Genomic DNA, 72,089 nt, shown 5'->3' with positions numbered 1-72,089 from the left:
ACAAATGCAAGATGATGCAAAGAAAAATAACATAAGATTGATAGGGATTAATGAAAAAGAAGAGGACAACATAAAGGATGTCAAGAGGATATTTAGAGAAGTAATAGCTGAAAATTTCCCAAGCATGAGATCAGAAACCGACATCAGGATCAGTGAAGCATATGGGACGCCAAATAGTCATAACCAAAACAAAACTACACCCAGACATATAATAATCACCGTCCCAGAAATCCAACACAAGAATAGATTATTAAAAGCTGTCAGAGAGAAAAGACAGATCACTTATAAAGGAAAACCTATCAGAATCACAGCAGACTTCTCAGCACAAACAATAAACTCAAGAAGAGAATGGAGTGAAGTATTCTAGAACCTAAAGCAAAATGATTTCCAACCTAGACTGATATACCCTGAAAAACTGTCATTCAAAATCGATGGTGAAATACGATACTTCCATGACAAAGAACAGCTGAAGAACTTCATGAACACCAAGCCAACCCTGCAAAAAATATTGAAAGACAGTTTAGATACACAAAGGAAAAAACCACTAAGCAAAGCAGATAATTAAAAAGAACAGAAAGATAAAGATGCAACAGCAGAGAGATAACATGTCAACAATAAACCAGCATTTAACAGTTATAACCATTAATGTAAATGGTAGTGCACCAATCAAAAGAAACAGACTAGCAGAATGGATCAAGAAACAAAATCCAACCATATGCTGTTTACAGGAAACCCATCTAACCGAGAAGGATACTCACAGACTGAAAGTCAAAGGATGGAAAACAATACTTCATGCAGCAGGAATCAAAAAAAAAAAGCAGGAGTAGTCATTCTGTTTGCAGACAATGTGAACTTTAAACCAACAACGACCATAAAGGACAAAGGTCACTACATACTCTTTAGGGGAAAACTCCAAGAGGAAGAGATAACTATCTTAAATATATATGCACCAAACTCCAGAGCACCCAGCTATATAAAACTATTAACAGAAATGAAAACTCAAATTATCAGTAACACAAATGTAACAGGAGACCTTAATATGCCATTGACACCAAGGGACAGATCAACCAGACAGAAAATGAGCAAAGAAATAACAGAACTGAATCACACCTGCGAACAAATGGATTTGATAGACATATACAGAATGTTCCACCCAACAACATCCGAATACACATTCTCCTCAGCAGTACATGGATCATTCTCTAAAATAGACCATGTATTAGCTCACAGAACATATTTTAAAAAATGCAAAAGAGTTCAAATCATCCATTGCATGTTATTGGATCATAGCGCTCTGAAATTAGAAATTAATGATAAAAGATACTGCAAAAATCCCACAAACACATGGAAACTGAATAACACACTCTTGAGTAATCAGTGGGTCACAGAAGAAATTAAAGAAGTGTAGGGAGTGGCTTAGAATGGTTGCTGCTGCCCTGTCCCTCCTACTTGAGGGCATTTTGTATGTCAGCCTATATTTCCCATGATCCTCCCCTTGCCTACAATGCGCATGATGTAAGCAACTTGCCACTTCAGCCTACATTTCCCATGATCCTCATGTCTGCCTACATTACCCATAATCCTCTCCTGCTTACATCATATATCTGGATGTGACAATGACCTATCAGATAACACTCTGTGCCCTCTTCCTGCCCCATTGGCCCGCCTCCACCCTATATAAGTTGTAGCCATTTTAAAAAATAAATGAGACTTGGATGGAATCCCACCAAGTTTCGGTCTCTGTTTTCTCTTACCCTGCCCTCATCCCCGATCCCCTCTCCAGGCGAAGGCCCACAGATTCATCTGCAGGATGGATCATGTGGCGCCTGACCGTGGGGCTGACCTGGCACTAGGGATAATGACGTGGGACCATTCACAGCAGTAAAGCGCTGGTCAGCGTGTCTGTTTTGGGACTTCGTTCCTGTGATCTGTGCGGACGGCCACCTTACGTCGCGCCTGAGTCATGGTAGGTGAATGGAATTAGCATGGGCAAGCATTCAGTGAGCACGAATTGTTTGTGACTGGCCTCAGGGAGGCACTCAAGATTAGAGGGATTAAGGTTAAGACAAAGATTTGATACAGTAGTTTCAGTTTATACATTCAGCATGTCCATGGTTCCCCCTTGAGGGTACCATTAATTTAAACAGGTGGAAAAGAGTAGGAGACTCTCTTAAATACTATTATGAAGTTTTTGGCCCAAAAAAAGATTCCCGTAACTGCTTTTTCATATTGGATTTTAATCTCTGAGCTGCTGGCACAACATCACACAGATCCCCAGATTACGGAGACACTCTCCCAGGGTGAGGCTGCATTATCTGCCTCCCACAATTGTACTCCGCCATCACGGGAATTATCTAAGGCACCCAACCCTCCTGGCTCTGTGGTCCTTGATATCCCCGAGCCTTTTCAAGATGGAGATGTGTCGCCACTCCCTTTGTCTGGAGGCCATGAGGGTAATCAAAATGGTGTGCACTGCCCCGGGACTCAAAATGGCGTGCACTGACCCAATACTCAAAATGGTGCCGCCTCCATACTGACTCTGGTGGTTGAAAAAAAAAATAGGGGCTGGGGATTTAGCTCAGCGGCATGAGCACCTGCCTTGCAAACGGGGTCGTGAGTTCAATCCCCGGTACTGTTAAAAAAAAAATAGGGGCTAGGGATTTAGCTCAGTGGCATAAGTGCCTGACTTGCAAGCAGGCAGTTGTGAGTTCGATCCCTGGTACCAATAGATAAAAAGGAAAAAGACAAAAAAAATGGCAATTAGATGATGCAGAAGAAATTCATTCTAGAACCAAGTCAAGAAAACAACTGGGTAGGATCATGCTGAAAGGAGATAATATTACTCTGCTGCAAAGTGTCTCCAACTAGAAATGATCAGTGAATTAAGACAGCAGTGAGAAGCAATGACAGGCAATTAAGATAAATGTCAATTACAGTGTGTACCCATATAAAAAAGGCAGCTGATTAAGTGATTTGCCTTGGGAGTGTTTGTAAAATGTTTGTTCATATTGTTTTGTCTACCCTTATGTTTTTACTGGGGACAATAAATATAGGCTTGTTTTTATTTAAAAAGACACAAAAAATGGCGCTGCCATGCTCCCTTCTCTGTACCGCCCTATCTACCCTGGAAATGGGAGCTTATCCATTCTTACAAGTCGAGGTTAAAAAAAGAAAGAAAGAAAGAAATGGGAGCTTAGTCGCTGGAAAGACCAAGAGGTGGTTTGGACTTGGGTAGGATCAGGAAGTCCATGGTTTGCGCCCACACCCTGTTGGTTCTTTCCAGGGCTCCAATGTCCCAAACAAAGTCAATTCTACCTTTGTCCCACAGCAACAGGGGGCAGACCATATTGTAATTCCCCAGGAGAATATTTTTGTGCTCGTTGGGGCTGCAAAACAGTTGCAACAGGGTGACAACCCGCCTTCCCCGATAAACACCTTAAACTGACATGGGAGCCGCTGGGCTGCAGCCTAGATGGCTACCCACTGGCCAATCAAAGACCCTGTCAGGTTCTAAACGTCACTGTCACCACTCCTGAAGACCCTGGCTTGCTGATAGGATCACATGGGGACTTCAAGTTTATGAGTCAGGCAAAGACAGGGGAAATCTTATTCTCATAAAAAAGGTTCCCCTACAGATTTCATCCACTCCCATAGGCCCAAATCCTGCTCTAAAGCCAAAATATAATCCAAAACCAAAATACAATCAGTCCAATACAGACCCTGTTACTGCTGTTCAAACAACCACAGTAAGTCACCCAAATATAAGGGTTTCTCAAGCCCCGCCACACCAGGCAGATCATGTACCTGCCCCTCAATATTCACATTCTAACATATTCAGTTTAATTAAAGGAGCATACATGGCTTTAAATCATACCCAACCTGATCTCACCCAATCCTGTTGGTTATGCTTGGCTGTTCCTCCCCCATATTATGAAGGAAAGGCCTTCAATTTAACCTTTAACAGTTCTTCTAGCTCACCTGCCTGTGACTGGGGCAATCACCACAAGCTGACTCTCCCTGATGTCTCAGGTAGAGGAACTTGTCTTGGGGACTCCAGCTGTCCACCAGCACTGGCGGCACAACTCTGTGCCCAGCTTCATTCAGAATTCAAGCCAAATAATTACCTCATTTCACCCCCAGGAACATCTTGGGCCTGCAATTTTGGCCTCTCACCCTGTATAGCAACTACTGTTTTTAACAAGTCTGCAGAATTTTGTGTTCTTTTACAGGTTCTTCCTTGCATAACCTTCCACCCAGGAGACTACTACCTCCAGGCATCACAGACCAGCTATATATTTAAGAGAGAACCCACGACACTCACCTTAGCTGTGTTACTAGGGTTAGGAGTAGCAACGGGAATAGAAACAGGGACTACAGCTCTAGTGTTAGGAAATCAGTATCTAGCTTAATTACATACAGCAGTCAATCAAGATTTAAAAGAAATAGAAACATCTGTGATGGCTCTACAGGCATCCCTGATGTCTCTATCTGAGGTAGTCCTGCAGAATAGAAGAGGGCTAGACCTCATATTTATGAAGGAGGATAGCTTATGTGCTGCCCTCAAGGAAGAGTGTTGTTTTTACGCTGACCACTCAGGAGTCGTCAAAGAGTCCATGAGTAAACTGAGAGAGCGCCTCAGAGAGAGAGAAAAGGAGTGCCTCGGAGCAACCACGTTCTCCTCCATGTGGGGGGGGGGGTCTGTTCCCTTACATTGCCCCCCTCTTGGGACCCCTAGCTGCCTTGCTGTTACTGCTTACTGTAGGACATTGTATTTTTCAGAGGATCATGACGCTCATTAATAATGTTAATAACAGGATTGACACATTTATGGCAAAGCCCATTCAAGTACATTACCACCAGATGGAAATGGCAGAACAACAAACTTATCGAGAAAGATCACCCACCGAAGGCCCACATGATACTGTGGCCCAAATGCCCTGAGGCACTGGGCAGGCAGCCAGAGACGGGCAACTAGGACACATATGTAATGCCAATTGGCCACCTAAGACAGGTCCAGGACCAACAGCTGTCCTGCAGGCCCATGACGGGTAAGGCTCGATTGGGTTCATATGAGGAGTACTTGACCCAAGACAGGCGCTGTCCTCCCAGGGCCTGCCATGTTCCTAAAAATATATATATAATAATAAGGGAGAAGATGTAGGGAGCGGCTTAGAATGGCTGCTGCTGCCCTGCCCCTCCCACCTGAGGGCATTTTGTGTGTCAGCCTACATTTCCCATGATCCTCCCCTTGCCTACAATGCGCATGATGTAAGCAACTTCCCACTTCAGCCTACATTTCCCATGATCCTCATGTCTGCCTGCATTACCCATAATCCTCTCCTGCTTATGTCATATATCCGGATGTGATGATGACCTATCAGATAACACTCTGTGCCCTCTTCCTGCCCCATTGGCCCGCCTCCACCCTATATAAGTTGTAGCCATTTTAAAAATAAATGAGACTAGAATGGAATCCCGCCAAGTCTCGGTCTCTCTTTTCTCTTGCCCTGCCTGCATCTCTGCCCCCTCTCCAGGTGAAGGCCCACAGACTGATCCATGGGATGGATCAAAGAAGAAATTAAACAATACCTACAAGAAAATGAAAATGCAGATACAACTTACCAGAATCTGTGGGATGCAATGAAAGCCGTCCTCAGGAAAATTTATTGCACTGGGTTCCCACATCAGGAAAACAGAACGAATACAAATAAATAACCTGATGCTACACCTCAAACAGCTAGAAAAAGAAGAACAAGTCAAGCCCAAAGCCAAAAGAAGAGAGGAAATTATAAAAATCAGAGCAGAAATCAATGCAATAGGGACTAAGAAAACAATCCAAAGGATCAACGAATCAAAGAGTTGGTTCTTTGAAAGAATAAATAAAATCGATAAGCCCCTAGCCAACCTTATTTTAAAAAGGCAAGAAGAAGCTCAAATTCATGCAATAAGAAATGAAAAAGGTGAAATCACTATAGACTCTACAGAAACACAGAAGATCATCAACACCTATTTTCAAAACCTCTACTCTCAAAGGTTTGATAACACAGAAGAAATAGACAGATTCTTAGAAACATATGAAGTACCAAAGCTAGATCAAGTGGTTGTAAAACTGCTGAATAACCCAATCTCTGTTAATGAAATTGAAAATGTAATTAAGTCCTTATCTACAAAGAAGAGCCCAGACCCAGATGGATTCACTGCAGAATTCTACAAGAAATACAAAGAAGACTTAATGCCGACGCTCTTCAGACTATTCAATTAAATTGAAAGGGAAGCAATCCTTCTTAAGTCATCCCTGGAAGCAAATATTACTCTAGTACCAAAACCTGAGAAAGCCTCAACTGAAAAAGAGAACTATAGATCAATTTCCCTAATGAACACAGATGCAAAAATCCTCAATAAAATTTTGGAAAATAGGATGCAGCAAATCATCAAGAAGATTATACACCATGACCAAGTGGGATTCATCCCAGGAATGCAGGTATGGTTCAACATACATAAATCAATAAATGTAATCGACCATATCAATAATGCCAAAAGTAAGAATCACATGATCATTTCTATAGATGCAAAAAAAGCCTTGATAAGGTTCAACATTCATTCATGACAAGAACTTTACAGAAAATTGGAATAGATGGTCTTTACCTCAATATAGTAAAGGCCATTTATGACAAACCAACAGCCAGCATCATACTAAATGGCCAAAAGTTGAAAGCCTTTACTTTAAAATCAGGCACAAGACAAGGATGTCCTTTATTTGCCACTCCTATTTAATATAGTACTGGAAGTACTAGCCAGAGCAATTAGACAAGAGAGAATAATAAAAAGAGTAAAGACAGGAAAAGAAGAAGTTAAATTATCATTGTTTGCAGATGACATGATACTCTACATAGAAGACTCCCTAAACTCCATTGAAAGACTCTTAGATATAATAAATAAATTCAGTAATGTAGCTGGATACAAAATCAACACTCAGAAATCAATAGCATTCCTGTACACTAACAACAAAATCACAGAGAGGGAAATAAGAGAAACTACACTCTTCACACTAGCAAGAAAAAAAAATGAAATATTTAGGAATTACTCCTATGAAAGAAGTGAAAAATCTATACAGGGAAAATTATAATGCACTAAAAAAAGAAATTGACAATGATCTCAGAAAATGGAAAGACATCCCTTGCTCATGGATAGGAAGAACAAACATTGTGAAAATGGCCATTCTCCCAAAACTGTTATACAAATTCAATGCAATCACAATAAAAATACAATCAACATACCTTATAGATCTAGAGAAATCACTCCTAAGGTTCATCTGGAACCAGAAGAGACCTAGAATAGCAAAGGGAATTCAGAGCAACAAAGACAAGGCAGGAGGCATCACAATCCCTGACTTGAAGTTATACTACAAAGCAACAGTAGTAAAATCAACATGGTACTGGGATCAAAACAGAGCAAAGATCAATGGAATACATTAGAAGATACAACCACAACTAGGAGCCAGGTTCACTGGAACAATGACAGTCTCTTTAATAAATGGTGCTGGAAAAACTGGCTCTCCATTTGCCGAAAACTAAAGCTAGACCCATGCCTATCACCATGTACTAAATTAAAATCTAAATGGATCAAAGATCTGAATATTAAAACAGAAACACTAAATCTATTGGAAGACAAATTAGGTAGAAACCTTGAAGACATAGGGGTAGACAGAGAATTCATGAACAGGACTCAAACCACACGGGAAATACTTCCCAGAATCAAAAACTGGGACCACTTCTTATTAAAAAGTTTCTGCATGTCAAAAGAAATCTCCAACGGGCTGGGGATTTAGCTCAGAGGCATAAGCGCCTACCTTGCAAGCACGCAGTCGTGAGTTCGATCCCTGGTACTGATAAAAACGAAAACCACAAAAAAAAAAAAAAAAAGAAAAAAAAAAAGAAATCTCCAGCATAGTGAAAAGAAAACCCACAAACTGGGAAAAGATTTTAGTGAACTCCCTCTCAGCAAGGGTCTCTTGTCTAAAACATATAAAGAATTAAAAAAAACTCAGACACCCAAAATTCAAAGATCCAATCCGAAAATGGGCATCTGAGATGAATATGCACTTCTCAGATGAAGAAATACAAATGGCCAATAAATACATGAAAAAATGTTCATCATTATTGGTGTCATGGTTTATGTTTGTGTCCCCCAGGCCTCATGAGTTTGCATTGTTCATATGTGATGGTTCATTGTATAGTGCTTGGACTGATGGTGTCAGTGCTCCACCCACATAGGGGTGGAGCCAGGATGTGATGTAATGGCAGGAAGAAGGTATGTCTTTCTCTTTGCTAGTCTGAGCTTGCTGTCGATGGTTGCCATGAACTGCGGTCCAGCCATGCCTGCCTGCCTTGGAGCCAACTGAGTGTGGACTGAAACCTCCAAAAACTGTAAGAAATAAACCTTTCCTTTCCCAACTTGGGCATCAGGTATTTTGTCTCAGCGAGGATCATAAAGTGACTAAGACAATTGGTCATTAGAGAAATACAAATTAAAACCACACTGAGATTCCATCTCACTCCTGAAAGAATGGGCAGGATCAAGAAAACCAACTACAACAAATGCTGGAGAGGCTGTGGGGAAAAAGGAACTCTCCTCACTGTTGGTGGGAGTGTAGACTGGTACAACCTTTGTGGAGGTCAGTCTGGAGATTTCTCAAAAAGCTGGTATTGGAAGTCCCATTTATTCCAGCTATTCCACTTCTAGGCATATTCCCAGAAGAACTGAAAGCATCATACCATAGTGATATATGTGCACCTATGTTTATAGCAGCACAATTTGTAATTGCCAGATCTTGGAAACAACCCAAGTGCCCATCAACTGAGGAATGGATAAAAAATTTGTGGTATTTCTATACAATGGCGTGTTACTCAGCATTAAAAAAGGATCACATTGAGATAGTTATCAATAAATGGGCACAGCTTGAGACCATACTCATAAGTGAAATAAATCAATCTCACAGGTGTGAATACTGAATAGTTTCCCTAATGTAAGTAATGATTCAAATATACAAAAGTATGTGGTAATCTTGATTCCCCATTATGTGGCCTTGAAGCCTTATAAAGTTTTCACTTATTAATTGCAATGGCTTTATTCTGGGCTTCTTGATATGGAAATATTTATAGTATATGAAGTTATATTCAAATATTTCAAGGAAAAAGACAGACACTATGGTAACTATTATTAAGTCGGGTTATTTGGTGGTGAAGAACTAGGTTGCTGAAACAGTCATGCTTTTACCTGTATTGTTATGTTGTTATGTCCTCTTTTATCTCAATCTCTCCCTTATTCATTAAAAAATTATTTAGTTATTTTTATGGTTTTTTAATTAAGGGGAAAAATTTTAAAAATTGGCAGGATATATTATAGTAACTTTTTTTGATTTCCTATTAACTTGATTTGAAGTCCTGTAATACTCCCACTGTCTTGTTTTGACTGATTAGACTCTGTTCCATTCTGTATGATAGTATCAAGTTTGAGGGTATAGGCTACTACTTTGGAGGCAATAAGATTCACTAAGATGCCTATTCTGGTTTGACTATTATCTCCTTTGAAAGTCCTGTAATGTTTACAATGCTTAAGTTTTATTGGTCTTGTTCTCTACTGTTTTGTTCAACTTTATAATACCTAATGAGATAGACAATTCTTTTTAAGGAAACAAGAGGCATTATGGTAACCATTGTTGATAACCTTGTACTCTGTTCTTACACCATGTACTATGTCTATCCTTGGTTTTGACTGACAGCTTTGTTTTGCCATATTTGACTTTATTCTCTTCCAAAAAAAGTAATAAGAACTAAGGAGTAATAAAACCCAAAATGTGTAAATTTTGTTGTAAAAAAAAGAGGGATAAAAAGTGCTCTAAAGGATACAACTGCAAGTGTGTTTGGGGGTGTAAATAGCTGATCATATTAATGTTTTTGGTTGGATCACTGAACACAACTGTTTGTAGTCTCTCTGTTTGAATGTCCACTTTGTATGATTTGATACTGTGACTTGAGCAACTGTCTCTTAAGATGATAATGTGTAATCTATTACCTGGTGATTTCTTACTGTCTTTTTTTTTTTGTAGTTCTGTATTACTTGTACCCTTATACTGCTTTGTTTTGTTTTGTTTTGTTTTTTCCTTTTAAGTAAAATTTTTAAAAAAGTTAATCAAGATGGACATTTAAGATTTGTGTATTTAATTTTATGTATATTACACTTCAAAAAATTAAAAATAGGGGGCTGGGGATTTAGCTCAGCGGCGTAAGCACTTGCCTTGCAAGCAGGCAGTCGTGAGTTCGATCCCTGGTACTGATAAAAAGGAAAAAGACAAAAAAGAAATTAAAAATAATTCTATTCAAGAAAGCTTCATTGCATTCACTTCTACTGCAAATATGAATATGATATAACCTTCAACACATACTGGGAATCAATTTACCTGAGAACTTGCTTTAAATATCTAGCTCCAATATCATATGGTTTATATTAACTAAATAAAATTATGTCCCTTTGCTGCAATCTACCTACCCAGGAAGCAATCCATTCTGGTCTATTTAAACTCTTCCTACGTCCCATGTTTTTTATTAGAGATTAATAGATGATTTTCTGTTCATTTATGCATGGGTAACTGGTTAGACAGTAATCTCTCTGTCTCAAATGTCTTTGCTTTCACACAAATACTGCCTTATTGCAATGCCAATTAAGCAGCTCAACCATAATTTTTGAAGTAAATCACATTATGAATTTCTTTACATATTTTATCCACATCTTATTTCTTCAAAGAAGTTAGTGATTTAGGTCAGGTTGAACATGCTTACTTTTCTCTCTAAGCATTCCTTGCTCTCAAATTTACTTTCCCTGTATGTATTAGATGCCCAGGAAATATAATGTGATGCTAAGTGACAGTTTCAGAGTATTGCCAACAGGCCCACAGAAAACAAAGACAACTATGTCCTTTTTCTTTGTAGGCATACTTGTGATATATTTCTTAAAACACATGCATGCATGGAAAAGTCCTTTGGAATACACACGATATAATCAAAAACATGGTTTGAATTTTAAAAATTATTCTATCAAAAACACGTTGCCATTAATCTGTCTCAAAATTCTCCCTCTAACTTCAAACATAGTTTTCTCTTCATTCTTGTCAATTTTTGCAATTCTGTGAATCTTTTTAAGTGTTTTCAGTTGTGCTATCTAGATTGCCCTAATGTCTTGAATCATTTCAAAATGTTTACCCTTCAAGGTCATTTTGACTTTGAATAAGAGCCAAAAGTCAAAAGTTGTCAGATATGGTGAATAATGCAGATGAGGTCACATTATTATATTTTTATGTGCCTGTATCTCTGTTGATGACACTGCATAAAATTTTTTCCATATTTTTGATTACACCTCAAGAAGACATTAAAAAGAACTTCCAGAACTATTTCAGGAAATTGTAAGAACAGTGAGATAAGCGTGTTCAAAGCATGGAGTAGTACTCTGAGGGAATTATTGACAATGTATATTTTATTACAATTTATTTTCCTTTCAACATTCCCCATATTTTTGGATCACTCCTTGTGTGTATACACATACATACCACAAATATGTGTATGTGTCAGCTGTATTGAGATGTAATTCACATTCCATGAAATTCACCTATTTAAAGTGTATAATTCAATATTCAGCATCCTGACAGAATTGTGCAACCATTGCTACAATTCATTTTAGAATATTTTCCTCATCATCCCCACCAGCAATCCTATTGCCACTAGCAATCATCACCTTTTACTAGCTTCCATCCTTAGACAAGCACTTACCTGCTTTTTGCCTCTATAGAAAAATGTATTCTGGAGATTTCATATAAATGGAATCACATAATGTATAGTCTTGTTATTGGCTGCTTTCAGCATATTATCAATATTTATTATATATTGTAGCATTAATCTACGTGTTATTAAAGAATTTTGCTGAATAATGTTCCATTATGTAGACATAATACGTTTTATTTATCCATTTACCAGTTGATGGACATTTTGGTTTTTTCTGCTTTTTGACTGTTATGAATAATTCCCCAATGAACATCCATGTACTAATTCCTGTGTGGATGTATGTTTTCAATTTTCTCTGGTCTATAACTAGGAATGAAATTTTTGTATGATATGGTATCCAAATTACAAGAATTCCAATTGCTCTATATCCTCATCAAAACTTACTATTATCTGCTTCTTATTATAAGTATCCCAGAGAATGTGAATTGATATCACATAGTGATTTTGACTAACATTTTTCTAACAATTACTAATGTCGAACATCTTTTGCACATGGTTACTATTTATTTATGTGTCTTCTTTAGAGAACTATTTAGATCCTTTGCCCAGTTTAATTTGGAGGAAATTTGCATGCTTCTTATGTAGACTGAAATTTAAGAGGATGTGATTTTCATTTACTTTTATTTATTATCAACACCAGTATACAAAGATATTTGATGGCATCATGTGGCAGTGTAATATAATGAAGACAAAATAATGAAGAAAATGCATTAATGAAATATAATTGTGATATATTTTTATCTGTTGGGATAATGAGTTAACTCCAGCCCCACAAGGCTGAATATTTACCTTACACATTAGACAAACCCCATTTATACAAGTTTCTTTCAGCTGAAATCCAGAGAACTATTAAATTTTCAACAGGACTTCGTTTTGTTAGAACTGAGATTAAAACACCCAGAAGTTAAAGCAGTTCTTTTCCTCTGAGTAGTCTCTTATTATTCAAATTTCACTTTAATTTTCAATTTTTCTAATAAAGATTCTTTGTGTGATTATTCTCAAACATAACCTCATTCCACGTATAGGAATTATTTAGCTTCATATGACATTGTTAAAGAAATATTGGGGCCAGGGGTTTAGCTCAGCCATGTAAATGCCTGCTTGGCAAATGTGAAGTCATGAGTTTGATTCCCGGTACAAAAAAAAGGAAATATTAAAAGATATGTACCATATAATGTGTCAAGAATGATATCTGTAGTAGAAGAATCGATTTAACTTTTCTTTTCGCTTTCAGTTTGAGCCTCCAGTAAGAAATTTAGAATTACCTCCTCAGGACAGCTTAGTAGACTGGCACCAAATCCCAAACCTCAAAAAGCTCTCGCCATACCAAATCACAAGGATTTCTATGATTAAGGTATAATTACACTAAATGATATAATAATGAATAAAATGTTATAAACTGAAATTCCACACAATCTGATGTTATCATATCACTTCACAGTGAATATTCTCCATGTCACTTAGAGCTTCAGTTGTTCACTCTGCTGAAACCGATTCACTATCTGCTTAGTACATTTTATTGTTACTGTTAATCCAGTATCCTCTGCCAGCTAATGTCTTTCCTTTAATTTCCAGAACATCTCAAATTCCCCTTTATGTAACACAAAGAAATCGGTGAAGTTCTCTTTTTTCTTTTTTGTTTCTTTTGTTCTTCCTTCCTTTTTCTTCATTCCATCCTTCCTCCCTTTTTCATCTATTTGTCATCTATAATCTATCTATCTATCTTATCACATTGATTATACAACCCAAGGCTAAGGTTGTACTCAAAGTCTAAACCAAAAGTTTCCCCTAAACTATAACATTCCCTTCCTGTGCTGCTCATGAGTCCAGTTCTTTTAGTGGCACTTAGAGTTCTTGTCATGAAATGTCATAGAGTTTCACATTCTAGGGCCAATAGGTTGCTGGAATGTCATGGTTCTGTCCCATGTTGATTAAGAATGTAACCATAGAAAAAGGAGTTAGCATGCATACAACTTCATTTAAGATATAAAGGTAATAAAGTTAAAAGTTATAAAGAAGAGTAGTAAAGGTTCTGCTAACCCGGAGAAAGTACTGAGTAGGATATTCCTGAGAACTCTTTATCTAGGAAAATTTCTCGAAGGAAGTTTGGGTCATTGTGTAAACAACATGATCTCTACCATATAGGAAACTACTTATTTTTTAAGGTTCAATCTATGCCATGTTCATGCTGGGGCCATGAGCCACTGAGCCAGTGGGCTACTTTATCATGCTCTAGAAAGATTCCAGACAGCCAAAAGATACCTAGAGGACATTTTGTAAGATCCATGAGGGGTTATGACTTAGGAGACTCCATCTTTGGTTTTCCAACTCCATTTTGGGTCTTCTGTCTTTACTGCCTAATAAAGCACTAACTCTTGTCTCCTTGATTCTTGTTACATTCCCCTCTCTGCAGATGTGACCCACTGCCTTTATGGAAAAGAGATGAAGACAGCTTTAGCCACTTCAAGCTATACAGAGGTGGAAGAAGGGGTTGGCTCTCAGGGGTATCCTCCAAAACGCAGAGTCCAAAAATGCAGAGTAGCAAGAGTGTCAGTACTGGTATGAAGGGTCCTCCTATAAATGTCTATGCCTACTCTAATGGGGATTAAAAGAGAGAACCCTTGAACTTGGACTGGATGAGAGACTGATTTAGGAAGGATTCCAGAAAAGAGACGGATCCAGTCGTTGGAAATGTGGATTGGTTAAAGAGTCAGATGTCACGCATTTACTGGCAGTAGTACATCTTCTCTTTCATGTGAAGGGGAAAGAATAATTGAACAGTTTCCCACAGAGGAAACAACACTCAGTTGCTTCAAAGGAGACAACAACGGTTCTGCCCCATAGCCAGGCATTTTTAAAGGTGGACTGTAAATTATGTCAGTTGGGGAGATCCTGGGTTCCCAGAGTGACCATAGGCACAGAGAAGAAGGTTGGGTGCCAAAAATGCCAGTTGTTGGTGCACAGAGTGAGGGAGTCTTCAGTGGTGTGATTGTGGGGCTTGACATGTTGTGTTTTGGGTGATGAGAGTGTAAAGAGAAAACCTGGAGACAAGGTAATGTCCTCTCTCATTGAGTACAAGGCCGAAATGCTGGACAATATAACCCCAGGTTTGATTATTATTGTCATTTAGTTCTAACATGGACTTGGATCCTGCCCATGCCCTGAATAGATTTTTTTTTCCAATAGTATTTGTTTTCCCACCAAAAGGAAGTGTGAGAGAAGTTGAGGTACTCATACTACCTCTCTCTGTTCTCTTTCAGGTTCCCAACGGTGTTGTCCATATTTTTCATTGTTGTCCTACATATACTAGAAGGAAGTACTACACAGGGAGAGTGCAAGGAATACCAGCATGGGTCTTACGCCATTAAGGTTAGAGAAGCAATAGGAAGGATAAAGACCTGTCCTGCAAGTCTGATAGTTCTGTCTTGAGGGAATATTTTTCCAACCTGGAAACTGAGGCCTACTCCCTCCTCCATATTTCCAGTACCTTGTTTCCATTCTTATACCTCTATTGATAATTCTTAGAAAGAGAGCTCAGTTTGATATAATTTGGTCATCTTAGGACACAACCAGCATTGAGATCAGTTGGTAATACTTGCCATCTTTTCTAGGGCTGGTACTAGCAGATGTTGGTGAGAGCCTTCCCCAATACCTCCAGTGAGAAAAAAAAATAAGAAGACAGAGTAAGGTTCCAGCTATATTACCAGGCAGAAAAAAAAATAGTAATTGAATTATCCCTGAGTAGAGTCTACCTGGAATTGGGATGCAGTATGTGACCAGTCATTACCCATAAAAGTATCTGAAGTGATTTAATATCTCAGAAAGCAAGCATAACAAACTAAGCCACTGAAAGATTAAAGTAAAAATATCTATGAATACAACTAGCTAAAATGGTGGTGGGAGGATGAATTAGATCCTCTTTCTCATGACTTATCCTCTAAAGAATAAGGTAGTTTTTTATCACTTGAAGAGAAGTTTGATGTCCTCTAGTGGCTCAAAGCTGCAATGATCAGTCTCTTTTACTTTGGGTCATGAGGTGTTCAGGTTTTAGTCTAGAATAATGCATTTAGAACATAATTTCTGTCAACTTGATAGCTGTTGAGGACAGCAGGATCACTTTGTGTGGTGCCTTTCTGGTTGGTTCTAGAGAGTGGACCAAAAGGGGAGACACTTTAATAGAAGCAGGTTTCCAAGTTGGAAAATAGAGGATCCTGGTTCCCTGAGACAAGCTTCAGACAATTGTTGGTGTCTCTGTTGAAAGTTAGCCAGAGTTGTGTGTCTCTGGTCTGAGTTGCAATTTCGCAATCTGTTAAGAAGTCACTGGTGAAATTGGGGCACTGATGCAGCATTTCAAAGGGTCCAAGTCTCGGGATCTACATGTATTTCTGATATGTATAAGGGCCAAATGAAATAGGGTAGGCCAGGAAAGGTGACTCTCCTAGGTATTCTCAGATGTCATTTGTCTTTTTTAACCTTTCCTGAGGATTGTGGCCTCTAGGCACAATGTAAATGATATTGAATTGGTAAGGCTTGAGACATTGTATTGGTGACTGCAGCCTTGCAGAAGAGGCTCTTATCCCTGTGGAGGCTTCAGAAAACCCAAACCTAGGACTATTTTCTGATTTTAGAACCTTTATCACCTCCATAGCCTTCTCAGTCATGCCTTCTCTCTTTACTCAATTAGTGAAAGTGTGTATCCACACTAAGAAGTATTGGATTCCCATTCCTTGGGCATGTGACTAAAATCCATCTGTCAATCTTTCCCAGGATATGTTCTATTTTATTGGTTGCTGCAGAGGTGAAATCTTTTTGTTGGGAAAGTTGTTCTGTTGGCAAATCTGATATTCCCTTGCAACTTGATATTGTTTCATGAAACCCCTTTACTTAGCTTCTTCCTGATATATATTATAGAATTTGTTGGACAGTTTAATAATGTTTTTAAGGATATTTTCTGTTCCCATTGCCTGCTTCTTTAACTTTCTTTGTCTACTGTATCTGGAGCTGCCTAGGTAATAATTTATTCTTTAGTATACATTGACTTCTGAAAATCTCAGGAGACATGGGAATGTGTTAAAATAAGGGCTCTCTGAGTCTCTCTAGGAGGGAATAAGGATTTTCTTTGTCACTCTGTGCTATCTGACAGCTCACAGGAGTGTAAAGGCTTAGAACAAGTTCTTCTTAGGCCCTCAGCGACACAGAACTAGAAATGTCTATGATTCTGTTCATCCGTGTGACAATTTGTGTCCCTTTGAGGGTCTTTCTTGAGGCCCAGTTGGCACCTAGTTGGATATTTGAGCCCATAGCTCTCTTACTCCCTTTCTTCCCACCCCTTTTCAATTGGGTTGTAAGTCACAGAGTCACTTAACCAAGTACAATTCATCCCAAAACGCTTTGTCTGCCTGTAAAGCAGTCTTTTCCAGTGGAACCCAGAGTTTAGTTTAATAGGAGCTTCATGCCTTTCCAGGTCAAGGGAAAAGTTTGTGTGAGTTCCATAAAAGCACTGGTATGTCTACCTTAAAACTTTCCCAAATCAATCTTGATCTGTTTAAGGTCTTGATGTATTAAGGGAAAGGGACACCTGGACTTTTGTAGTGCCAAATTCCCCTCTGTTCACTTCTTGTAGAGGGAGCATGGAAAAGGGTCCTACTTTGCACGAGGGTGGATCAGAATCTTGAGAACAAACTAAATTACCATGAGAGGACAAGGCTGGAGGCTTTTTGAAAGAGGATTTGGATTTATCTCCTGGACTGTTGCTAACTATTAGAATTGCTGAGTCTAGTTGGCATTGTTACACAACTTTGGATTATCTCTTAAGGCAAAGAACGTGTGTACACAAGGAACTTTGGACTGTTCTTCCTTCTTAACAAGTAAGTCAAGTTGAAGAATAGTATTATAATGTATTCTTCTCTCAGATAATCTCACAGAAGGTAGGTGGGCCAGGTGCATTGAAAAAAGGTTTATATGACACTGTTTAAGGGCCTGAGAGTTTAAAAAATGTGACAGTATTTGAAAACATATACAAGAGGGGTAGTGGGAACTGAGATCAAGCTTTCCATTCTGAAAAACATCAAAGGGTATCCCTTCCTTTCCCCATTGAAGTACTTCACACTCAAGGCATCTTTTGGCCATCTGTGAGGTCTTAGTTTTTAGCAACCTGCAATTAAAATCAAGAGTGAGCAAAGGTACTTGATTAGTTTCTCTGACCAGCATACCCTTCACTCTCTCTTGTGTACCTGACATCCTTTGGTTGTGATTAGACGTTGGACTTTTTTACCCAAAAGAAATTAAAATACTTCTGTAAGCAAAACTGTTAGGCCCTCTGTTATGTGCCAAGAGCAATCAAGGCTAAAGCGGGGCAGAGTCCTGGCAGCTATGAAACTAGGCAGAATAGTTCAAGGATTTTTAAAAGACTGTATTTATTATTGAATCCAAACTCAAAGCAGAGATCTCGATTAGTCCTAGGTAATCATCTGTTTATTAATTTTTCACCAGCATGTGCTCCTTTACATTATCACCGTCTAAGAAAACAGAAAATCCTAGCACAAGAGACAATAAAGAATGATTGCAGCCATTCAGGCTACAGAGGGGAGTTGAGAGCTCAGGAAGGGTATTCTGTGATTTGAGAGTCAACCTTTCTGCCACCTCTGAGCAACAAGGAAGTTCAGAAGGAAGAGCCTAGCAGGCTCAACCAAACCAGCAAGAGTAAAACCTTAAAATAATCCAGCACACATGTTTCCTTTCATAAGTTTCATCTTCTGCAAACAATTTTTGATGTACTTGGAACTCCTAGGTTTGCTGCAATCTTTTTTAAAATTCTAGTAGAGTAAGACCTTATCACATGAAATCCTCTCATACCAAAAATATATCTTCATACTTATAACTTTCTTCATATTTCCTTTTCTATCCTGTTTACTGGCTTGTTTCTATAACAAGTCTAGTAGTCACTTGGGTTTTAAAATGTTCCCAGTGCACTTTTTCTTTATTTTTTAAAATTTTATTTTATTTTTATTTTTAACAGAAATAAAACAGAAAAATCAAGAAGTAAACAAAAAACAACAAAAGCAAAATGATGATAACAACAATAATAACAAAAAAAACAATGGCAACATAGGATTTCAAAACAAGATGATAGCAATTTAACAATGGTTGTTATATTGCATGTTGTTATCCTCAAAGTAATTGCTCAGGCTACCAGATGTATGCAAGATTGATCAAACAAAAAATTTCTCTTTGAGCAGATTCTTGCCCTTTTACTATATCTATTATAACTATTGGATCTTATTTACTCTTTCAGTTTTTCATACTAGCAAGACAATTCGATGCTTACATATGCAAGTCTGATTTATTTCATTTATGAGCATAGTTTCTAGTTGTATACATTTACCTATAGAAGTCTCTAGTTTATCCTTCTTTATAGCTGAATAAAACTCCATTATATAAAAATATTACATATTTTTATCCATTCCTGAGTTGATGGACATTTGGACTGTTTCCAAGATTTAGCTATTACAAATTTTGGTGTTTTAAATATGATTATATGTACATCACAGTGATATGATGTTTTCAGTGCTTCTGGGAAAATATCCAGAAGGGGAATAGCTGGGTAGAATGGAACCTCTAATCCTAGTGTTTTGAGGAATCTCCATACTGATTTCCACAGTTGTTGCACCAGCCTACACTCCCACCAACAATAGGGAAGTGTTCATTTTTTTCCCACATCTTGGCCAGCATTTCTTATGATTAATTTCTTGATATTAGTCATTCTTTCTGGAGTATCTCAAAGACATAGGGTTAGGCTGAAAGTTCATGAAGAAAAACCAAGCTGCACGAGAAGTACTTCAAAGAATCAACAACGATGGCAGTGGGTTATCAGAACTTATTAACATTAGTATCACTAAAGCTGGTATACCACCCCCCGACACTGCTAAATTTGACTGGCTAAAAAAAAAAAGAGAGATCTCATGTTACTAAAAAATTTTTGCACATAGAAAGAAACCACCAATCAGAGTGAAAAGAAAATTCATGGGTTGGAAAAATTTTTTCCAACTGTCCATCAGACAAAGGACTTTTATCTAGAACATATAAAGAATTCATCTGAGATGAATACACAATTCTTAGATGAAGAAATACAATAGCAAATAAATATATGAAAAAATATAATATCAAAAATTCAATATCATTGGTCATTCAAGAAATACAAATTAAAACTACACTGAGATATCACAATTTTTCTTTTTTGGTCTCAAAGTGGGTTTATCAATGTTTATATTCCAACATTAGTAGATAAAAATCTACTAGGACCCAGTGCAGGCTGCATACTGTTAAAGAGCTCTTTTACCATCAGGCTCAGAAATGAAAAGTTATAACCTCGGGGCTGGGGATTTAGCTCAGCGGCATAAGCGCCTGCCTTGCAAGCAGGCAGTCCTGAGTTCGATCCCCGGTACCAATAAAAAAGAAAAAGCAGACCAACAACAACAACAACAAAAAAAGAAAAAGAAAAAGAAAAAGAAAGAAAGAAAGAAAAGAAAAGTTATAACCTTTGCTGAAATCACCACTTAATCTGAAATTAAGGAGCCTAGGTGAGGAATCTGGCAGGTGGGAGTGATAAGAGTCTCAGTGACAGGAAGAATGTGACCCGGAAGGTAGACAAAAGATTCTAGACAAGACCCCAAGAATTCAGAAATAAGCACAGCAAAACACTTAGGGTGCAGGAAAAGATTATATGACAAAACCATCTGATTCATTTGTTTTACAAACATAAAGCATAAAACTAGCAGATGAATAGGAGTTGTCTTAAGCACAGCAGAGCCTACAGTGCTTTGTCCTATGACTGAGCTAATCCTTTTATGGGAGTCTCTGAAATAATAATTGCACTAATGGCCTTTAACTATTCAACCCATGCCCACAAGAGTGGAACCAGACAATGAAGATAAGATATAGGCTTTTTTCTCACCTCCTGCCTGGATCAGCTTGCCAAGAAAGGGAGTCATGATAAAGAAAGGAAATTTGTTCCCTGTCATTCCTGAAGTGAGTTAAAGAGTGATGTGCCCAAGGACTATTGGTCGAGGACAGCCAAGAGCAACCAGCAGCAGAGATCAATCCTTTGCCAGCAGAAGGATCAAATTGGAAAGAAAAACTGAAGTGAGACTGGGCTGACATGTTTTAGCACTGATATTAAAGAGGGAGCAGCTCCTTTCATATGTGTGAAACCTGTCCCCTGAGACTTTAAGATTGGCAGTTGAGGTAATTACTTTTAATTGGTTGATAGGATCCCAATATTGTTTGGATTAGCAAGTCACAAAGTGAAAACAAACAGTGTAGGAAAGTGTAGACTTTAGTTACCTTCTCTTGGAATCCCAGACAAGCTCCCAAATATATTACTGGAATACTGAGGTCATGTCTCATTGTGAAGAAGAATGAAACCATGGATGGAGGAGGTAGGGTCCAAGCAAATTCATTTAAAGTATACAAAGGTAAGAAAACAAAAGATACAAAGGCAAAGAAGTAAAGCTCCTGTTAGTCAAAAGTTTCTGAGTAGGATATCCCTGAGGGTTCTTTGGCTATGCATTTTTAAGAGATTTAGAGGGCAGCTCAAGACATTGTGTAAGCAATGTAATCTCTACGCTATAGGAGACTACATATTTTTAGGGTCAATTTATGCAGTATTCAACGTCCATGCAGGGCCTATGAACTCTTGCACCAATGGCCAGCTTGATCATACTTCAGGGAGATTCTAGGCAGCCAAAGGATACCTGGCAGATATCTTTGTAAGGTCCCTGAAGGTTCATGACTCAACACACTCCATTTTTGTCTTTCCGATTCTAATATTAAGCTTTTGTCCTTATTGTCTAATAGAATCCCAACTGTGCTCTCATCAATTCCTGTAACATCTCTATTTATGGTCAAATTGTTTCTGAAAACTAAAAAAAAAATTTCTCTAGAATAAACTTAATTTAGACTTTTCATTTTTATTTTTTTCTATAACTTTAAAATCTTAAAGCTTCCCTATAGTAGCGACAATATCTTAGGCAGATTTATTTGACACATTCTATGAATAGGGCTTCAGAAATTACTCCACTGTAAGAATAGAGAAAGCTGCAAAGAAATACAAAGAAGTTTGACTGAATGTCTGGATGAGCTGGAGAACTAGTTTCAGTGTGGAACCTCAGTAGCAACTCCAGGGTGTGTAGCAGAGTTTCTACTCTCATTACTTAACCAGCACGATGACCACCCCACACTGTGCCTTTGTATCTTCTATGCTTGTATTTGTAGTACAGAATTGTCATTGTGTAGTATAGCTTGAGTTACTATATATATATATATATATATATATATATATATATATGTGCATCTAACAGCATTTAAACACTACAAAGTGCATGCCTATAATCCTAGTACTCTGAAAGACTGAGGGAGGAGGGTTACAAGGTCAAGCAAAATTAGATAAGTTAAACAATTTACCAAAACCCCTCTTCAAAAAAAAATTAAGAAGTTGTGAATTGTTCAGTATAAAGGCCCTGGGTTTAATGTCCAGTAGTGTAAGTAACAAGAAACCTACAACATTTTAGCCTGGCACACTTAAATTCCTTAATAGCCATTGAAGATGGACATGTGAAGTGCACACCATGCAGCAGATATTCAATTAAATGTTATGAAACTCAAATGCCATGCCCATATCTATCAACTCATGCACTGAGTTTGGGTAGGGTACTGGGTATCACTGATTTTAGTAGCTTCATTTAGAAAATGAAATGATTAGTTTAAATGGTTACATATACCAGTAAATGTAACAAACCTAGGATCATCAGTGAGCTCTCTGAAAGCTATAAATGTATGCATTTCATTCACATTTAACTATGATGAATTCATTCTTTATGATTTTTAAAAAGTATATCATTTCACTTTTTAAAAATGCAAAACTAAATATAAAAATAAAAACTATTTGTAATTCTCACTACTTTGCATTTTATTTTTTAGACTTCTTAATAACTTCCATTTCTTTCTTCTATGCCTTTCAAAATTTATTGACTGAGGTAAGATATTACTTTTGTAAACGCATTTTCAGTAAAAAAAATTCGGGATTTTATAACGTCTACTATTAACCATTAAATGTGAAAAATGGTTAAATCATTTATATTTTATCGTCTAAATTTAAAACTTCAAATTCCTGTAGACTGGGATTAGGGTAAAAATAAATCATTTAAATAAATCACAAGTACTCTTCCATATATTTACCGGGAGTAGTGCTACCAAATGTCAACCAAGAAAAGGTTGTCAATTTACATAATGTTGAACCTGAGACTGGAAAAATGAGAGGTGGGCTAGAAAGTTAGTGCCATTCTTTAAAATGAAGTTAAATGTAAAATCAGAAAACTTCAATGCTGGCATGATATTTTATGCTACTTTTGCTTAGAAAGACAGCAACCTATATGATATATTTTAGAAAAACTACATTTTCACTCCACTCTATGTCATCTATTTTTGTTCTGAAATTCTATCATTCCTATGGATTTCAAATCTTATTTAATCTTAAGAAGACCTCTACATGAAGATGCCACTATTTCTTGAAAGGAAGGGTAAGGTTATACCTGTCATAAATTGGAGAACTTAGGAGCTGAATGATAAAATAGTAGTCGCACTCTACAAGGAGGTTTCATACTCTCAATGCACACAATGGTGTGAAAAAGAGTCTATTTTACACGGAAGAAACAGAGACTCAGAAATGTGAGATGACTTGTCTTACAGCCTAATCAGTGAAAGGAAAGACTCTAGGCTAGTTAATCTTTCATTACTGTGGCCAAAATATACTAGAAAAATAATTTAAAGGAGAAAAGATTGGTTTTGGCTTGCAGTTCCAGAAGTTTCAGTCTGTAGTTGGCTGGTTTTAGTACTGTGGCCCAGAAGTGAAACAGAGAACAACATGGCAAAAGGGTGCGGCAGAGCAAAGCTGCTCACTCTATGGCAGCAGTGAAGTAAAGAGAAAGAAAGAGATCAAGGCGCAGATATAGTCTACATGGTCCTGCCCCCACAATTCACTCCCTTTAGCTAGGCCCCATTTCTCATTTCCAACAATGCCATCAAGTTATTATCTCTTAAGTGGAGTAAGCCACTGACGAAGTTAGAGTGCACGTGGTGCAATCACATTCCAGAAGCACATCCTTTTAATATATGAGCTTCTGAGAGGACATTTTAGATCTAAACCATAACATAATGTATCTGTTCCCCAAAGGCGTATATCCACCTCATGAAAAATAAATTTAGTCTAATCTAAACAGTCAAAATTCTTATAGTTCTAGCATTGTTCAAATGTCTAAGTCTTCCCTGAGAGGTAGAGTAAATTTTTAGCTGCAAGGCTCTGTAAAATAAACAAACCAAATTACGTATTTCCAAGATACAGTGGAATGGGGTAAGCATTTCTATTCCAAAAAGGAAGAATAAGGAAATAGAGAGAAATTGGAATAATGCACACTCAGAAAAGAAAACATTAAGCCTGCAGCCCCGTGTCCAGAATCTGGAGCATACGGTGGCAAGATATGAGCTCCAAAAGCACTGGGCAGCTCCATTCAGATTGCTTTGTGGCCTGTCACTTGGGCTGGCTCTGCTCACTGCCTATAAATTTTCTTGGTAGATATTCCACATTCCTGGTAATTCCAAGATTCTTGGGTCTCTATTAAAACTCTGTTTTCACTTACAGTTCCACAAATTGCTCCCTCAGAAGCAATATGTAGGGATTCTGACCCTGTCAAGCAATAAATGGCCTCCCAGACCTTTCTTTGAAATGTGAGGGAAATCCTCCATGACCCCATAACTCTTATATTCTTCATGTTCAGAAAAATAGCATCAGCTAGACAATACTGAGGTGTACTGCCAATTCAAGTAGTACCCAGCCCCCATAGACAAGGTTTGCTGTGACTTTTGAGTGCCTAGATGGCTGAACATAGAACAATACTTCCTTAGGTGGCAATGAATAAACAGGGCACTTTGGAGTTCTTTTCTCAGTCTTTGCACATTTACAGGGTTATATCCTTGGGCCCTCCATGTGTGAGGGCTGGCTGACTCCTGAGTTGCCCTTAAGGCATCTTTCTTATTGTCCTAACCCAGGACCTCAAGCATGCTAGGCAAGTGCTGTACCACTTAGTTACATCTTTAGCTATTGGCTTCTTTTTATTTTGTTTGCTTGCTTGCCTTTTTATTTTTTGAGACAGGGTCTCACTATTTAGCCCAAGTTGGCCCCAAACTCACAACAATTCTCCTTTCTCAGCCTCTAGGGTGCTGGATTACAGGCTTGGGCCATATCATCCCTTGCTGAACAATTCACTTTTGAATTTCTCCCTACTCATTCTGAGTAGCTGTCATACCTCTTTTCCTCTTTTCCCACTTTCAATTACATTGTCTTCTTTTAGCCTAAACTGCTTCTTTGGTTACTGACCAACAATGGATTTAAGATTTCGGAGATCTGTATGCTTCAGCAATGCGGAACCTTGCTGTTTACCCCTGAAAGCTACAGTGTGGTGTAGAGTGGCATGGTGTATTAAGGAGATAAGTCACTCTTTTCCATCCGTTTGACTCTAAACAGCATTCAGTAATTATTTCCTCTTCTATTATCCTAAGAGAGATAAAAATAAATAATAAAATCCTAGGAGATCTCCTATGCCCTAACCAAAACCACAGGCACCAAGGATGATTCAGTGGGAGGCAAATAAAGCCAGAGGTGTCTGGCCCTAATTCTGAAATCCTGAGTTATCGGCCCTCTGCCTCTCTTTTTTTTTTTTTTTTCCTGTTGGGGCTGCTAACTCTGACCTGTATGCGATGATTTGTTTTACTGGCCTGGCACCTTCCTTGGTCTGTGTTATGCCTCTGTTAACTTAGACAGGTCCCAAGTGCTAATTTTCATGATTTTCAATAAACACTACTGGGTGTATGCTTGGCATTTCTTTCCTTGTACTCAGGAACCTGCCCTATTAATAGCCCATTCAACTGTCAACAGCACTACCGGTCTCCACCTTAGATATTCCCAGTCCAACTTGTTAAAAAGACAGCACCTGTTTTAAAATTGGGTCAGTATAGACCTGGTCTCAATATTTTTCTAAACAGATGAGATAATCTCTCTTTCTCTCTCTGTTTCTCTGTCTGTCCCTCTCTATCTCTGTGCCTTTATATCTCTGTGTCTCTACCTCTGCCTCTGTCTCTGTCTCTCTCTTATTTCCCTTTGGTTTAGAATTTCCTGCAGGGCATTATTCCCTATGTTCTTTTTAGGGTTCATTTTACCTACTCTATATACCCTAAGTAGTCAATATTATTTTAAGAAATGTGTCCAATAATCAAGAATGAAAGATGAATAATTTTTAAAAAATTTATAATTTTATTGTGCAACCTTCTAAAACCCAAATAGCCAACATTCTAATGTATTATTTATCTGTACAGAATTTTCCAGCTCTGTTAAATCCACAGAAGCATTAGTCATATTTATCAAACACTAAGAATTCATCTATAACCCTGTAATGACTTTTCTGATCTCCTAAGAAAAAATGCTACTAAAAACAGACACACAGCATTTTTTTTCTATGGAGGAAGTAAGCAGTTTGATATTCATTCTCCTAGGAGTATTTTTACTTCTGCCTTTTTCATTCTGAGTTCTAACATAATTTAAAAGATAAAATTGACATAATACTCACTTAATATAAATCATATGTGTATAAGACAAGTCTCCGACCCTATTACATAGTGTAAATATCTTCTTCATACTTTAATGTTGAAAGAGAAAATGGTTTGTGTAGATGTTTACTTTGCAAATAAGATTAAATACAAATGCAAATTAAGTATTAAATACAGTCACTAGTTATATCTTTTCTTCCCTTACTAGTTTCTACTGAGTACCTAAAAAGTTGCTGGCCCAGACCGGACACTTTAACCAGGAAAAGCCTCAGCCAAGTTAGGGGGCTCCTGCCTCCCCCGCCCCTATAGGTTTACCTGTAACCCTATACCCCCATCCCTAAGAACCTGTCCCTGGCGCCAAACGTGTGCCAATGACATACCTGTGCATCCCTAATGCCCCTTAAGGTCCACCCCAGACAGAGGCTACTTATGGGCCTCACTCCACGTGTTCGATAGAAGAAGAAGAAGAAAGGGAGAGTGTGTTCCAGAGAGAGACCGCCGGCCCCGGGGTGGAGATGCTGTGCCCCGGGGCCGGGGGGGGGGTCTCTCCCCGCATTCCCAAAATAAAGGTTACTTATATTTTATATTTCTTATCTTTGCAGCCACCGCCGCCCACTCCCACAGCCAACCCACTCCTTCCTCTCCTTCTCCACTCCTTCCTTCCTTCCCCATCCTCCCCTTTCTTAAACCTAACAATACCAAAATGCAGAGCTTTGTATATTAGTTTAAAATATCCACAAGCCCAAAATCTTAAAACAGGACTGTGTTTTATAAGGCCTACATTGAGGAAGGTAGGGTAATTCAGGGGCTAGGTGTCACCACAGTCCAGTTCCTTGGAAAATCAAAAGTGCAGGCTATCTTTTATACCTGAATATATCCAATGTCTTCATTTGACTGTCCCTGGAAGTAGAGGCAGGTATAAGTTTTCTGTGCATGGGTCCCTTATTTCAAAGCTTCCATTCCCTTGGGAATATTTTTGATTTCAGGTACAATCTCAAATTCTATATCATCTTTTCTCAGTGGTATCTCATAGTTATGAGGTATGAAGAGCTCATTTTATTGTTTTCTCTCATATTTATAAAATTATCTTGATATCTTTATTTTCCTTTTTAGGAACTGGATAATAGGAAGAAAAGTTTGTTTTATATGATTAGTCCACCAAACACTAAACTCTTGAATTTCACTAAAATGATAGACTACACAAGTATTAAAATTTCTATTTACATTTGTTCTGATACCTGCTAATACACTGGTGATAGAGTGGATGTCAAATACAGACATATATTTAGAGTTTTGCTTTTTTACATTAAAACCTGAGAGTGCTTACTATTCACCAAATTACATGCTCCCTCTTTGCTTCTAATAAAACCCCTAAGGTTTAGGTGACCACAGTGCCACCTAGGTAGAGATTACCTATCCTAGGTTCCCTTCCAGTTAGGCATGGACATAAGATAATTTCTATCCAAAAATATGCGGTGTAAGCAATATTGTACTGGTAGGTGTTTACCAGCCAGCTCTTAATTGTGGAGGTATGACTTGTAGCATTTTTCCCTTTCTGTATTGCAAATATTCCCATTATGGCTAATTTGAAGCTACAATGTCACTGAATACAAAATTGGGAAAAGAGTTGCAGTAGCATACTTTTATATACAATATTCTCACTATTATAGACAGCTAAGCTAGTCAGAAGTATTATGGTCAGTCAGCAGGAGGCAGGCCTTTGAGGAAGCCAGTGCAGAGGAGAATACATTACAAGTAGGGTGGAAGCATGTTTCTTAAAGGCCAGAGTTCAAGACAAAATATGAAATACTTGCATACTTCCCCTAGGGATTAAATAGCACTTACATACTCCCCTTTACAATACTTATAAATGTACCTAATAATACATAATTCTCCTAGATATAAACAATAATGATTGATATTCTAAATAGGCATCAATAACCTGGGTGGGGGTGCCAGGAAGAGAGCCTCATCTAACCCTTCCAGGAAAAGTCCTTGTTCCTCCAATGTACACTTGTTACTTGACTTGCTTCATCTTTGGATCAATATTACCTAAGCAACAATACTTGTATTCTTATTAGTTGAACATGTTTTGTCCCACCTTATACCTACCTCATGATTTTGCTCTATAAAACTTCTTTGAGAGCTAAAGCCCCTTGAAATCCACTTTCTGGGACCCCTTTTGTCTTTTGGATAGAAGCTATCTTTCTGTACATAAGTATTTCCTGCTGTTAACTTCCATTGTTCTTAAGAATTCATTCTTCAGTTTTGGGGAACACAAACTCAGCATATCAGACATCTAGCAGGTTGAAAGTTATAGTATTTTCTTTATATTATTTGGATTATTTTGAGATTCTATGTCATATCTATGTCATCATTATATATTATTTATTGTATATTATATATTGTGCTTATTATTTTATATATATTACTTAGACGTGATTTACTTCAGTAGTAGAGATAGCAAAATCCAGTAGAATAGTTAAGAAAATATATCATGAATTTCACTTTATTTTTAATACAATACTTTTAATAAGTACACCCTTGAATGGAAGTAATGTGTGAAATCTGTGTCACACTTTCAAAAAAAAGTTTCTTGGCTTCCATTTCCCCTTCCCCCGATTCTGTAGTTCAGAACACAAATAAAATGTTGGTGAGCCACATTGAACTAAACAGATAAGAACAACACTGCACGGAATGGGAAGGCAACAAGAGTGAACCAAACTTTCTTGTTTCTCAGTCTACCCCCAGCCCATTAGAATTTTCTGTGAGGCAGAAATAAATTATCTTTTGAAAAAAAAAAAAAAAAGCATTGTTATCTTTGCTCTGTTAAAAGTCAAACAAATAATCCATGAATTCATTATCAGAAGTGAAGTTATTTAACAGAACCTGAATTATGTGCTATTTGCTTTACCTGTAGATAGCAGATGATAAGGGTACAGGTAAGGCAGAGTTGGTAGATAATGACTCTTACATTTTAACAAACAGTTGTTAAACCTGTTGTCATGCATCTGAACAAAAGCCACTTGGCTACTAACTTTGTTGGTAGCTAATATGGCAGTATTTAGAATTTATTATTATGCCTTGGGTTTTTTAAAGCAAGTATTATAGATAAGTATTAAATAGTGACAAAATTGACTATTTTGCAAACAAAGATGATAGGTAATACAACTCTGTTAGGGAGTATTCTAACTCCATATTTTATTTTATTTTATTTTATTTTGGTGAGAACCAGGAATCAAACTCAAGGCTTCACACTTGCCAGGCCAGTGCTGCACCAATGAGCTATATTCTCCAGCCTTTCTCAACACATATTTGTAATCCAGATAGACTGAAATTCTGAAAATTTATAACTTCCCGAAAAGCAGTTTGGAAAAGTAAATTATTTCCATACTCCAAACACCACAGGTATAGGATGGTGACTTTCAGTCTTTCTCAAGAGCATCTCACAGAATTATTCTTAGTTAGGCAAGAGGATCAAAATTACCAGGAAAGTTAAAATTAACACTTTATCTTCCCATTCAAGCTTGTTGTTTCAAGTGTCTTCAAAGTAGAACCATTACCTTGAGGGAGCAGGAAAAAAACAAGCTGATGACAAGGGCTGAGAACAGGGTTAGGAAATGAAAGAAAGTTTGGCAAAGCTAATAATTACTTGTCTTTCTTAACTTTTACTAGGAACCAATTAAAAACAAATTAATAGTTTATTGATTTTTTGGTAGGCTTATAATGCCTTATCTTATTTAAACTCTAAAGCAATCCAGAGTCCATGGCTACAAAAAACTGTGCAACCCCAAAGAAGTGTACATTTTATTTTTATATTCATTTCATATGTGACAATGCAGAATTAGAGACAGAGTTGCTCCATGGTAAAACCTGCTTGGAATCCACCACTACACAGGAATGTTTCACAAGTGCTATGCAGTGAAATTCAGTAACTGTAATGGACAACAAGCCTAAGGTGCCTCCTTTGAAATGGAACCTTTAAGTGGGATATCTTACCTTCCTCACCATGGGACACCAGGCATTTGGAGAGGCAGATAATTTGTTTCAAGGAAATTTTAGGTCTCAAGACTATGAAAAGTTATACACAAACCCAATGATGAGTCAGAATTATGCATCACCTACAGATGCTGCATTCTCAATTAGAAAAAAGGGATTATTTGACTCTTTGGGTTGTTTTCCTGGGGAAAGTTGTGCTCATAGATAATTGGGTGCCCAGAATATAGAGTATGGCATGTGCTGCCAAATGGTTGCTTCTATCCAATTTTTCTTTGTTCAAGTATAAGACATTTCTACTTTAAAATTGGGTAACTAGCTACCCAGCTTGATAGAACTGTGGAGGGGAGGAAGAGGAGGAGGACCAGCCGCGGCTGAAAAGATAAGAAATATAAAATATAAATAACCTTTATTTTGGGAATGCGGGAGATACCCCCGACCCCCTGGGGCGTGGCATCTCCACCCCTGGGCCTGGGATCTCTCCGTGGAACACGTGGAGTGAGGCACATAAGTAGCCTTGGCCTGGGGTGGAACCTAAGGGGGCATTAGGGATGCACAGGTAGCCCTTTGGTCTTAGTTGGCGCCAGAGGCAATTCCTAAGGGTGGGGGAGATAGGAGCTCCTTGGCTTTGCCGGCTACAGTATCCGGCCTGGGCTAAAACCCTTTCACAGCTAAGGACTGCTTTTTCCAGATCCCTTGCAGTGTGACCACACACTGATCACTGACCGCAGAAATATAGTGATTTATATAACTATGAGTCACGTTGTTGAAAAGAGGGTGCCTGGAAGGGCTAGAACACAAGTCAGTAATAGAAAAGTGTGGCCCTGGGTTCTGTCTCCAGCAGAGCAACATGCTTGGATATTGCTTTTTTTTTCCCTTTTTCTCACTTGTGTTAAAACAAATATGTTGGTAATGAATCACTTTTGACTAAGGGAATGAGGGAAGCAACCTAGGGGCTTTCAGAATGAGAAAAAGAAAGGAATATTGAACCCCTTCCTGACTTCCTGGAAGAAAGGATCATTATCCTAATGGTCTAGCAATCAACTTGGATTTTCTTAAAAAAGAGAAGCACAGCTTCTTTTTTGTTAAAGCCATTGTGATTTAGTTTCTGTGAATACAGTTTATTCAATATAAACAGGTTGCCTCTTACTAATTTCCATAGTCTCAAATAACACCAACTACAACTTTCTTTTGCTAGAAAATTCCTTTGTCAAAATAAATCAATAAATTAATTATAAGCAATCAACTCACTGAAACATTTTATAGGCCAATACAGTTTGTCTATTGAAATGCATGGCCCTTATATAATCTCATATTTCTTCCTAAAACATGTTTTAACTGTTTAATGAGTGTGAGTTTGGTAAAAGTACTATTTTCTTTGTTGTTGAAGATTTTCAGACAATATTCTACCTCTGCATTTCTTTTTGAAAGGTTTTAAATGAGTTACTTTCCAGTTGGCCTTAGTCATGTCCAATATACTGATGAGTCTACCAAAGGTGTGTTTCCTTGCTGGTATAGTTTTTGCTTTCTAGCATTTCTTTTTATTCTTTCTTAGGATTGCTACTTGTATTACCCATCTATTCTTGTACTTTGTTTTATCTATTAGAGTCTGTAATGTATTTTGGAGTTATTTTAAAGCTACTGAATGATAATATCTATATCCCTGTCAGAACCAAATCTAGTTCTGGAGTTTGTCTTGTTTTTCCATAGTGTGATTTTACTGCCTTTTAGAAGGGTTTGAAAGTTTTGTTAAAAGTCAAACATGACAAATCAAATAATAGGAGCTATGGAACATAGGCCTCTACCTTAAGGTTTTTTTTTTTTCAATCTAAGAGGTGAACTTCATTTAATGCTTTTGCAGCCACAGGTGCCAGAGGTTTTGAATTCTAGTACTTTTACTTTTGCCTTCTCTGTTAACTGTGGGCTTCCTTAATATATCTCAGAAGCAGTTTGCGATTTTATGCTCTTTCAGAGTAAATTGTGGTCATTATGCTGGAGCCTTATTGTGCTGATGATAAGGTGTCAGAAGAAAGCATTCTATATTTTTATAATGAAATTGTAATCTCTTGATGGGCTTGTGATCTTCATAGGTATCACCTGACTTTATTATTACCATTTTTGATGAGAATAAAAGCTAGACAGGAATGGAATGGGAGAAATGATCTTCCTCAATGTGGGAGACAGCTTTCCTCTCTGGGATTTGGAGTATATTGGAATGGGAAAAGGAGCCAGAAACCCAAAGGGTGTTCAGAGTTTAGAGTCACAAAACTCAGTAAAATTAAGGAAGAAAGTGTACTTTGGCAACTACCCAATCACCAAAAATTTCTAACTATGACTTTCATGACATGGGTAATGGTAGTGGCCAAAGTGTAATGTGATGGCTCCCGGAATAGTCTTGGATCCCAGGAATTTAGTTTAAGCAGTCAGCAATACGATCCTAAGGTGGGGAAAAGCTCACTCCAAGATATCCCAATTCTCTGAGTATAAGCAACCTGTGAGTTATATTTCAATTCACTGTTGACTTGTGTGACTTTGGACCCATTCGTTCAATAGTCCCTCCTCAGTCATATGTCATTAGCACTACGGTTTCCTTTTCCATGTCTAGCAAATGATCCAAATCTCTTTCCACCCACCTGCTTCCTCCTGTAGTCTGAGAGTGGGATATTACCACTAAAGAGAATCTGTCAATGTTAATTAGGAAGGAAAGCCTATGTGGCAATATGTAGGTTTAAAAGACAAGAAAAGTCCCTGTGGAGGTTCTGTGGAACACTTTGGATATACTGACAAGTCAGTAAAAAGATTCAATTCAGTGACATTTTTAACACATTGGTTGGAAAGTACAACTGGAAATAAAGTGACTTTCAAGAGGGAAATGGTTTCATTAAACTGTAAAAAGGGCTTTGATTGATCTTCAGTCTCTCCTATTACATGGCTTCTAAATTGATGCATCAAAGAACAACCAATAAGGGAGCTGTGTTCCCCCTCAGGTCCCACAATCTGGTAATAGCTTCTTTGTGGCATGTGCAAGTGTTATTATTTGAGAAACTCACTAATCCAGAGAAAATAGGCTGAGTATTCTAATTTTTCCCTCTCCCAACCCTGTATTTACATAGAGCTAACTTGGAGGAGACAGAGGAAAAAACAAGAGAGGAAAGAAAAAGATTAGCCCTGCTTACACAGATGGATGTACAGTACGTATGCTATGGATGTTGGCCAACACAATCAAGAGAGAACATTTGGTAGTCACAGCTTTGAAAACATTAGGCTTGATGTTGTTTGTTTCAGATGTGTGAAGGATCATTGGATTTACAAAAAGTTCCCTTCTTTCTCATTCATCTTTATCATGAAATTATAGATATTAGAGTGCTCTTGAGCTTTACCAGTGTTCTAACAAACTGCTTGATAAATCAAGTACATGATTGCCAAACAAGTCAAAGATGAGTTAGTCATTTTCACTTGACTGGGGAAGAGATAAAATTGCTATTAAGAAAATGACAAGAGCTTAATATACATAGTAGATACTAGGGTTAGCAATTGAACGTTGAGAGAAAAAAACCAATATGAAATTCTAATTGGCATATGTTAATCCATATTTATGACTGCTGTGACATTTTAAATTATCTAATCTAATGTAAAAGAATCCACTCAGTCTAATTCTAAGCACTTAGGCTTGTTTTCATGACTTCCAATTGTCATAAATTTCAGTAATGATTCAAAATAATAAACAATGTCTTACCGCAATAGCAATAGTAACTCCAATTTTCTCCTTCTGTATCTACACCTTATATCTTTCATTGTATATCTATTTTCACTGTGGCATTTCATTTACTGCTTTAAAAAGATGGAGCTTTGTGTCCCATGTTTTGAATCTAGGCTAGTCTTATAATTTGCTTTGTTCAGTACAATGCAAAAGAAATTGTATCACTTCAATTACAAGCCTAAGGGGCAAGAAACTTCACACACTTCTGCTTTCTTTCTTAGGTTCCTTTCACTATATGAAAATAATCCCAGGTTAGCCTTCTGGAAGCTGAGAGATGATGAGGATCAGCGCCTACTCATCCCAGATGAGGCTATCTTAGACTAGCCAACCATCAACTAACTAGCCAGCTGAAATATATATATATATATATATATATATATATATATATATATATATATATTCAAGACAAAATCAGCATAATACAGCACAAATCAGGAAAAATTATAAATAGTTGTTTTTTTAAAGGCATTTCAATTTAGACTGGTTTGTTATGAAGCAGTGAGTAACTGGTAGGTCGGTTAATATTATCTTTCACTTAGATCTCTTGTCCAAATTACTAAGGAATCATCTTGACTTCTTTTCAGGTGTTAAGCATATCTGAAAGGACTTATTTTCATCACTGCTGTAATCTACAGAAAATCATATTATTTCTTTTATTAACAATGTTTTTTTTTACTTTATTAAAACCCACAGTCTCTCAATCATTTTGAGAAATTTTAATCTCCACATGGAAAATCTTTTAGGGGACTTGGCCAAGGACTGAACAGTTAAACTGTGGGGTAGAAGCATGTAGGCTCTGTGAGGAGTTAATGGCTAAACCACAAGAAGTTTAGATTAGTGAAGCGTCTTGTATCTGTTTCCTATGGGGATAGCTCACTATGGTGGACCATCCTCTACCACCTTCTAAGACTAAGACTAAGACTAAGTTGACTATCACTAAGACTAGATTGTTGAATTCCACAGGTTTCCACCTCCCAAAACACATAATAGATCCCTAGTTCCCAATGGCAATGTGCCTCATTTCTTTGAGCAGCTGCACTCCACTCTTGGATGTGTCCTATATCTATCTGCCATGAATAAATCTTTCCCATGCTTCTTTTACTAATGTGTCCTGAAAAAATCTTTTCTATGATGGAATTCAGTGAACCTGCATACTTATTGTAAATGGGTGGGTTAAATTCCTTACTTCAGCCTCCAGAACCCTCAGACCCAACTTGTGATAAGATGATGTCTTTATTAAGCTGCTATAATGCAACAACAAAGTTCAAAACCATGTCACAAGGAGATGAAGATTGCGTGTGTGTGTGTGTGTGTGTGTGTGTGTGTGTGTGTGTGTTTTGTAGCATATTGTAGTTTAGCATGCAAGGGATGGAACTCAAGGCCTTGTGCATGTCAGGCAAGTGTTCTATCACTGAGCTATATCTACAGTGCAACAAAAATGGAATATGGGTGATGGTATGATGATACCCAGAATGGTCCTAGACCCCTTTCCAGATTTTTGTTATATGAGGACAATTATTTAACTTATATATGGTAGGGTTTTCTGTTATTCATGTCTGTACTATGGGTACAGTCATCAGTACAATTGTAGTCATACAATTTCTAGTAAAGAATTTAGTAATTTGTATTCAGTATTCCTTGCCTTTAATTACATTCCTCAGAAACAAATCAAACTCTAATACCTCTAACTGCTCACTTTCTCTTAGATCTAAATTATAAAATCCTTCTAGGGAAATTATACTAGAATTAACTGTAGCTATAAACTTATAACTCTCAGTGTTACTTGGACCACAGTAGAAGTGTAAATTTTACTTCTCTTCATCTCTTTGCAGCTATTAACTTTTACTACTCTTCTCATTCTTTGTACCATGACTTTACAGAGGCCTCAACTCAAAATCCCTTTGTCCTAAATTTATAGAAGCTTTCATATTAGAATTCTTTGTTTTCTTTTTCTTCCTCTTCTTTCCTCTCTTTCTGGGAAACTGATCTGATATTTATTCCCACACTTTTTTTCTTTCTTCTGAGCTCAGGAGAAAAGTTATCCTCCTCCATTTCTTCCTTCTTTTGGTACAAGGGATTGAACTCAAGGCCCTTGAACTGAGTTATATCCTAGTTCTTTCAAAATTTTTATTTTGAGACACTAAATTGCCCATACTGGGCTCAAATTTGCAGTCCTTCTTCAGCTTCCCAGAGTGCTGGGATTATAGGGATGCACCACCATGACTGGCTGAAAATTACCCTTTCAAAATAATGCTGATTGTGTTTCTGTCAGGCCTGCCTTCGTGCTACCCTCTACAAACAATATGCATTTAGTCTTCTCTCAGCAATTAAGAATTAAGGACCATAAAGAAATATAGTACTGGACCTGTAGTCTTCCTGATGCCAGCTCTACATACTCGCCTGCACTGATTGTCCTTGTAGATTTTTACTTCAAAATTCCATCCAGATTCTTTGAGACTGAGGCATCCCAGCCTTAAACCTTATATACAATTGGCCTTCCCTCCAGATAACTGTTTATATCCCTCAGATTTGAGCCTGCCTGTATGTAAGTGGAATAAAATCTAGTTTTCCCACAGTCTCAGTCTCCAGCTATTCCCTCACATGTCATTATTTAACAGTTTCCTGTGCTTTATTGGACTGCTCTACATAAGGCCTTTCCTTGCCTCTGTTTTAAACTACTCACTTTTTACTGATTCCAGCCAGGTATATAGCTCAGCCTGTCAGGCGCAAGGTTGTGAGTTCAATCCTCGATACCAAAATAAATAAATAAATAAACTTTTTACTGATTCTATCTAGGCACATAAATGTACTCATATATCTACTATCTTTAAATAGAATCTTTTCTTTATACACATCCCATTAGCTATTGCCTTCTATATCCCCATATTGCATTCACAATCTGTGTCCCAGAAAAACTGTATTTTTCTTCTAAATCCACAACTCCATTGTGATTGTTCTGATTCAGGTTAGTGGAATTCTTCTATTGCCTAATTTGTGTGTAATTTTCAATACCTGAAATTTTCCTTTTTTGGAATTTCCAGCATTGATCATTCTTTGAGAACTATGTGTTAGTCAGCTATTGTTGCACAACAAATTGCCCCCAAAATCAGTAACTTGAAATGACAATTGTTTATTACTTCAATAGAAGTTTGTGAGTCAGAATAGGTTAATTGACCTATTCTGGACTCTGTTTTGGTTGACTTATTGTGATGTGAGCACTGATATACCCAGGTTTCTCCACGTCATGACATAGACACAAGAAAATAAACCTAACTATTCAAGTTGCTTTTCAAACTTCTGTCACATCTGCTAATATTCATTGACTGAAGTAGGGCATGTACTTGAGCCTACAGTCAAAGTGGGAGGGTGCGGAAAATATACATAATAATGGGAGCTAGTAGAGGGATGGATTAAAAAATTAGTCATTGATGCCATTTACCTCTCTACTACCTTGTGTTTGTGCATGCTTGTGATATAACCTCTTCTCTAATGGCTTTTTCTCTATTTTTCGTGGACTCTTGTAGTGCACATCATTTGGATTTGCGTGCTTACTAATATTTTAATCTCTGTGATCTTCATTCTGCATAATCTTCCACCTATTGCCTATATATTAAGAATTTCAAATTTGTATCTCCACATGTACCTTTTCTTTACTCAAATAGAAGCATTTGTTGCTTTTTTGATTTCTTAGATAGGTTTTCACTGTATTGCCCAGGCTGACCGTGAACTCATGGCTTCAAACAATTCTCCTGCATTGGGTTCCCTGGAACTGCAAGTATACCCCAACATGTCCCATTGAAACATTTGCAGTTTTCCACATGCATTGTGCGTTTTCATGTTTCCTTGCCTTTGCACATCTGTTTCTCTTTCCTATCAATTCCATCTTTTTTACCTTGGTTGCCACCTTCTCTTTCTCTAAGAACTAGCCCAACTCAGTGATATTCACTCCATACCTCAAATTACAGAACACACGTAAAAGGCTGCTGAAATATTAAAATAGATACATAAGGTAAAAATAATATATATTTAATTTGTTCCCAACATTTGAAAAAGTAATAGTCCACTGGACAATAGTGTAACACTAAAGTTTAATTTAGACTACATAGGTGAAACGTGACACACAACCAAATTTCATACTACTGTTTCTTTCTACTGCTCTTCATGAAAAATTTCCAACACTTTCTGTGTTATCTGGGAATGAATAACTCATTTTATTTGTATCTGAAATATAACTTCTAAATAATAGGCCTTAAATAGTTTTTCTTCCCTTGGTGGATGATCTATTGTTTTAATGCAGTTGACCTGTATTTTCACTTTCGTTTTATATGCAAATGGACAAATGCTCCTGGGAAAAGCACATTGTGTTCAACAATATCATCAACATCTAACGTATACTGTGTATAATAAATATCATTCTATCAAAACATTTTCTAATTAAGATCTCCATTTTCAAGTTGAGTTTGCTTATAAAACAAGCAATTCACTGGTAAGTTAACATATTAGCAACTCCTTGATGTCAAGGAATAGTATAAATATTATAAACTTGAAAACTGGTAGAGAACATAAACTCTGTGTTGAGTTAGAAGTACACAAGAAAATGAGGACGAACATTGCAACAGAACCACAGCTTTGCCACCCACATAACCACTACTTACCACTATAGACTATCATAAGGGACTTCAAAAAGTACAGTTATTGAAATTAAACTATAAAATTGTGTTGGTTCTATAGCATCACTCTGTCTAACCACATATCTTTCTTAGTAATCACTCATTAGTTTAAAACAAAATTGAATCAGGTATTGATATTTTGACAAGAAATGTCTGATGAGCAAAATAGACCAGTTTCTTGCCTCTAATGAAGCTATACTTGAATGAGATATGAATCAGGCATTGTAGCAATTACAATAAACTTTGGAAAGAGTGACATTAAAAATAAAGGTAAAAGAAAGAAAGTATCTTTGTATGGTGTGATTAATACGGAAAAATGTCAAAGAGCTTCTAGAGGTATTGCCATTTCTGTTATGTAAGAAGCAAAAAATAGCTAGGCATGTACTTTAAATGTGTTATTTCTTTCAGTGGCAAGAAGTTGAAGGAGTGTGATATGATGGTTTTAGTTTCTTGGTAAAGTATAACTTTATGTGCTATTAGTGACAGGAATGCTCTGAAGTTAGAAGGATGGAGAGTAAGGAGAATACTTGAAATGGCCATGGTAAACCAAGCTGAGCAGATCAGGTAATCATCAAAATATTCCCCTACTGGTCTTTAAACCACATTGTGAATGGAGATCATAAGAGTTGCAGAGGTCCCAGTCTATTTGTTGAGGGACATTTTTCAGAGTCATAGAAGAATTACAACTTTCTTCACTTTTTCACAGTTTCTCCTTAAACTAGTCACTTTTTCACTGAAAGAATTGGCTAAAAAGCAAATATCAAATGACTAAAAGACAGGTGCTCTTAGTGAAAAGTCCTTTATGAAGGTCTTTTTCACATCTGAACATATTTTGGCCACATTGATCTGATGTTCTCACTATGATGACTGGTAGTCTGTAGGCTCCAAATATGCCATTTCATAAAGTACTAACCACTGTAGAAAATAGAGATAGATAAGAAACATGGCTGAATAGAGGAGACTCATTCAGAGCTACTCAGAGAAATTAAAATGAAAACACAGGTAACTGGAAGGAAACGAGGGACATACATGCCAAAACCAAAATTAATCAGAAATAAGACACTCAAAGATCAAACACAACACAAATACAGGACTTAATAAAATGGGCAGCCAGCCCACAGGTTACTTGTTGGTAGACTGACTGTGGGTGAGGGGCTGCCATTCTAGGAAGTTTAAAAGAAGAAAAGGAAACAAAAAGGATAAAGTAGTGCAACTAAATCAAGCCACACAGGATAGATTTGGGATATAAGGTCCCCTGCCTCTTTTGCCTTCTTCCAAACAGAAGGCGCATGGCCCGGCCATAAATTCCAGCAGCACACACAGGAATGAGTGAACTGCCCCCTCCCTGATGATAGGCCAGCTCTTTATTCTTTTATCTTATTTCCTTTATTTTTTATTAATCTTTGTTTCAAACTTTATTCCCAGCTTCAGCTTAGTTGGCTGCAAAGAATAAATTATATGCAAACAAAACCTGAAAAGAGCTGCAGTGTCCAAGGGGCTTGGGCTTAAAAAATATTAGAGATCTAGATTTTAGATTTCAGATCCATTAAAAAAGGCAATTTTAAAAAACAGTCATAATATAAAACAGCAGGTCGTAGTAACTTCTTCCAAGTTTTATCTTTTTCAGAAGCTGACTCAGTTCAGTTTGCCTCATTCGTAGCAGCCTCATCAAAATTCTCCACAAGATCTGGAGCTTCATCGTCATCATCCTCTCCAGTAGCAAGCTGTGCTTTTCCATCCACAGATTTTCTGGGCAGAGCTTCAGCCAGTCTCCTTAAACTAGTCAGACTGTCTGCACCACGCTGGTTCAAGATGCTGGGCAGCATTTCTGTCAGTTGTTTCGTCTCAATATGGCCTTAATAGTGAAAGTGTTTGCTGCCAGAGATGCCTGAACTTTTGGGTTGTTGAAGTGGATAATTGTTCCTTGGTTTGTAAACATATTCACCTCTTCAGTACCACAGATATTGTTTACCCCTAACTTCTTTAATGAGAACTGAAGTTTGTTTTGTTTTGTTTTTTATCATCTGCTGTGGCTGTTCTATGAACCACCTTCTTTCTGAGAGAAGTTCCTTTCCCACCACTGTGCACTTGTGCCTGCAGTTTGGTGAGTTTTTCTTGGTTCATGATAGTTTTTTTCACCTTGTTGGAGTGGATATGGGGCAGCACAGGGGACCAGGGTTGGCGATCAGGGTGTCTCTGGAAGACCAGCTGAGATTAGGAACACACACGTGGGGATGCAAGATGGCAGCTGGAGCCTTTCCTTTCATGTACCACAGAGCTAACTGGAATTTCTCAGGACAATATTAAAGACTACAGGGAAAACTAACTCCTCCCCATGACCTGTCACTAGAGGATGCCAGAACTAAACAGCCTTATGTTGTGGGATCATGCCCCCTGAGCTGTCCCTATGCCAGGGGCAGGGAAAGAAAGTCACTCCACAGCACCCCACCCCATCTTGCTCATCAAGAGGTTACATACTACAGTAGAGGCAGGAGGTGGTGGTGGATGCACTTGTGAAAGCACAGAGTGGAATAGCAGGACCCCCTTCCACCTTGCCCTGCTACCTGTAGATTCGGGGAGTTAAGCAGCACTGCACCAAGGAGTGAGAGGATTCTTGCTCCCCTTGGTAGAGGAGTAAGAATTGGGACTGAGTAGCCTCGGAATTCACCTGCAGGAACAGAGACTCAGACCACATTATAGCATCCAACCCTATCCTTTAACAAGTGACCTGACAGGCCAGAGACTTGCCAGTAGAAGTGGAACACAGGAGGTTGTGCAAGTAACAGGAGGAGACAACTGTACATGGGATTGGGAGCAGCCTCCTGTCTCTGGCTGAGGGTGGCACAGCAACTGGGAGAGAGACAAAGAGAGAAACAGAGTAAAGAACTGGCAGGCTGCTAAGGGACATACGAAGTATTGAATGAATGCTGTAGTCTCGGTCCCTCACATGTGGAGGCCAAAATCAGCCCCCACATCCAGCACAAACTCTATGACAGGCTTAGCAATATTATCAGGAGTTTGGGGCTCTCAGTGGACACTAGAGAAATTTTATATTTTATTGTATTTTGATTTTGTTTTTCTTCTTTATTTTCTGCGTTGTTTCATCCTCCCCACTCCATATATCTATATCTATAGATAAATAGATATACAGATATAGATGTGTGTGTGTGTGTGTGTGTGTGTGTGTGTGGTGCTGGGAATTAAACCCAGGGCCTTATGCATGGAAGGCAAGAACTCTACCACTGAGCCACATCCTCAGCTGCAATATTTTTGTTAAATCTATTTGTCTTCTTTCTTCCTTCTTCAATACTCTCACTTTATTTCATTATATTTTTCCATGAGTGAATATTCTCTCTAAGCTTTCTGATTAACTTTGATAATCCTTTGCTTACTCCTTTATTTTTTCTCTTCTGCACACTTCCCTAGTTTTCCAAAGCTTGCATGATCATCCTTTGTTCTTCAGACTTGCTTCTACTATATTTTTTGTTATTTATCCCTGTTTTAATCAAAATCCTTTTAAATTTCCCCACCACAGGGTAAACCCACATTTCCAGTGGAAAACACTTTGTGTATAAGCTTACAATTTATGATGGATTTTGACATATAACTGTAGATCTTGCTCCTATGGTTAAAGATACCAAATTAATAGCTACCACAGTTTGCCAGTTTCTAAGATGTGCTTGAAGCTACTGTTACTGCTAGTTGTAATATTTGTTGCAATGAGTTCTTCTTTTTATAACAATCCTGAGAAGCTTTGGGCTAACTACTTCACCACAGCTCAGTACCAAGGACAGAACTGAACCAAAGAGATACCAACATTTCTCCCATAATAAACTGGGAATGTAGGATCTTGGGGAAGATCCTTAAGAACCTCCTACGCATAGAATACATCCCTGAAGAACAGACATTTACAAGGGAAGCCTTGATATTAGTGATAAAACTTTCTACTAAAAAAACCTATAAGAATCAACACAGGAAAAATTAAAAATAAAAATAGAAAATGACAAGACAAACGTGCAAAATGTAACCTCAGACATCCATCCCACCCATAATACAAGAGAAAACAAGATAGAGAAAAATTGAAGATATACCAGAAATTTCTGAAATGATAGTGACAAAAGTAAAGAAACAAATTCATCAGTCTGTAGAAGAAATGAGATCAGAAATAATCTTTCAGGTGAAAAAAAGGAAATGGTGGCCATAAGAAAGGACTTGATCAGAAAATCTAGAGTAGACATAGATAAGCAAAAATAGAGGACCATAAAAAATGACGTCAAGCATGAATTCCTAACATTGGAAACAAACAGAATGCATGAAAGCAATTTAAACATATCCAGGAAATTGAAAATTCCATTGAAATTTTGCAAGACCACATGAATGAAACTACAGATAGACTACTAGATTTTGAAGACAGGATTGGGGTTAGAGATCATGAAAGGAATGATTACTGAAAAATAGCAAGAGATAAGGAAAAATAATTCAAAAGCTGTAAGAAAAGCAATCTAAGTTTTATTGGTGTCAAGGAAAAAGCAGGAGCTAGCATAAATGGCATAAAAAGACTATTTGCAGAAGTAATAGCAGAAAATTTCACAAGCATAAGAAAAGAATCTGACATACAAATAATATGTGAAGCATATAAAACTCCAGTTACCATGAGCAAAATAAATCTACACCAAGGCACAGAATAATCACTATGTCATAAATTTAACAAAAGAACAGAGTGTTAAAATCTGATAGAGAAAAGAAGCAGATCATCTATACAGGAAAGCCCATGGGAATCATAGAAAACTTCTCAATGCAAACCCTCAAGTCAAGAAGAATTTAGAGTATAGTATTTCAAATCCTAACCCTCAAGTCAAGAAGAATTTAGAGTATAGTATTTCAAATCCTGAAAGAAAAAAACTTCCGGGGCTGGGGATTTAGCTCAGCGGCATAAGTGCCTGCCTTGTAAGCAGGCAGTCATGAGTTTGATCCCCGGTACCGATAAAAAGGAAAAAGACCAAAAAAAAAAAGCTAAAAAAAAAAAAAAAAAAAAAAAAAAAAAAGAAAAAAACTTCCAACCCAGGTTGATGTAACCAGGTTGATGTGTAAAACTACCTTACAAATAAATGGAGAAATAAGATACTTCCATGATAAAGCACAACTAAATAAATTCATGACTACCAAACCATCTCTACAGTGTGTACTGAAAGATATTCTAGACAAAGATTTAAAATGACCAGAATTCCAAAAACACTAATAGAAAGAAATCACTAGGCAGAGCAAGTAATTAAACAGGGGGAAAGCAGGGAACCATTAGCATGAAAATAATATCATAAAAATAAATCAATGCATCTCAGCTATAACTATCAATATAAATGGTCTCAATTCTCCAATCAAAAGAAAGAGATGGATAGAGTGAATCAAGAAAACAAGATGCAATAATATGCTGTATATAAGAAACACATTTAGCTCAAAAAGAAATTTATGTGCTGAAAATCAAAGGATGGAAAACAATACTCCATTGCCAAAGGAACTGAGAAAAAACAAGGGGTAACTATTCTATTTTCACACAATGTGAACTTCAAATCAAGAATGATCAAAGTGCTAAAGAAGGTCACACATACTTGTTAGGGGAAAACTTCAGGATGAAGAAATAACAAACATAAATATGTATGTACCAAATACAGGAGCACCAAACTATATAAAAACATTAATGCACATGAAAAATCAAATAAGTACTAACACAGGGAAACTTAATATCCACCATCACAAACAGGTAGATCGACCAGAAAATATCAGCAAAAAGTATCAGAACCAAATCAATCCTGTGAACAAATGACTTAGTAGGTGTTTCTCAGCTCTGCATGGGATGTTCTCTAAAGTAGATCACATATTAGCCCATAGAACATGCTTAAGTAAATGCAAAGGAATTGAAATTATCCCATGCATATTATGTAACCATAGCTCAAAAACTCCTTAAACAATTAAATGGAAATGCCATATCAAAACTTATGGGATAAAATGTGTCTTAGTTACTTTTCTTGTTTCTTGGACAATATACAGAACATCCACAAGTAAAGAGAGGAAAGGTTTATTTAGCTCACAATTTGTGGACGTTTCATGCTATAATCTGCTGGTGACAAGGCACAGTGGTACATGGCTGAGGGGCAACAGTTCATGGTGGAAGATGCCAAAAGCAACCAGCGCAAAAACGAGAAAAGGGGGAAGTAAGCCTCTCTTCCTTCCTTATATTGTATGCAGGCTCACATCACTAATCCTAGCACTAGACAATGAACCAATCAGAAACTCTAGATTCAGCCATCTCGGAAAAGCCCACCACCATGACCACATGAGGCTTTGGGGAGACATCCTGACAGAAACTACAGCATAATGAAAGAAGTTCTAAGAGGGGAAATTTATAGCAGTGAATCTTCACATCAGGAAAACAGAACCAGCTCATATAAGTAACCTAATGTTGCACCTCAACCTTCTAAAAAAGAAGAGTAAATCAAGCCCAAAGCACATATAAAGGAGGTAATTAATTATAAAGGTCACAGCAGAAATTAGTGCCATTGAGACTAAGAAAATTGTATAAAATTTAAGGAATCCAAGAGTTGTTTCTATGAAAGATTAAATGAAATGGATAAACTCTCAGCCAATCTTATCAAAAAAAGAAAAGATTCAAATTCATGAAATTAGGAATGAAAAGGAGGAAATCATTGGGGATCCTATGGAAATTCAGAAGACCATCAATACTTATTTCAAAAGCCTTTATTATAATAGAATAGAAAACACAGAAAAAGATGTACAGATTCCTAGAAACATATGGATTACCACAGTTGAATCAAGACTGCATAAGAATTCTAAATAACCTAATATCAGTTAATGAAATTTAAAATGTAATTAAAACTTGCCAATGAAGGAAAGTTCAGGTCCTAATGAATTCACTGATAAATTCTACAAGCAATTTAGACAAGATCTGATGCCATTGTTCATCAAAATCTTCAGTAAAATTGAAAGAAAAGTAGCATTCCTTAACTCAGTCCTGCAGGCAAATATTGCCATGATATCAAAACCAGAGAAAGATTTAACCAAAAAAGATAAATATAGGCCAATCTACCGGACAATCTCTCCTCAGTAAGATACTGTCAAACAGAATGCAGCAAATCATCAAGAAAATTATACAGGATGACCAAATGGGATTCATCCCAGGAATGCAGAGGTGGTCCAACATATACAAATCAATAAATGTAATACACCACATCAACAGAGCAGAAGACAAAAACCACATGATCATCTCAATAGATGCAAAAAAAGTACTTCACAATAGAGAAAACCCATTGTTAATAAAAAAATTCCAACAGAAAGTTGGAATAGATGGTCTTTATCTCAATCTGATAAAAGCTACCTATGGCAAACCAATAGCCAACATTATAGTAATAGGTCAAAAATTGAGAGATTTTACTCTTAAATCAGGAATAAGACAAATATTTCCACTATCATTACTTGTATTCAACATAGATCTCAGAACATTAGCCAGAGAAGCTAGACAAGAGACAGAAATAAAAGAATAAGGATAGGAAAGGAAGAGGTTATATTGTCATTATTTGCAGATTACAAGATATTCTACATAGAAGATTCCAAAACTCTAACAAATATTTCTATATTTGATATACAAATACAATAATATGGGTGAATGTAAAGTTAATTCTCAAAAATCAATAGCATTCCTGCACACAAGTAACAAACTCATTGAGGAAAAATCAGGAAAGCAATCCCTTTCACAATAGCTTTCAATAAATTAAATATTTAGGCATAAATTTAACAAAAGAAATAAAGGATCTCTGTATTTAAATCTATAGTACTACTCTTAAAAAGGAGATATAAGAAGAAATCAGAAAATAGATATTCCTTGCTCTTGAGTAGGAAGACCCAACATGATAAAAATGATCACACTCCCAAAATTATTATACAGATTTAATGCAATCTCAATCAAAGTGCCATTAACATACCTCACAGAATTAGAGAAAACAATCCTCTAATTTGTCACCGGAAGAGAACTCAAAAAGCAAAAGCAATTCTGTGCAATAAATGCAAGTCAAGAGTCATCACAATGCCTTACTTGAAGTTACACTGCAGAGCTACATCATAGTTCTGGGAAAAAATACAGACCAGAGGATCAATGGCAGGTTAGAAGATGCAAAAACAATTCCAAACACCTTCAGCCACCTGATCTTTGACAAAGGAGTCATATATGTTCACTGGGAGAAAGATAGCTTCATGAATAAATAATACTGTAAAAACTGCCTTGCCATGTGCCAAAGACTGAAACCAGACCCATGTCTGTCACCAATCACTAAACTAAAATCAAAATGCATCAAAGACCTAAATATTACAACAGAAACTCTAAATCTTCTGGAATTGAAAATAGGTAGAAAATTTGAAAGTATAAGTATAGACAGAGACTTCATGAACAAACCCAGATCACATGAGAAATACCACAAAGGATCTCATTTTATTAAAGAGGTTTTGCACAAAAAAGAAATCACCACTAGAGTGAGTAAACAATGCACACTTTGAGAAAAAATTTTAGCCATTTTCTCCTTAAAATACTATTATCTAGAAAATATAAAACATGAAAAACAAAGTCAGATCCCCTATATTCAAAGAACAAATCCAAAAAATAGGCTTCTTAAACAAATACACACTTCTTAGATTAAGAAGTGTAAGTGGAGGGCTGGGGATTTAGCTCAGCGGCATAAGCGCCTGCCTTGCAAGCAGGCAGTCGTGAGTTCGATCCCTGGTACCGATAAAAACGAAAAAGACAAAAAAAAAAAAAAAAAAAAAAAGAAGTGTAAGTGGAAAATAAATGAAAAAAAATGTTCAAAATCACTGATCATTCTAGAGTTACAAATTAAAACAATGCTGAAATTCCATCTACTCCAGAAAGAAGGACTATCATCAAAAATTCAACCAATAACGAATCATGCTGGGGCTGTAGGGAAAAGGGATTCTTCTACTGCTGGTCGGAGTATAAACTGATTCAACCACTGTGGAAATCAAGTGGAGACTCCTCAAAAGAGTGGGACTAGAGGTCTTATTTGACACAGCTACCCCCTTCTTGGTATTTTCCCAAAAGGATTAAAAGCATCACGCCATGGCAATATGTGTGCATCAATGTTCGTAGTGGTATAGTTTGTAATAGCTAAATCTTAGGAACAGCCTAAATGTCCATAAATCATTGGATAGATAAAAAGATGTGTTTTTTTATTAAATGGAGTACTACTCCACCATAATGAAGGATAAATTTGAGACGTATTTTTGCTAAATATGTGGATCTTGAGACCACTCTGAAGAGAAATAAATGGGACACAAAAGTAAATATCACATTGCCTCAGTGGTATGAGATACTGACAGTGTAAATAAGAACCAAATTGTATGAAAGATAGTGAAATGGGAAGAAATTGATCACAATGAAAGGGGAACTAGTAAGGAGCAGGGAGAAAGGAAGGAAGGGAAAACTGAATTGTGTAAAGAAGGATATAATGGAATTCTGTAAATAAGGAGAGGAAGAGGAATTGAAGGGAGGGGCAGGGAATGAGAGGGGGGAAAGACAAGTTAAGGTATATTATGTACAGGTTCAAGTTCTTTATGATGAATGTGATCATTATATATACTTAAATTGTACCAATGAACTTCAATTAAAAAAGGATAGATATAAAACTCTAGGCAGAAATACCTCCTTAAATAGCTTGTATTGTTTTTGAAGTGTTCGTATGTCTTAGAAACAAATCACTGAAACATTTAAATCAACACCAATCCCAAATTTCTATACATTAGGAATTAAGAAATAAGAAATGTGGTTAATTACATTGATCAATATCTCCACCATCCATGTCCTTGCCTAAAATATATGGACAATAATGATATTTTCATTATGGGAAATTCATTGACAATCCCTTAATGTCAACTGAGGTCAATCTCTACATATTTACACTTGAGTATGCATTTGAACACTAGGGCTGCATTGAATAAACAATACATGATTGGCCCTGGTGCTTATGCAAATGTTGTTATATGGCAACCGTAACAAAAATGCTCATTTTATTCATATTCAGCATCTTTTTCTCACTGTAAAAAAGTCATTTTGTTTTAAAATTAACCACTTTATAAGGCCTCATCTGGCCTATGAATAAATATTTAAAATGTGCTTTGCCTATGAAGAGGGTTATTAGCATACAGACTTTGACAGTGAATCATTTCCTCTTATAAGGCTGCAGATTTTTGATGAGCAAAGTGAGAAAACTTAATGAAGCCATTTTATGCACATAAATATATTACTCTAGCTCTTTCAAAGCACTGAGAAATGTCCTTCATAGGACACAGTTAGAAGAATCATAGAAATTAAGACTGGATAAGACTAAATGGGTCTCCTTGCACCTGCTCTTTTCCTGAAACAGTACAGAACCGATTCATGCAGTGCCTTTATTTCCAAGTGGTTTATAGTTCCCTTTAGGATAATAAAGCACCATCACAGACAAACAGGGTCAGATTATATACCCTGAATCAGAAGGTCAGCATTTTTTTCCATGAAAAGACAGACACTAAATAAGAAACATGTTTTTTTTTTCCTCTGCAGAGGAAGGAAATTGTCTGAGACTTGGGTACGTTTAAACTAGTCTGTGATATGTGAGTAAAGTACATCATGTACTATCCATAACACAAGTAGAATTTTAATTAAACAAGTGGGTTCAAAAATTACAATGCTGGATAGACATGACAGAAATAGGGGGGACTAAACACACACACACAAAGAAGCCCCCAAATCTTAGCCAAAATATTCTTATGATTGTTATTCAATTATATTGTTTGAATCGATCAAACCAACGACATAAATATAGTTTTGTCTTTTTGTGCATGAATGAGTACTAAATCATAATAAAAATGTATGGCAGAGACAAGAGCAAAAAAAGAGGAAATGTTATAAGACAGATGTCTCATATAGAATCTATGAGACTGCGGGAAAGAGAACAACCTCATTATAGTTTAGATTTAAAATGGCCCCAAAGCCTCGAGTGTTTGGAAGGTGATTAGAGAGTGGGGGTGCTATAGCTGACCTTCTATTAAGAGGCAGGATCTGATCAGAGGGGATAGGTCACTCCCTCCCCGGCTCCTCCCTTCTCTCTCTGTTTCTTGGCTTCCCTGACCTGAGTAACTTCTGCCCTGGCAACTTCTGTCTTGAACCCAATCAACTAGGGACTGTAAACATGAATCAAAGCACACCTCTCCACCTTTAAGCTGTAGATGTCAGATACTTTGCCCCAGCAATAAGGAAAATGGCTATGAAAAACCTTTGTGGAAAAGTCATCTTTTCCTTGCTTTCCTGGTGCCTGTTTAGTTTTTCCTACTTGATATGCCAACTGGAGTACAAGACTGTAGGCTTTGCAGTCCACTGTGCATATTCATTCATACAAACCTATGTGTCAAAAACTCACAGAAAGACCTCAAACCATTTTTATAGAACTTGATAAAACCTTGTCCTCCATCTGTGATGCTGATACAAAACTTCTTGTACTCCTCTCCTGACTGTAATGCTCACAGTAGAATATAAGGAAGGCACCAATAAGGAGATCATACCCTTTACTGCTTAAAGTTGGCCACAATAATATTTAATTTTAAAGCTCCTGACGTTCTGACCATTATTATTTTTCTCTCTTCCTTCTAGAAATGTCACATCAGTAACTCTTTGACTCCATTCAGACTTCAAATCCACTGATCCCTTACCGGTCGTGGTGGCACATGCCTGTAATCCAGCACTTGGGAGGCTGAGGCAGGAGACCAGTCTGAACTACACAGAGAGATCTTGTCTCAAAAAAGAAAAAGAAAACTACTGATCTCATCATTTTTCACTACCTAACACTAGTCAGCCAGCTTAGAATCTCCAATCTATCAGCTCAATCTCTGTACCTGAAATGACTTCAAAGCCTCATTGAACACTGAAGAACAAATGTTCCTTAGTCAAAATTATGTGAAAACTCCCAACCCAGGTTAACCCTACTCTTCTGCATGTACTTCCAAGAATCAAAATGGTCTAGAACTTGTAACCTTGATGACTTGCTTCAATTTAGAAGTATATGACCCAATCAGATTGCCTAAAATCCTAACATCTTTTCCTTATTCATTCCTTTACCCATACTGAGGAAATACATTGCCCTCCCTCCAAATCTCTAATCTACTTTTTATCTAATTTCTTTGTCAATCAAATGATTATCTAATCGTAATTTTCTCAGGAAGCATTCCCTCATCACCTTACCTAGAATATCCTCACACCAGTTAATCTTTATTCCCTTACTTTGCTTAAGCCACAACTTTCTAACAATTATAACTGTCATATAGCACATAGAAATATATGCATATGTATGTGCAGATGTATATATCCTACGCATATATACATACAGATTGTAAATGAATATATGTGAATAAATACATGTATAAGTATATATATATGTATATATGTGTGTGTGTGTGTGTGTGTGTGTGTGTGTGTGTGTATGTATGTATGTATATGTAAAAAGTAAATTTAGGGCCAGAGATTTAGCTTAGCAGTATAAGTGCCTCCCTGGCAAGTGTGAGGTTGTGAGTTTGATCTGCAGTACTGAAAAAAAAAAGCAAAATTATTTTCTTTTAATAACATCCAGAGTAAGGAAAATTTATACCAAGTGTTCTTAACCCTGATTGCATATTATAATTATAATCTAGGAAAGTTTTGAAAAACTACTAGTGTAGAATCTCGGGGAATGAAGTCTAATATACATACTTTTTAAAAAGTCCTTTTGTGATTCTGATTTGCATCCAGGATTAAAAACTCTTATTTTATATTAGTACTTCAAAGATTGATTACATAATAAGAACAATCTTCTGCATCAGGACATTTGTCCTCTCAAATATATTAGAGACGAGCTTACATCTCTGCATAGCAGCTTCCTGCTCTATTTATATCTTTTATTCTCTGCCCCATTGTTGATCAGTGTTTAAGTAAGGTAATTAGTGTTCTTCTCTTGATAATCCATTCTAGTAATTAGAAAAAAATATATATTACTTTGTAATTTCTTTTTCAATGATGCTTTGTTCCATAGAAGAAAACTCATTCTGTCATACTGCACCAGATATTACAAAGGCCTTGAAATAATGCTGAGTAATTCTTAACTAGAATGGCTAAAATACTGAATACAGGAGGTTTATAAAAACTGATGCATAGAACAGAATCTCTAGGGAAGCAGATTTAGCATAACCAATTGGATAAGTTCATCATTATTTACCTAACATATGATAGTTTACTAGTGACAAGAATAACAGCTATGATTTTAAGTGACTCCCACAAGTCTAAAATTTTTTTCATTCTCAAAGTGTTACCATGTAACTTGATGAATGAATTATAGTCCTCAAAGATAAATAGCTCTGAAACAAAGTAAATATTTTTCATTGTGGAAAAGACTTCTTATGGGTGTATATATTTCTCTGTGGTTTGTGAATGAAGGACTGTTAACTGCAAAATAAGTAAGCATTATATCCATCACTGTATTTGAATCATTGTTTATAAAATAAAACAAATTTCCTAGCAATGTAATCTAGTTTTCTTGTACTTCAAAAAATTGTGTGTTCTGCAGTTGTGTTCAGAATACCACACAAGTTAATTATATATGTTGATCATGTTGTTCAAATCTCGTATACACTTTATGATGCATTTTTGGGTCTAGCTTGATGTGTTGAGTATCATTAAAATCCTTCACAAACGTGTTTATTTCATCTTCTAGCTCAACTGACTTTTACTTCCCATGCTTTGAAACAACTTAGGTGCCTAAATTTTGAGACTGTTATGTCTAACTGGTAAGTTGCCTTTTACCATTATGAAACTTACCTCTCATCTTAGTAATATTTTTTGCCCTAGAATTCTGGATAATTTTCATGGTTTATCTTTTTCCATTCTTTTATTTTAAAATATTTTGCATCCTTGGTATACTTAGTGTGTCTTTTGTAAACATCATATCAGTGGGGTATATTTTATTCCACCTTTAAACTTTCAAAAGGAACACATGATTGTGTATGAAAGGGGTGGTTCTTGAGGTTTGAATACAGGGTCTTTGCACTGAAGTGCATACCCAGACCCTTTTAATGTTTTATTTTGAGACTGCTCAAATTGCAGTCTTGCTGCCTCAGCCTCTCAGAGTGCTGCCATTATATATCTGTGCCACTACACTGGCTATTATTTATTATAATCTAAGATGTTTTTATTTTTACTTATCATCCCCTCCTACCCCATGTTCCTTTTTCTCTTTCCCTTTCTTTCCTTCTTTTGGGTTAATGGCATAGCTTGAGGGTATTTTTGAGATCCTGTTTTTCCACTCTTTTAGCTTTGAACAATCTGCACAAAAATCCTGGTTTTTAGTGCTTGCTTTATGCAAAATGCATCATTGAACTATCAGTATATAATAAATAATACTTGACATGTATACTCAGTTCTTAGACAATGAAAGAGCCTTTAAACACTTTAACTCAAATTGTCCTGCTTTTAATTTGTATAGTATAGTTATTTTGCTTGAATTTGATATGTATTATAAATTTTATCAGGTATTACAATCATTGCTTAATAGAGTTCATAATCATTATATTCATCTACAGATTTGCCACTTTAATTACTACTTTTTTTTGGTCTTTTTGAGACAAGGTCTCACTGTGTCATCCAAGCTGGCCTTAACTCACTTTGTTGTCCAAGCTGACCTCAATCTAGCAGCAATCCTCCTGTCTCGGTCTCCTGAGTACTGGTATTACAGGTGTGCATCATCACACCCTACTATTACGCTTTTTTTTTTTTTTTTTTTTTTTTTGTGCTAGGGATCAAACTCATGACATTGTGCTTGCCAGGCAGGCACTTAAGCCACTGTGTTAAATCCCCAGCTGTTATTGCTTCTTTCCTCCTATATTTTCCAAATTCTTTTCTCTGATCATGTCATTTACTAAAGAATAGACTTTTATATTTTTTGATCAGTGCTTCTGTGGGTGACTGATTTTCTCTATTTTTATTTGCTTGAAATTCTTATTTTACTTTCATTTTTGAAGGATATTTTGCTAGGTAGGCATTTTAAATTCACAGTATTTTCTTTCATAATTTTCAAGGTGTCAAAATTTTCAAGGTGTCTTTAAAGGCAAATATGCTGTTTCCACTGTTTCTATGGGAAGTCATTATCAGTCTTCTAGTTGGATTTTTCAATGTAACTTTAGGGAGTGCTATTTTACAATTTTTCCTTTTTAGGGTTTAGCCATTTTCTAAGATGTGTAAAAATACATTGTTTTTAAAACTCTACTTGCACCTCCTAAGGATTGTTGGATCTATGGTTCAAGATCTGTTCTAGAAATGCCCTGCCCCTCCCAGTCCAGATTCAACCCTACTTTTTGTCTTGGGAAGATGATCTATATGCTTTTGTTATTTTTGTGTTGTGGATTAAACCAGGAGGCCTTGTACTTGCTAGGCAAGAGCTCAACCACTGAGCTAAGTCTTCAGTCACTGACCTATATGAATATAATTACTCTCCATCTTTCTAATATCCAGTTGAATTCAGCCAATGGGAAATATGAGTTGAAGATCAGAGAAAGGGAGTAGAGATCGGATAATTTTCCTTCTGATTCACTTTGTGGGAGGTCACTCTGGATTTTCTATATTCTGACAACATTTAATAATCCTTTTAAAGTGGACCTGTCTGTCTGATTGTTTAAACTTCTTTCCTGTCAAAGTTCTGGCTGTAATAGTTATGACAGCTGCACTGTTACAAAGACCAGGTTCTCATACCATCACTTATTTTACACCTTTGAATTAGCTCCTTTGTAAATTGTTTGATTTGTGCCAATTTGAGTTTGCCATCTGCTTCTTGGCAACCTGACTGTTGTGGTAATTGGTACCAGAACAACTCGCTGATGATTAATTTATGTATCACCTCGGTTATGCCACAGTGCCCAGCTATGCAGTGAAATATTATTTTGGATAATTCTGTGAAGATGTTTCTGATTGAGATTTATATTTGGGTATATTTGAACTCTGAGTAATGAAGATTACCCTCCATATAGGAGAATGCCTTATTCAATCAGTGGAATGCCTGAATAGGGCAAAAGGAAATCCTTCACCAGAAAGGATAGCCTTTGGATTTTATCTGCAAAATTGGCTTCTCCTGGTTTTAAAGTAGACCGCCTTTGAAATTTAATTGCAAACTGCAGCTGTTTTCTGAGTCTGCACCCAGTTTGGCCTATCTTATTACCTTTTGAACCTACTAAGCTTTCATAATTATGTGAACCAATTCCTTAAGATAAATCTCTTTACACACACACATACACATCACACATCACATCTTACTGGTTCTGTTTCCCTGAAGAACCTTGATTAATACAGGATATTAGAAAGCAGACTCAGATCCTCACAGTGAAATTCTGGAAAGGAATTGCTCATAGATTTAAGGAGTTCACAGAAAATATTCTTGCTGAGAAAACATGGGGAATAAGTAATTCATTGCATGAAGTCACACTATAATTAACTCATCTCACCTCCAAAGATGAAACGCAGGTGGAGGCAAGGCATAACAGACGTTGAGTAACTGTAGCACTTAGTCTCTGTGACAACAAGATTTTTAATAAACATTGCAGAATCACTTGGTGGCTTATCTTAAACATATATAGGGAAAATATAAATTAAGACTTATGAATATAAGATGAAAAGCATAAATCAAAGAATAAGAAGGCTTTCACAGAAGATTTGAAGAAGTCCTTCATATCTTATAGCTGTGCCACATGAAACTGAGCCATTATTCTGATGACATTAATTGAACCTGTAATTACAGGGACACAAAATATACGGGATGCACAGCGTGAAATGCACTGCTTGACATACAGAAAAGTCCAATCAGTTACTGTATCATTTGAATGTGGGAATAAGTTGGTCATACAATCACCTGAAATGAAAACATAGCTGCAACTGGTGTCCTTCATGTAAGTCAGTGATTAAAAGGAAAAGGCCATCAAGTTGCATGGAATAGATGCTATGATTCCTGCCCCTGTACTTTGGAAAGAAGTTAGATGTTTAGGGAGAAAAGAATAAAGTATGTCAGGTTCCTGAGCTATTTACAATTTATAGTAATATATATTTATAACATACACCATTTTAAATTAATCCTTGTTGAGTATTAGATTTTAAAAGAATTCACTGGTTTTCATAAAGACTGTAATTAATGAATGTATTAATCATTGAAAGGTCTTCAAATATATTATTTTATCCAAATATTACTCCTATCTACTCTCCTGGATAGTCAATTATGTATGTTAAATTTTCTCAAGGTATTCATTTTGTACTTATGCTTTCTTCTACATTTTACATTTATTTATATCTCTGGGCTTTATTTTTAATGTTCTGACTATTTTTTAAACTTCACTAATTAAACCCTCAGTACTGTCTCCACTAATGTAAAACCCATCCATTAAGGTTTGGAAAGGTTTTGTTTTGTTGTGTCGTTACTGCACTTCTAGAAATTCCATTTCACTGGGCGTGGTGGTGCAGGTGTGTGATCCTAGAACTTGGGAGGCTGACCCAGGAGGAATGCCACAAGTTTGAGGCCTGCCTGAGCTACAGAGTGAGTTCAAGGACAGCCTGAACTACATGGCAAGACCGTATCTTTAAAAAAATCCACTGGATAGTTTTATAGTGACTAGTGCTTTGGATGAAATTCTCAGTCTTGTATTCTATCTCCTTGAATAAAGTAAATTTACATATTTAAAGTCTATTTCTGGTAACACCACTATCTAGATCCTTGATTGAATTGTTTGTATTGTCTTTTGGGTTATTGTAATGTTTTGTTTCTTTATGTGCCTAAAGTTTCTTGTGCAAATATTATATGTGAAAATTTATCTATCTAATTTTATCCCTAAGATAATATTTTACTCCTCAGGAGAAAATTTCCATTTGTTTCTGGAAGTTTCCCAGAGGCATTAGTTCTCAGTTCAATTTTAGGGAGTCAAGTGGTTTAAAACTGAGCTTCATCCCTGCAAGATAAAATTCTAGTGTTTCACTCCAAGAACTTAATCCTTAAAATTTCAATTCAAAGTATGATTATTTACCATAATTCCCATTATTCATAGGTCATGGAATGTATTTCTCTTACCTGTTGGCCCATAAGCAAAAAGCTTAGTATCTTCTCCCCACAAGGTGAAAAGTCGTCACAAATGCCATGCTCTGCCTTCTTGGTTTCATTCGTATACTAGATCTTATATCCGTACTTGTTCACAGTCTCAGAGCTCCAATTCCCTAGAGCAATTGCCTGTTATGTTTTGTTCATTCTTTATAGTTGTCAGTGAAAGGGATGGACCTAATTAATTCCACCACCACTCTAAAGAAATCTGGAAATAAAACTTGAATGGTTTATAACGTGAGTCTACATGTTTTATTCGATATTTCTGTGAAGAAGATTCCTCAACAATAAAATTTATTAAGATTTGTAGAAAATAATTATTAAAAACTTCAACAGGAATTACTCATATCTGTTTAAAACACATAATTTTAAAATGTTATATTCATGAAAGCAAGGTCAAGAGTCTCATTAAGACATTTGAACATATTTTATTTGGAAGTCTTTACATATATATTCGCAGCTGAGGTCCCAGGTATCATGGAATAAAGATCTCTTGATATCTGTCAAGCCTTGTTCAAACTTCTGACTAATAGAATTCATGAACGTAATAAAATAAAGTTAGCAAGCTCCTGAATTTTGGAGTAATTTTTTTTACATAGAGATAATAAATGGAGCAACATTTCATCACCTCACTTTATGTTTACTATATTCTACCATATAACAAAAACTGAAAATGTCATAATATGGTCCTTGTTGCTTTCATGGCAGCTGTCAGACATTGATACATCCAGACACAAAGCAGTTTTTTAGGTAAGTAATTTTGGTGTTCACAAAGCTATCACTAAGCCTCTTGATAAGCAGAATTTTATAATTTCTCAAAGAATAATAACAGTAAGAAAAAAACCTTGAAAGAGGATCTGCTTCCTTTATGAATACCAATCACTTTTCTGCAGTAACAGAAAACTTAAAGAATCAGTAACTGCACATTGTCAAGTAAATGCATTATTTGGTTCAATTTGTGACATTAAATGAAAGAATGAAATGGAAGGTCCTGAGATTCAAAAGCCCAGGAGTCTGATTAACAACTATGTGCCCTTTTATAAGTTATTTCATCCCTCTCAATGCTTGTTTCACCTCTAAAGTAAGAGTTGCACACAAAAAGTAATAAATCTTTCAATTATGATTTTGTGGGACAACATAGCAAAGTTGTTGTGCTGGGCTAAATGTTGTCCTTTCCCAAAAATTGTCCAGATAGGAATTTCCAGAACCTATGACTATGCTATCTTTATATATGTGACACTTTACAGATGTGACACTGAGAGGAGAGATGTTTCCAGGTTTAGAGGAAGAAATTATGAGACAACAAATGTAGGCAGTTTCTAGAAGCTGTAAACAGAAAAAAAAAAAAAAAAAAAAGAACTTTGCCTCTCTGAATCCCCCAAAGAAACAGTCCTCTGAGCGTTTTTGGAATCTGATCTCTAGAATGTAAAATGATAAGAGTTTGATGCTTTAGGCCACTAAATTTGTGGTAATTCCACAGCAATAGGAAGGTCGCACATGTTAAGAACTTGGCTCTGCTGCCCGGCTACACTACTTGTGCTTATGTCCTTCTTCTACCACTTAATGAATATATGACCTTAGGCAAGTTACTTAAATACTCTGTGCACCAGTTTAATCTTGAAACAATGAGTAATAAAACAATCCAACCTTCTGAATTAGTGAGGTTTTGAGGAAAAATTTAGGATCATCTGAAAATTAGAAATTTTAAAATACATGTATTCATGTTTCTGCTAAGGTTTATAATTTAGTATATTCTGCCTTTTCCTTCATAAATTATAAATTTCTTTATACATAATCTTGGAGGAAGAGGGATGCAGGAGCATTTACTTTAGGTATTGTGCATATAGCATTGCATCTGATAGGCATGATTATGTTTTCTTATGGAAAACAAGTGAGTAGGGGTGATAATTTTTCTAGGAAACATAGCTAGTAGATAGCATCTCAAAGTTGCTTGTTCACTAGTTTTTAAACTACATTTGCTGGATTACGGTGAATGAGCAAATTATGTTCAAAGAACCACAGCAAAGAGCACTAAGCCAATGTGTAGAGTCTAGACAGGATGACAGGAGGTCACTTCACCTTATCCACACTGGCACCATTCCTAAGTCTTTAACAACCAGATTTTATTTTCAGAAAGGGCGAACATAAACAACAGGGAAAAAGTTCCCACGCTGCCTACTTAGAAGTCTCCCCTAACTCCCAACCCCAAGCCCATCCCCCAGCCCGCCCCAGGTCTCTCGCTGGGTGGAACCATCACGACACAAAGGCGGGGCACGCGAAGGGGTAAGGCCTCTGGCTATAAAAGGGGGCGGGGCCTCCCCGGAGGCCACTGCGCGGCCGCGGAGCTCGACAGGCGCGTTGCTCCGCCCCCGGTGAGAGTCGGAGCCACCATGGAGGAGTACCACCGCCACAGCGACGAGGTACCGCCCCTCGGGCGCCTGGAAGTGCCCCCGCCCCCGCCCCCGCCCGCCTTGGTGCGGGGTCCCTGTGGGGTGGTCTCCCAGCTCAGGGCAGCCCAGAGTGGTGGGATGCGGTGTCCTCTGAACCCGGGTCCTCTGGGCTGGGCCGGGGATCAGCCTCTCCCGTCCCCAGTCCTCTTCGCCGTACTCCGGCCCCCGAGATCCTAAGGGTGGACTGACTGGGAAACTGAGGAGGCCGGAAGCTCTCGGATCAGGCTTTGGGGTTTTAGCAAAGATGGGGAAAACATGAACATGGACTGCCGGGCCCCGCCCGTCTCTCAAACTGGCCTTGGAAACCGGTATTCCCGCTGCCTCCTCCGCTCTTTGGAGTCCTCAGAAGCAGGTGCCCGAGCCCAGCAGCTTGGGGCCCTGGTGGCACAGCCGCGCCTGCTCCTGGGAACTCGCTCCTGCGGGTAGGGAGGAGGGGTTGGAAGGAGGTACTTTACAGATTAGGAGCCTTTGCTTACTAACTCAGGTTTCCTAAGCTTCATCATCTCATGGTGTCAGATGTTACCTATTACTAATGCGAACTGTGACTTCATGGCGACTGAAATGCCCTAAGTTAAAACTGCTTGGAGTGGACAGATGCTCGTTTTTAATTCAGGCCTCTGACAAAACTGCAACAGCTCTAACCTCTTTGTAGCTACTTAAAGGGTGGGGCCTATTGAATCCCAGGATAACGTGTGACAGCCTACAAGGGCAGGATAGACAAAGGCATTTTGTTTACAGTGATGGCCACTGGAGAAGGATGCAGAAAAATATAAACAATTCTGTAGCAGAGATGCAACGTAAAGCAATATATTTGATCCTTGGAAGGGGTTTCTGGTTCAGTGGTAATCTTTTAGGATATGGGCTTTCTGCAGAAGCTGAAACCACATTTAATTAATTTTGGGTCACAGGTACCATACATAGTTAGAGGTTAGTGATAGTCTAATTTTAGAAAATAAAAATTTGAAGCCGGATCAGGTGTAGCATGCCTATAATCCCAGAAGTCTGGAAGGCTGAGTCAGGAGGATCATTAGTTCCATTCCAGCCTGGAGAATGTAATGACATAGTGAGACCCTGTCTCAAAAAAAAAAAAAAAAAAAGACTGGAGATGTAGCGCAGTGTGCAGGCAGATTATTAGATTATTAGGTGACTTTCCAAATTGAAATGGGTATCTTTTGATTTCTAGACCAAATTTGACAGCAGATAAGGACATGATTTATGGTAAAATTAATTTTAATAGGGGTAAAATGTAAAACCTCATAATACTCATTGAATAGTAGTACTCTTACTACTTAGTAAAACTTTTCATAATACTAAAAATTTAGAAGTAATATTTTATTCTTTGTTTTTGGAAAACTTCTAGAGAGTCAAATGAGTTAAAAAATTTTACATCTAAACTCAAAATCTAATTTCAGAATTACCATCAAAAGTAATTTTAACTTGTATAAAGTATTTTTTTCCAAATTGCTGATACCATAAGCACTTGAAAATAATCTCCATGGAAATGACTCTTGCATTACCTGAAGTGTCTTGGTTTGGATTTCAGTCTTATCACATAACCTGGTTCTGTGCTCTGGGATACTTGAATGTCATTGACAGTTGCTGTTAATTCAGGAGCCTAAAGAGCTACTCCAAGGAAAAGACTTAAGTTTGGGGACCAGTTTATAGTGTTAAAGTGATATTAATACTAAATGATCAAGTATTGTAATAATCTTTAATTCAGGAAACCCACATTTTTGCCTAGTCTAATCTAAAGGAGCAAAATTGAAATTAACCAATGAAGTATTCTCTTAGGAGTCATATTTTCTCACTTAATTGAAACCATTTTCAAGATACTAATAGCAGTAAATACTTACAACCACTCGCTTCATATTTCATAGACTTTACAATACAGTGATTCTCAATCTCTATGCAGAGAGGTGAGGAAAGAATTCTGTACTTTTTTCAGTGTTTGAGGAAAGAATAGAACTTAACCTATGATAAGTCTATATGATAAGTATCCTCTGATATCTATATGATAAGTAACATCCTAGATGTTACTTATCCTATTACTATGGTCTCCTGTCACTAACACCTGTCTTGGCCAGATGGGGGTATTCTATGCCTTATTATATGTACAAATTGTAAAAGCCTGTGTTGAAAGCAGTTTTATCTTTCCCATTTAGGTAGGCTTCAATGCTGATGAGGCCCACAATATCATCAAAGAGGTGAGTTAGACATGCCCACTTTGAAGTTTACTGCATTGATTTTTAAGCAGCTATTTCTAAAAAATGTATGTTTTGGTTTTTACTTAGAAATCTTAGTGCTGAAATAACAAGATTTTAAACAGTGACTAACTATAGAAGTGCTTCTGTTTTTTAACATGTTGTTGAGCATCATGAGATTTACTGTGAAAGAGATGCTTAAGGACCAACCTTCTTAGTCTAGAAAATAGTTTTTCTGTTTTCTAAAATCAATATCTTGTCTCTCAAATAAAATAATTTTTATTCTAGTAGACCATTATTTTAATTTTAATTCTATAAATGCATACATGTGTATATGCATGCATATTTTATAATTTAAAGTATATGTATATTATGTACATTATTATATCATATAGATAAAAGATCCTAGGAATGTCTGCCCTTGGCCATTATATTGCTGTTTTAACCCAATATAGGAAAAAAAGCAATCACTTGACATCTTTTAGACACTGATGTTATGGCAAACTAAAATCTTAAGAAAACTCAGAAACATGAAATCTGGTCCTTTGTTAAGCAAATAGTAAGGAACGTCTCTTGGGGAGTCAATTCTATTGGAAGAACTTTAGTTATTATAGTGATACCAGTATAGATTATACTATGGGAAAGGTAATTATGATCATTTTAGTAGTACTTAGTCATCTTTTACTCTGCCAAGTCCTAGGGAAAAAAAAACTGAGTCAGCCCAGAAGGTAGTCTTATATGGCTGTTGGAGCCTGTTTCTTTGCAGGCCTTGACTGCGCTGAGCCTGGGCTGAATCAGCATTGTTCACATCATCAGTCCATCCTGAGGCAGCGCCTCACCTGCCTGATTGCTCTTGGGGCACCTGCTTGCAAAGAGCTCAGACAGGTCTGGCTTGTACACATAGGAACAACTGAATGTCTGAGAGGACTAGACAGGCATTTGAAAATCCTGCCATATTTTAATTGCTCAAAATCATGTATTAGCAGCATATCATCCAGAAGCATTTTCTTATATAACAAATAATTAATTATATAGTAATTAATTATTATAAAATCAGAAATTATTGTAAAATCAGAAATGAGGAAAATTTGGAATTAGAGGTTAATGAAAAGGACAAGAGTGATAACTCGTTTTTCAAAATAGAATGTCAACAGAAATTATTCTTGCTCAATGGAACATAAAAGAAACCATGCAGGGACTTTGATGGGGTGTCTTTAATTAGTGCCTTCTGCCTTACTCAATTGCTGAACCAGAGAAAAAGAGTCATCAGAAAAAAAATCCACTCCTGTTATGGATGAAATCTAGATAGCTTACTAGGTTACTTACTCCTGCTTAGTTTAGACATTGGAAGAGATATCCAAGGAAAGCTTTAATCAGCGGAAATACCCAGGTTGATACCTTTCACTGAGCTGTGTAGAGAGGGAAAGAGTAACAAAAAACCAAGTCCAGGATGTTTTTCCAAGCCTTCAACAGTGATTGCTACCCAGCAACCAAATAACTCACTCCATCTTCATGGGAAGGAATGACTTTTGGGATACAAGGCCAAGGTTATTAAGGAAAAATCTGTGTGCAAGGAGCTGTCAGAAATGGAAAAGAAAAATGTTCCTCACAGTGTCAACACCCTATACTGAAGTAAAAATAGTGGATTAACCATTTTGAGAGAGAGGAATAGGAGGAAGCAGGGAGGTAACCTGAGGGAAATTAATTGTCAACTTTCACAGTAGGAGTTCTATGGATGTTGTCTGTAAATCGTAACAACAAATAGATATAAATGTTATTTGGAGATACATAATTCTTAGAAAAATACACAGTAGTACACTGAAAGTGTTTTCCTCTGATGAATGGGATTGGGGACGGGAAAGCAAAGAGTGGGGAGGTATACTTTGGTATATGTTAGTCTGATGTTTTATTGAGTTAAAAGAACTGTGCTGCTTAACCCGGGATGTACATACTTGGCAGTGGCCAGGTGGTGCTGGAAGCTACTATATACATTTAAAGTATTAATTTTAAATTGTACTTGCAAGAAAGAGTTAAGAAATATAAAGAACTGAAAATACTTTCGATATAAACTGACACATTAATGTCAAAAGCAAGATTCACTTGAAATTTTTATGTGAAACATAAGATTTCAAAGAAATCTCTGTTCACTACAGGTTGCTTTGAGCTACATGTCTTTGCTCTTTCTTCCTGCTTTCTTCTGAGCCAACTTTTTTATGTTGTTGAAACATTTTGATTGATGCACTGGAGAAGTTTGAGAGTGAGCACTATGATAAATCATTTCAGTACTTCCTAAGCAGTTACGTCATTTTCTGTAGTTATTTCGCTTTTCTATCTCCTGCTCATCTTATTTTACGTGCTTTAATTCACTGTTCTGCACCTCCATGCTAATGTATTTTTCTGAACTTTAGACATGCCCATTTATTAGTAATATACATATATTTTATTTATTGGTTTGTAGTAGAAGTTGTTCCTCCCAAAATATCCTCAAAGAAAAAGTGACTTATAAATCAAATTAACCTGGAATTCAATCTAAAGTGAATTTGATTAAAAATGCCAGAGAGCATATCAAAGCAATATTGCCTCAGTACCAAGCATTAATAAGTACCTGCTGTGTGTTTTTATTTTCACTTAGGAATACAGAGCTTTTTAAGGATTTCATTATCTAGTGGCATCTTGGGTTTTGGTTAGTTAGACCAGATATTAGTTAGTATTAATTAGCAGGACTGTTGACATTGGGACGCACACTTCATAATGTTTTCTATTTTTTAGAGTAGAATTTGGAATAGTCCTATTTGATAACTTAGGAGAACAAAAACAACCAAATAAACAAAACTCAACCGCTTTCTTATTAAGGAAAGGCCATACAAAAAGAGCAAAAGGTTAACCCCAGAGTCATCAGTTTTGTAGTGATAAAGCTAGAATTAAAACTCTGTCCTCCTGACCCTTAGTCTCCTGTCCTTCCTAATCTGTCATGTTGCTCAATTTTCTAGAATAATTTGTCGCATTAATTTTGTCAACTTTTCTAAAGTATTTTTTACTTTTCTTAGTCAAGATTTTGTATTATCCAACTTAAGATTCTATATTAGCAACTTTATGAATCATTATTATAATGTAATTCTATTAAAGCACACATACGGATGTTTGTATGTGCATGTGTGTGTATGTTAAACTACATCCTGAAAATAAATGCACACTTTATTTTCCAGGTTCTACTTTATTATACTTTCCTTGTGCCAATTGTTATGTTTGCGCAGTTGCTATTCATTATCTCATTTTATCCTCTCCACAACCTGATAAGATGCTGCCATTGTCCTCCTGTAAGGATTCATAAAATAGAGGTTTGAAGATGAAAGTCACTTGCTAAAGGTCACACAGTGACTAGGTGCAGAGCTGGCCTTAAAACCTAGGATTATGATTCTAAAGCCAGTGTACTTCATCAGGTGTCAGAAATGAATGCATGTGAGCACTGTGGGGCATTAGATTTGCTCTTGCCAAAGCATCTTTGTTTACTTTCATTGGTAGTTAGGCTAGTTGTTTTATGACTAGGCAATTACATAATATGAATGAAAATAATAATTAGTATATACAAGAAACATCTTTTTAATTCATCTCCTCCCTCATTTCTAGCATCTGAGCCCTAGTTTAAATCCCAACTATATCAAAACTACTCCTTAACCAATTAATATCATCTTTTTAAGCTCCTCCTATACCAGTCATTTTATAACTTCCCACCTATGATTAGTCTTTTTTGTGTTGTAGATATTAGAGATTTTCTTGTTATCATCCTGCTAGATTAAGTCCTTCACAGCAGCAGTCTTGACATATTTATCTTTATATGACCCATAGTATTTTACAGAATGAGGTAATGCTTGTGGAAATGCTTTGAAAACTCTTTAAGCAACGAGAGACAATGTGTAATAAATACTTACCAGACACATATTTTCTAAGATTCTTTATTGTGTTATATATGCACTTTAGGCTTTGAATAAATTTTTGTTGCAATTTATGTCAAACTCACTTGTTTCGGCTAATTTAACTATCGTTTGCCTCTTCTAGTGTGTGGATGGGGTGTTAGGAGGTGAGGATTACAATCAAAAGAATATCAATCAGTGGACTGCAAGCATAGTGGAGCAAACACTTGCACATTTGGTTAAGCTGGGGAAAGCTTACAAATACATTGGTAAGCATCAGCGTCTTTCCTCACTGGTTCACCCACCTGTATCCTAATGACTTTCTCTGAATTTTGAGACCATAAACTAATGGGAGGTATGAAAAGCAAGTATTAATATGATATGAAGTGCTTTTGATTATTCATTTAAAGATAGTATATAATAATACCTAAAAGAAGATTTTTCATACTCAAAAGCAACTTGAACTCCTTGCTCTGGGTAGTAGCCCCTTTTTGTATTTGCATCAGTTTTCTTTCCACTGAGATCTGTTTTCCTTTCAGTGATCTCATGCCTCTCTGTAAGACTGAGGTGTCACACGCTCAATTGTAAAGTGAAATGTTTTCTCCACTTTTGTATTTCAGTTCTGCCTACAGCAGAGCATACAGTGTATCCTAGAATTTTCCTGTAGTACAGTTATCAGTGATTATAGCAGTGACCCACAGTCTTACTGGAATCAGTGGACTTAAAATTGTAATCAAGATGAGAGGCTTCTTTTTAGTATACTAGTTATTTTTCAGCATTGTAAAAATTATTTTTTAGCACTGGTGACTGAGCCTGGGACCTTCACCCTGAGATACATCCGCAGTACCCACAGACTCACTTTTTGTGAGACAGGTCCTCACTAAATCACTGTTTCCCAGGCTAATTTTAAACTTGGGATCCTCCTTCCTCAACACCCCAGAATCCTGGGATTACAGGGATGTGTCACCATGTCCAACATTTTCAGTTTTTAGGACTCTGAATTCAAACACTTCAGTCTTGACTTTTATCTGTAACTGTCCTCATCCTGTGACTTTATTTGTAGTGACTTGTGCAGTGGTCCAGAGGAGTGCATATGGCTTTCACACAGCCAGCTCTTGCTTTTGGGACACCACATCTGATGGTAAGAGACCTTTAAGATATTTCACACAACATCAAACTTTTCTAGCAATGTTAATATATTTTGTATCAAATGCTTATTTAGCTGTAATTAAATTCTGTAAGACTACTGCTTTTAAAACCTAGTTATAAGTTTGACTTTAGACCAGTATAAAAATGAAATATGAAAACATAATAGATTTGAAGAAATAAATATTAAAATGTATGAAAAATGTGTATATGCCCATTGCCCTGGTAATTTTGATATTTTACTGATATTTGAAAGTTCTTTTCCTGTATGTTTTCAGGAACCTGTACCGTAAGATGGGAAAATCGAACCATGAACTGCATTGTCAATGTTTTTGCCATTGCAATTGTGCTGTGACCGTCGAAAAATATTGGGCTAAAGCCATTAACTTACGAATTTGTCAGTGTATCCTTTCCAAAAAGAATAATACTTATTACTATGTTAGAAGACAAGTGTGTAATATGCTTCAAAGCTATCGACTAAATCTATTATAAGCAAGTAATCTCAGTGTGTTAACAGATTATCTCATATTCATTAAAATAGGAAACATTAACATAGGAAAAATTAATATTATAATAAAATAAATGGAGAAATATGGCATGACAAAAAATAAAATCTTATATTTACACCAGCTTTTCACTAACCTTATTATGTACCTAAGGAGACAAGAAAATCTATTCAGAAAACAACATGATCTTTCAGCTACACAATTTCCCGGAAATAAATATGTGACCAAAAAAGCTACAAGGAAAGATGTGGAGAAATGATAAGAATTAACTAACACCTCTTAAGTTTTTTTTTTTATTTCTTATCCTTACTTAATTGTGTATAATATTCAGTGAAAAGTAATTCTCTTCTTTTTTCTACAACTAATGTTATAGTATGAAGTGATTGACTTGTTCACTTTTTCTGAGAAATGATGAATGAATTTTTAAAAAAAAAATCAATTTCTCAGATTTATACTTGAAGTTGAATTAAATCTGATAACCTGAAATTCCTGATTAAGCAAAATTAGTTATACCATATGATGAACAGTATGTGATTCAGACAACTGCCTTATAATCCACTCATCCATGTGAAAGAAACATCGGATGCCTGTGTGAACGTATTTCTCTGTTAGGCATTACAGTTATCAATGTGTTGTTCAAATACAAGTTCCTTTTGGCAGCTGTTCAGTTGAAGAACTAGCACTTTTGTTTAGGGGAAGAAAAAAAGAGGTTATTTATAAGAAAGCAGAAAAGTCTGGCTGTCCACAAAGGAGTTAGCAAAATGAAAAGCACTTACTGGTGACAGAATTATGAACATAATTTTAAGAGTTGTATCTAGCAAATTAAAAATGCATTAAATATGCAACTCTTAGTTAAAGGCCTTATTAGTAGTCTTAACTATACAAGTAGTGAATTTTATCATTGTTTTAGTTACAACCATTTGTAAATAATTTTAAAAACTTAGAGGGACTGTAAATTGGAAGGAGTAAAGTCTAAAATACAAATATACAATCATTAGCAAGCTATCTAATATCTCAGGGCTTAAGAACTATTTTTAAATTTATTAAGAGAATAAAAGATAAAAGATTAGGGTACACAGCTGGCCACCAAGTGCGAAGTCAATCTGGTATTTAACCTTGAAAGCAAAATCAATCTTGCATATTACCATTAACAATATAGTGGAGACTAGAATCATCACTTACTTTTTTTTGAGGCATCATCTCACAGTGTAGCCCAGACTGGCCTGGAACCCACAGCAATTTGCCTGCCTCAGCCTCCTGAGCTGTTCAATTTTTGGAGAAAAGAAAAGCTTAGTATTAGTCTTGAGGATATTAAGGAAGTATTATTGTAGGAGTGCTATTTGTGTGCTTGTGAATAACAGTAATTGTTCAACATTTAAGAAAAAGATTAAGAAAATAAAAGTATAGAATTTAATACAATGACCTGTGTTTTGGATGCAGCAAAAATTTTCAGCCATTACCTTTATGTTACCTCATGCTGCTCAGGCTTTGGTGCTCCTGGAGATTATAATAGTGACCAAAATATCTGCATAGTTAAGACTCATTTTTGATTGTTTTTGAAGCCTGGTTTCAAAAAATCAAATTATACCTCGTGAGCTTGCTCTCTGCTCTGTTTCTAGTTACAACATAATAAAGATTATCTTTCTGTACTGTACTTTTGCTTCTGGCTGGTTATTTACTAGCTAAAAAGATGACATTGTATTTACTCTAAACAGGGTAGGGGTTGAATATGGGATCACATAAATATCTTATGCCAAATAAATGCCACTAAAATAGTAACATCCATTATTCCTCATTGCAACATAATCGATATCTTTTTCCTCTTATGATTTTAACACAAAATTCAAATTTAAAAAATCATTAAGAAATATAACCTGTGACTATTAGCTTTTAGTGATTATTTTTTGGCAAGGAATTTTGTACTGATTGTCAATTGCAATTGAGTTGTTGCTCTTTTTTTAAATTGTGGACTTTAAGTGTGTAAGATTAGGGTATTGAAATGTAAATAGTAACTCAGATTTTGTAAAGCTATAATTTTATGTTAGTAAAGTACTAGTACACTGCCTAAATGATGGCAACATCTTATTATACTTTCCCTAGTAAAAACACTTTTCTGCTCTTCTTCCCATGTTAGGTGTTATCTAATTATGAGTCATTGAATGTGTTTTCACCACCTGCATTTATCATCACATTTTAAAGTAATCTTAGAATATTTAGCATCACATTTTCAAAGTTTAAGTACAAATAGATGACTGCTCTGTATAACCCTATTTAAAAATGTGAGAAAAAGCTGTGACTTTTTGCGGCCAAGGAATATGATCTCTCTGGGGAGCCAGGTACAAAGAGGAAAAGAAGAGGAAGCCACTCTATCTCCTAGAGAAAATGCGAGTGAAAGAGTAAAGAAATATCAGGAACATTATATGAACTGATTCTATGCATAGAAAACCACAACAGGAAACCCCATGATGGAAATTAAACACTTCTCCCTTAGTACTGGGCACCGATTCATATTTCTTAAATGCTGTATACCCAGAATTTAAGAAAATACATCTGTGGATCACAAATAGCCTGTAGGTGATCAGTTTGCCTGGGTTTCATAGTTAGTACAGCCCCTCCCACCACAATTCAGCCCTCTTCATTAATTGGCTAATCAAGTCAAACTTTTCATTTGTTCCACAAATAGTTAATAGGCAAAGGGTAGGAAATGAAGTCAGCTATGTGTGGATGTGGTTGTTATTGTTGCAGCCGTGATAATGTGAATTATCACATAGAAAAAATGTTCCATGAATCATTACTATGTACTTTTTTGAGGCAGTTTGGCAGCAAATTGTTAGACTTTCAACATCTTATATCACATAACAAAGTTCTTTGGAGTATACTATTTATATAATGAGTAGAAAATGAGAAAAGCAAGCAAGAATTTTCTTCGTAATGTGGTTTTTAATAGCAAATTTAAAAATGAAAACTAAAATGTTCACCAAAGAAAGAAAAAAGAACTTATGGTTGAGAAAAAGGGAAACTATCACTTTTTCTTTCATGTGTTATATGGTTTAGAATAAACAATTATACATTAATTTAAAAACAGTGAAAGTTACACAATACATGAATACATTATTTTCATGTAAAGTATTAGAATGTAATAAAAAATTAATGAGACCTTTGCCTGCCCTATTTTTGTTTTGCTTTGTGTTTTGGAATGGGATCTTGCTATGTAACACAGGCTGGCATTGAACTTGCTATTTAGCCCAGGCCGTCTGCATATTTATGCTGATCCTCCTACCTCTGCCTCTCCATTGCTGGGATTACAGGTTTGTGCCACCACACCCAGTTTGCCTTACATATTGTCTTTGTTCCTTTACCTCTGTATCCACTACCAAGAGGTAAAAACTGGTATCATTTTGATGTACATGGTTCCAGGCTCTTGTTTTGCATTTATATAAATGTGAACATACTTTTTTACTGTTGTATAACATATAATTCTACAGGTTGTTCATTTTATGCAGCAATATACCTTAGTAATTTTTTTCATGTCAGGCTATAAAGAATGACCTTGTTAAGTTTAGCTACTGTATTATATCCTGTGAACAGATCATATTAATTTATTCATTTTTCTGTTGATGAACTTTAAGATAGTTTCTCATATTCTACTCTTCCAAAAAATTCTGCTATGAAAGTCTTTGTCTAGACTGCTTGATGTCCATGTACAAACATGTCTCCAAAACCTTTAGAAGCTGAAATATTGGGTTATGTAGCAAATGCACATTTTACATCTTAATTGTTTTTCTGTAATATAAAAGTAATCTGTCTTGATAAGAAATAAGACAGTGAAGATGCTTAAAAATAGCAAGTTACCAGCCCAAATATGACTGAAGAGATCGTGTGTCAGCTCTTAAAAGCATCCATCTAAAACGTAAATCAATGTGAATCATAGCATAGCCCCCAACCCTGAAAAAAGCACAAAAATCATACACATCTGCCTTTTACTGATATGCTTGGGCTATTATATCTGTGTGAATGTGTGTGTATGTGTGTGTGCGTATGTGTGTACTCCTTACCATAGACACCCTGTATAGAACTTGCAACAGAGAGCAAAACTAAGAATGTCATAGGGTTTAATTTCTCATTTGTTGAGTCAGTGTTAAATGTATCCAAAATCACAGAGACCACTCTTCACCAAGACTAACTTTATTAATACTCAACTTTGCCTCCTTGCTGTTGGCAGTAGTGCTTGGCAGAGTACAAGAAGCCTCTATTTTCAACCTAACTCAGTCTCCAGTTGGATATATAATCCTGATGTAATCATTTCAGCTTTCTAAGCTATATTTAATTAAATTAGGGGGACAGGTTAGCCCCTTTTAATTTCAATATTGTGAAGTAAAAATTCAAATCAAGAACCTAATATTTAGATGTCTGTTACATATATGTAAATCTATATATTATATGTAACATAATCTGATGCTAATTTAACCCCTTGCATCTGTTCAGGAACTTCACTAGTACTTTTTTCTAATGATATGTTTTAGGGAACTTTACAGAATTAAAGTGGGATGGTGCTTGAGGGTAGGCATATTACTCAGCAGTAAGTTGCTTACCTAGTATGAACAAGGCCTTGAGTTTGATTCCCAACGCAATGAAAATGAATAAATGCTGGCTCTAAGCAAGAAAGCAGTTTCAAGAAAGAAGCTTCATCAAATCTGGTCATGCACTGAATTCAGAGGGATAGAGCAAGTTACCAGAAGGTTAGGCCAACTTGG

General features: G+C 36.6%; 1 protein-coding gene and 1 pseudogene across 1 annotated transcript; one reads left to right on the top strand and one right to left on the bottom strand.

Annotated features, from left to right (window-relative positions):
- Positions 1 to 40,517: 40,517 nt before the first annotated feature.
- Positions 40,518 to 41,051, bottom strand: LOC100720787 (transcription factor BTF3-like; annotated as a pseudogene).
- Positions 41,052 to 59,415: 18,364 nt separating this feature from the next.
- Positions 59,416 to 68,989, top strand: Dynlt3 (dynein light chain Tctex-type 3). Its single transcript, XM_003469375.5, has 5 exons — positions 59,416 to 59,541; positions 61,734 to 61,775; positions 65,829 to 65,952; positions 66,747 to 66,824; positions 67,108 to 68,989. The coding sequence occupies exons 1-5, from the start codon at positions 59,512 to 59,514 to the stop codon at positions 67,182 to 67,184; spliced, it is 351 nt and encodes a 116-aa protein (XP_003469423.1). The 5' UTR covers positions 59,416 to 59,511; the 3' UTR covers positions 67,185 to 68,989.
- Positions 68,990 to 72,089: the final 3,100 nt, after the last annotated feature.

This window comes from Cavia porcellus, unplaced genomic scaffold, assembly GCF_034190915.1.
Source record: "Cavia porcellus strain 051 isolate PalLab524CR breed Dunkin Hartley unplaced genomic scaffold, mCavPor4.1 scaffold_3, whole genome shotgun sequence".
NCBI lineage: Eukaryota > Metazoa > Chordata > Mammalia > Rodentia > Caviidae > Cavia > Cavia porcellus.
The sequence above is the reverse complement of the archived record's forward strand: the minus strand, read 5'-3'. Positions and strand labels throughout refer to the sequence as shown.

Coding starts and splice junctions, on each gene's coding strand:
- Dynlt3 (XM_003469375.5), top strand. CDS start 59,512: ATGGAGGAGTACCACCGCCACAGCGACGAG. Junction 59,542..61,733: donor ACCACCGCCACAGCGACGAG/GTACCGCCCCTC, acceptor TTTCCCATTTAG/GTAGGCTTCAATGCTGATGA. Junction 61,776..65,828: donor CCCACAATATCATCAAAGAG/GTGAGTTAGACA, acceptor TGCCTCTTCTAG/TGTGTGGATGGGGTGTTAGG.